We start from the raw sequence: 58,189 nt of genomic DNA, 5'->3' as shown, positions 1-58,189 counted from the left end.
GCACCTGAGCATGGTAGTGCCCGCTCATCACTAGTTACAAGTACCGAATACCTGAGCATGGTAGTGCCCGCTCATCACTAGTTACAAGTACTGAGCACCCGAGCATGGTAGTGCCCGCTCATCACTAGTTACAAGTACTGAGCACCCGAGCATGGTAGTGCCCGCTCATCACTAGTTACAAGTACCGAATACCTGAGCATGGTAGTGCCCGCTCATCACTAGTTACAAGTACTGAGCACCTGAGCATGGTAGTGCCCGCTCATCACTAGTTACAAGTACCGAGCACCTGAGCATGGTAGTGCCCGCTCATCACTAGTTACGAGTACTGAGCACCCGAGCATGGTAGTGCCCGCTCATCACTAGTTACGAGTACTGAGCACCTGAGCATGGTAGTGCCCGCTCATCACTAGTTACAAGTACCGAATACCTGAGCATGGTAGTGCCCGCTCATCACTAGTTACAAGTACTGAACACCTGAGCATGGTAGTGCCCGCTCATCACTAGTTACAAGTACTGAGCACCTGAGCATGGTAGTGCCCGCTCATCACTAGTTACAAGTACCGAATACCTGAGCATGGTAGTGCCCGCTCATCACTAGTTACAAGTACTGAGCACCTGAGCATGGTAGTGCCCGCTCATGACTAGTTACAAGTACTGAGCACCTGAGCATGGTAGTGCCCGCTCATCACTAGTTACAAGTACTGAGCACCTGAGCATGGTAGTGCCCGCTCATCACTAGTTACAAGTACTGAGCACCTGAGCATGGTAGTGCCCGCTCACCACTAGTTACAAGTACTGAATACCTGAGCATGGTAGTGCCCGCTCACCACTAGTTATAAGTACTGAGCACCCGAGCATGGTAGTGCCCGCTCATCACTAGTTACAAGTACTGAGCACCTGAGCATGGTAGTGCCCGCTCATCACTAGTTACAAGTACTGAATACCTCAGCATGGTAGTGCCCGCTCACCACTAGTTACAAGTACTGAATACCTGAGCATGGTAGTGCCCGCTCATCACTAGTTACAAGTACCGAATACCTGAGCATGGTAGTGCCCGCTCACCACTAGTTACAAGTACTGAATACCTGAGCATGGTAGTGCCCGCTCATCACTAGTTACAAGTACCGAATACCTGAGCATGGTAGTGCCCGCTCACCACTAGTTATAAGTACCGAATACCTGAGCATGGTAGTGCCCGCTCACCACTAGTTACGAGTACCGAGCACCTGAGCATGGTAGTGCCCGCTCATCACTAGTTACCAGTACCGAGCACCCGAATATGGTAGTGCCCGCTCATCTCTAGTTGCGGTACGGAGCACCCGAGCATGGTAGTCCTTGCTCATAGTTACGAGTACCGAGCATGGTAGTGCTAGCTCATTACTAGTTACGAGTACAGAGCACCTGAGCATGGTAGTGCCCGCTCATCACTAGTTACGAGTAGAGAGCACCTGAGCATGGTAGTGTCCGCTCATCACTAGTTACAAGTACTGAGCACCCGAGCATGGTAGTGCCCGCTCATCACTAGTAATGAGTACTAAGCACCCAAGCATGGTAGTGCCCGCTCATCACTAATTACAAGTACTGAGCACCCGAGCATGGTAGTGCCCGCTCATCACTAATTACAAGTACTGAGCACCCGAGCATGGTAGTGCCCGCTCATCACTAGTTACGAGTACTGAGCACCTGAGCATGGTAGTGCCCGCTCATCACTAGTTACCAGTACCGAGCACCCGAGCATGGTAGTGCCCGCTCATCACTAGTTACGAGTACTGAGCACCTGAGCATGGTAGTGTTCACTCATCACTAGTTACGAGTACTAAGCACCCAAGCATGGTAGTGCCCGCTCATCACTAATTACAAGTACTGAGCACCCGAGCATGGTAGTGCCCGCTCATCACTAGTTACGAGTACCGAGCACCTGAGTATGGTAGTGCCCGCTCATCACTAGTTACGAGTACTGAGCACCTGAGCATGGTAGTGCCCGCTCATCACTAGTTACGAGTACTGAGCACCCGAGCATGGTAGTGCCCGCTCATCACTAGTTACGAGTACTGAGCACCCAAGCATGGTAGTGCCCGCTCATCACTAATTACAAGTACTGAGCACCCGAGCATGGTAGTGCCCGCTCATCACTAGTTAAGAGTACTGAGCACCTGAGCATGGTAGTGCCCACTCATCACTAGTTACGAGTACTGAGCACCTGAGCATGGTAGTGCTCACTCATCACTAGTTACAAGTGCTGAGCACCTGAGCATGGTAGTGCCCGCTCATCACTAGTTACGAGTACTGAGCACCTGAGCATGGTAGTGCTCGCTCATCACTAGTTACGAGTACTGAGCACCCGAGCATGGTAGTGCCCGCTCATCACTAGTTACGAGTACTGAGCACCTGAGCATGGTAGTGCTCGCTCATCACTAGTTACGAGTACTGAGCACCTGAGCATGGTAGTGCTCGCTCATCACTAGTTACGAGTACCTGAGCACCCGAGCATGGTAGTGCCCGCTCATCACTAGTTACGAGTACTGAGCACCTGAGCATGGTAGTGCTCGCTCATCACTAGTTACGAGTACCTGAGCACCCGAGCATGGTAGTGCCCGCTCATCACTAGTTACGAGTACTGAGCACTTGAGCATGGTAGTGCCCGCTCATCACTAGTTACGAGTACTGAGCACCTCAGCATGGTAGTGTTCGCTCATCACTAGTTACGAGTACTGAGCACCCGAGCATGGTAGTGCCCGCTCATCACTAGTTACGAGTACTGAGCACCTGAGCATGGTAGTCCTCGCTCATCATTAGTTACAAGATCCAAAGGAAGGCAAGAAGGGTCGCACTCCAGAGCTTAAAGCAAGAAGACTTTAATCCAGAATCGGATCAGGGATACATGTGGTGGGGGAGGGTGAGGACATGCAACGCTAGACGACGGCGGGCTGTCTCGCAAACAGATTGCTTCTACGGGTCCGGGCCTAGTTTTGACTACCGAGCACCCGAGCATGGTTGTGCCCGCTCATCACTAGTTACGAGTACTGAGCACCCGAGCATGGTAGTGACTGCTCATCACTAGTTACGAGTACTGAGCACCTGAGTGTAGCACCCATGGGGCAGGGGTTAAATGGCACTCGTCGCCGGGCTGGTAATGTTGAGTCCGAGATGTCACGGGTGGCCCTGCCCAGCTTCGTGGCCCCAAGGTGTACAATAAAAGGGATGAGGATGTTGGATGGGATGATAGGGGTAATTGTCTCGTGACACCACCTACGGTATGCGGCCAGGGTTTAGCCGCCACTGCGGTCACCATCCTTAGGGGCGGGTGATGTCGCAGCATGGATGTTTCAGCTTCCCGCAGGTGAAGCTAGGCCCCAGGGAGAATGATGGTGGTAGTCGTGGCTATTGGCGCCGAAGCACGGGGCACCGGCAATAAAAGTCGGACACAGTAGTCGCGATTCCACGTCTTTACGCACTGTCCGTGGGTGGACCAGGAGCTGCCGGTCTCCGCCGTGATAGGCTCCAGCCGATCCTGGGTAAGTTAGAGGTAGCCACCGGTATTCAAAAGTGTCTTTTCCTAAGGGATGCCCCTTCAGAAGTGAGGAACCCGGGCTGAGCTTCCCGCTCCAAGCCTCGGGTACCGTGAAGAAAAGAGAGAAAAAGGTGGTGTCATGTCGCCATAACTATGGTCCCGACTTGACTGACGATTGTGTCCAGGTTGTTCCTACTTCTACCCCAAATGGTGCCCAACCTCCAGGTGGTTGTCCTAATGACTGAGAAAGTCCCATGCCTCGTGGTGGCCACCCTCCTATCTGCCCTAGTCCAGTCCCCAGTGTAAAGACACCTAAGCTGTATGTAAGGTGGAATGTGGAAACACCGGTGATTAACCCCCTCCTTACCCGAGATGAATACTGCACCTTAAGTGAGGCGCAGTACCCTGTGACGACTGAAGCCGCAGGTGTGCCACATGAGCATGGTAGTGCCCGCTCATCACTAGTTATGAGTACTGAGCACCTGAGCATGGTAGTGCCCGCTCATTACTAGTTACGAGTACTGAGCACCCGAGCATGGTAGTGCTTGCTCATCACTAGTTACGAGTACTGAGCACCTGAGCATGGTAGTGCCCACTCATCACTAGATACAAGTACTGAGCACCTGAGCATGGTAGTGCTCACTCATCACTAGTTACGAGTACTGAGCACCTAAGCATGGTAGTGCCCGCTCATCACTAGTTACGAGTACAGAGCACCCAAGCATGGTAGTGACTGCTCCTTACGAGTACTGAGCACCCGAGCATGGTAGTTCCCACTCATCACTAGTTACAAGTACTGAGCACCTGAGCATGGTAGTGCTCGCTCATCACTAGTTATGAGTACTGAGCACCCGAGCATAGTAGTGCCCGCTCATCACTAGTTACGAGTACTAAGCACCCGAGCATGGTAGTGCTCGCTCATCACTAGTTACGAGTACTGAGCACCTGAGCATGGTAGTGCTCGCTCATCACTAGTTAAAAGTACTGAGCACCCGAGCATGGTAGTGCCCGCTCATCACTAGTTACGAGTACAGAGCACCCAAGCATGGTAGTGCCCGCTCCTTACGAGTACAGAGCACCCGAGCATGGTAGTTCCCACTCATCACTAGTTACAAGTACTGAGCACCTGAGCATGGTAGTGCTCGCTCATCACTAGTTATGAGTACTGAGCACCCGAGCATAGTAGTGCCCGCTCATCACTAGTTACGAGTACTAAGCACCCGAGCATGGTAGTGCCCGCTCATCACTAGTTACGAGTACTGAGCACCTGAGCATGGTAGTGCCCGCTCATCACTACTTACGAGTACTGAGCACCTGAGCATGGTAGTGCCCGCTCATCACTAGTTACGAGTACTGAGCACCTGAGCATGGTAATGCCCACTCATCACTACTTACGAGTACTGAGCACCTGAGCATGGTAGTGCTCACTCATCACTAGTAGTATTTAATTGTGGCTTGTATGGTAGTTCTCCTTTGTGGCTCATAAAGGGGAGTTTGGAGCAGATAAACCCTACTCTTGGTAACATTTTAGAAAGGTTGAATTGTCAGGACAACCCCTTTAAGGCAGCAAAGCAAATAAACATTATTTACTGTATTTCTTTTTTGCATGTGTTTCAGGACACATATTTTGGAATTAGTGTGACACGATGGATGTGTAATGGATAACCACCAGCAGGGGTCAGGAGACGTCGCTGTGACTCCATCATGTTTACCATAACATCCTTCAGACCTGAGTCATTCACGTTTCCCAGAAAGTGACAGAACACGCAATTCCCACACGTGAACAATGGAGGCTGGATTGTTATGGGGAAGGTACCAGGAATGCGCATGGACATTGCAGTTACTTGGTGACTTTCATGCATTTTAATTAGTCACTTTATAAGATAATGGAGTTAATTGTGCTGCCAGTAAATAACAATCAAGTTAATTATAATTGTAAGTGAAACAGATTCTGATTCTTCATGCGGAGATTCATTGGCTTTTTTATTATTTCAGAGTAACAAGTCATCACTAACAAAGACATTGCTCCAAAAAATAGGAAAAACTAAAAAAAAATGACAAATGGAAGACATACTAAACTATGCGAGACGAGAAGGTACAAAGGCTGTGAATGCAATTCATTATAAGTACTATAGTGGCTGCTAGTCAAAGGTCGTGGCACAGTTGGGCTATGATCACACTGAGGTTACGGAGCGGAAACTCTTCAAAATCCTTCTAAAAATGTGGCGTTTATGCAAAACGTAACAAATAGACTCAGTGTGGACACAGCTAACCATGACGCTGTTAAAGGGAACCTGTCACCACTTTTCTGGCCTATAAGCTGCGGCCACCACCACCAGGTTCTTATATACAGTATTCTAACATGCGGTATATAAGAGCCCAGGCCGGGGGTATAACATAAAAAACACTTTATAATACTTACCTAATGGTCATGCGGTGTGCCTTATGGGCGTCTCCGTTGTCCGATGCTGGCACCGCATCTTTTGTCCATCTTTGTGCTCCTTCCTCTCTAGCCGCGGTGCATGACGGGTCCGACGTCATCCACACTCGCCGGTATTCAGGTCCTGAGCAGGACCGGCGAGTGTGTATGACGCAGCCGTGTCATGTACCCAGGCTGGATCGCCAATCCATCCATGCCTGTTAGCTGCATATGGCTGATTAGATCAGTTGAAATATGGGTGAAAAGCTGCCTAAGGCCCTCTGCGGACGCTGTGAATTTATAGCAGATTTTGCCGCAGAAAATGTGTCTAACATTGCTGCAGTCATTCCCCAGCAAATCCTATGAGTTTAAAAAAATTCTGTGCGCACACTGCGTTTTTTATACCCGCGGATTTTCTGCTGCGGAATTAATGTGCATGTCACTTCTTTTCCGCAGGTACCTGCAGTTTTTGCCATAGATAATGGTAAAAATCCGCAGGGACTAACTTGTGGAAAATCCGTAGCAAACCGTAGTAAAACCGCATGAGGATTTCGCTGCGGTTTTGGTGCGTTTTTTACCACGGGTGCGGGATTCTTTAAGAGGGTCCGGATTTTCCTTTAGGCCCCCTTCACACGTCCGTGAAAAAACACACACGTGTGTTACGTCCGTTTTTCGGGTCCATTTTCCGTTTTTGTGTCCTTTTTTTGTGTCCGTGTGCCATCTGTGTGAATGCTGTATGCTAGCCGTGTGTGCGTGTTGGTTGTCCGTTTATGCGTGAGAGAAATAACTGACATGTGTATGTGTTGTCCGTGTGAATTTATGCGTGTTTGTGATGCACAATGTCGTAGATACATACCCGCTAACAGCAGACAGAGTCGCGCGTAGAGAATGAACTGGGGTGAACTTCACCCGACTTCATTGTCATACCGTGGCTCTGTCTGTGTCGCGTCCTGATTAGCGGTCACCCGTGAAGGACTCACTGGTGACCGCTATCACCAGAGTGACTGAATGGAGTACCCCTCTCTCATACTCACCGATCCCCGATCACCGGCGCTGCACGGCTGTTCTCTAAACTCCGGCGGCTTTTCCTCTTTTGAAAAAACCGGCTGCTCATTAAACAATCTCAGATTCCCTGCTTTCCCCACCCACCGGCGCCTATGATTGGTTGCAGTTAGACACGCCCCCACGCTGATTGACAGCTGTCTCACCGCAACCAATCACAGCTGCCAGGGGCGGGACTATACTGTGCAGTTAAAAAAATAAATAAATAATTAAAAAAAAACGACGTGCGGTACCCCCCCGTTTTGATACCAGCCAGGGTAAAGTCACACGGCTGAAGGCTGGTATTGTCAGGATGGGGAGCTCCACGTTATGGGGAGCCCCCCAGCCTAACAATATCAGCCAGCAGCCGCCCAGAATGGCCGCATCCATTAGATCTGGAGAAAGCAGGGAAAGCAGGGAATACGTGATTGTTTAATGAGCGGCCGGCTTTTTCAAAAGAGGAAAAGCCGCCGGAGTTTAGAGAACAGCCGTGCAGCGCCGCGCCGGTGATCGGTAAGTATGAGAGAGGGGGGAGACTGACCGACAGACAGCGAGAGAGGGACAGACAAGACAGAGAGAGACCGACAGACAGACAGAGAGACCGTCCGACGGACTGAGGGAGATTGACCGACATAAACAGGAAAAGAAAAAATGACCGACATCGCTAGAAAAAAGCACAAAACGTACACGGAGCATACAGAGATGCATCCGTGTCACGTATTGTGCGCACATAACCATTGACTTTCATAGTGTCCGCGTGTGCGTGTTCCGTGCAGAAAACGGAAACACATACGGATCACGGACACGGACATTATGAAATAACGCATGTGTGCCCTCAAACATAGATTAACATTGGTGCACGTTTGTCCGTGTCTCCAGTACATACGGAAACGGACCAAACACGCACGTGTTTCACGGACGTGTGAAGGGGGCCTAAGGAAAAGGCACCTTCTAGTGTGCACATAGCCTAAAAATGTTTGGAAAACTCTTCCTACTTATTTCTATGGGAAATCCACTTTGAGGACTTTCTTGACCTTCTTTTTTTCCTGAAGAGGTTGTAAAAAAAAAAAAAAAAAAGTGGTGCATGTCACTTCTATGAAGCAGATCTTTATGGAATCCAATCTCAACTAAGCAGTGCCCAATTAAAAGGCTGCAAAAAATGCTTTGGTAAAAAAAAACCCCAAACTTCAGGAAATGGAAATCTCCTCCAAAAATATGAGGATGACCGAGATAAATGACCACAAACCATATAGCAGGAATATCATGCAAAAAATATTAAATAGGGATATAGGACCTTGAACACGAAGGCCGGAGTCACACTTGCGCGTATCTCGTGCGAGTCTCGCATCGCATCACCCGGCTCGGCCTGATGCTCTCCGGACAGGAGCGTCTCAGCTGCATAGAAATACATGCAGGCGATCCACTCCTGTCAGGAGAGTGCGGCCGTGCCAGGTGATGCGATGTGAGACTCGCACGAGATACGTGCAAGTGTGACTCCGGCCTAATAGTTGGAAGAATCGGCCAATTTTGGTGGGTATGGGTGATCATCTAATTTATACTGGGGGAATTAAAGATGTTAAATTCCAACACTCAATCCTTCGTTCTCCTGGGAGATAAGCTGGCGTCAGGGTCGTCTGTCAATTGCTTAGTCCACTTTTTCATTGAAAATATATGCATGCTCAGCCGAGCGTGCATGTACATAGTAGCTTGAGTATAGATTCCCGGCAGACATCTAAGATATGTGAGTTAATATTTTACTATAATCAATCCCTCCACACCAGCACTGCCGCTTTGGTGGTCCCCACTTGTCCTCTAGCGTGGACCAATATACATCACCCACCTGACTGCTGCATAACCTGTTGTTGTTTTTTTTATGCAGTTATGCATTTCAAAATGTGTGACTTGATATTTTTAACACACCATGCTCTAGTTAATGGCTTTTTATTTTCAAGCTTTTTTCCATTGTCTTCTGTGTAGAAAAAAAAAAAAGCCTGAAAAAAATTGTTAAAATGCTTCTAAAAAATTTGCATTTTTTGCTTTCTTTTTATACAGAAACATAAAAATAAACATGAAGATTATAAAGGATATATCAATATTCTGTATAAAAAAAAAATAATTCTGGGTATTTCATGACTTTATTACATTACTTATCTTGTAATAATTCTGTACTCCCTATGTTACCTTCCGGATCTGCAATTATAATTCTGCTTGTTGTTTCTGGAAACAGCTGATGAGCTTTTAAAGTTGATCGGTCGCCAGATGTAACACATAAATAGCATAGATTAATAGATAGAACTCTTGGGCCTGGTGAGACTGTTGTACTTACTTGACAAGTAATGGCTATATATTCCTGATATTAAAGGGAATCTGTTAGCAGGAATTTTCTATGTAATCTGAAAGCAGCATGAAGTAGGGGCTTACTTACTGCATTTCTAGGTGCCATTTTGATAGAATCTCCATTTTCTCTGTTGAAGATGTAGTAGTGCTCAGAATGCTGAGCTGTGTATAACCCCGCCCACTCCAATGATTGGCAGATTCTGTGTACTGTATATATTGTCATCAAGCTACCAATCAGTGGTGGGGGCCTGGTTATACAGATTAGCTGGACTGCCTTTCAGATGACACTTAGGGGTACTTCTCACATAGCGAGATCGCTGCTGAGTCACGGTTTTTGTGACGTACCAGTGACCTCATCAGCGATCTCGCTGTGTGTGACACTGAGCAGAGATCTGGCCCCTGCTGTGAGGTCGCCGGTCGTAGCTGAATGTCCTGCTTCATTTTTTGGACGTTGCTCTCCCGCTGTGAAGCACACATCGCTGTGTGTGACAGCGAGAGAGCAACGATCTGAATGTGCAGGGAGCCGGTTTCTGACAGCCTGCGGTAAGCTGTAACCAAGGTAAATATCGGGTAACCAAGCGAAACGCTGTGCTTGGTTACCCGATATTTACCTTGGTTACTAGCGTCCGCCGCTCTCAGGCTGCCAGTGCCGGCTCCCTGCACACGTAGCTGGACATCGGGTAAATAAGCAAAGCGGTTTGCTTATTAACCCAATGTGTACTCTGGCTATGAGTGCAGGGAGCCAGCGCTACGCGGTGTGCGCTGGTAACCAAGGTAAATATCGGGTAATCAAGCTCTTGGTTACCAGATATTTACCTTAGTTACCAAGCGCAGCATCGCTTCCACATGTCGTTGGGGGCTGGGGGCTGGTCACTGGTGAGATCTGCCTGATTGACAGCCCACCAGCGACCATGTAGCGACGCACCAGCGATCCTGACCAGGTCAGATCGCTGGTGGGTTCGCTGGAGTGTCGCTAAAGTGTGACGGTACCCTTAAGCTGGTGTCACACACAGCGACAACGACAACGACGTCGCTGCTACGTCACCATTTTCTGTGACGTTGCAGCGACGTCCCGTCGCTGTCGCTGTGTGTGACATCCAGCAACGACCTGGCCCCTGCTGTGAGGTCGCCGGTCGTTGCTGAATGTCCAGCTTCATTTTTTGGTCGTCACTCTCCCGCTGTGACACACACATCGCTGTGTGTGACAGCGAGAGAGCGATGAAATGAAGCGAGCAGGAGCCGGCACTGGCAGCTGCGGTAAGCTGTAACCAGCGTAAACATCGGGTAACCAAGGGAAGACCTTTCCCTGGTTACCCGATATTTACCTTCGTTACCAGCCTTCGCTCTTGCTGCCAGTGCCGGCTCCTGCTCTGTGCACATGTGGCTGCAGTACGCATCGGGTAATTAACCCGATGTATACTGTAGCAAGGAGAGCAAGGAGCCAGCGCTAAGCAGTGCGCGCGGCTCCCTGCTCTCTGCACTGTGACATGTAGCTGCAGCACACATCGGGTTAATTAACCCGATGTGTACTGTACCTAGGAGAGCAAGGAGCCAGCGCTAAGCGCGGCTCCCTGCTCTCTGCACATGTAGCACAGCGACGTTATGATCGCTGCTTCTGCTGTGTTTGACAGCTAAGCAGCGATCATAACAGCGACTTACAAGGTCGCTGTTACGTCACCGAAAATGGTGACGTAACAGCGACGTCGTCGCTGTCGCTTAGTGTGAACCCAGCTTTAGTCCTGCATTGATAATCTCCTGCTGATAAAACACTGATTGTATTGAAATTACAGCACAGCCTAATAAGTGACACTTCCCTACTTCATGCTGAACTCAGATTAAATAATATATACCTGCTGATAGATTCTCTTTAAGATAAGCAGCTCCTCTAAAAAATGCTAAAAAAAAAAAGGATCATACATCCATTATAATGGGAATTTTAAAGGTAAGTACATCAGCCTCATCAGGACTAAAAGTTCTATTTAATAATGTATGAAGACATCTTATCTGAACTCTTATAATGTGATGGAAGAGTTAATTTTCTCTACAGATTACTGTGCAGTTCACTTCCGAGACTTCACATAAGCAGAGCAATTTCTGACCAGATGCTAAACACGCAGAGGATGATGAGAGATTTCAGCTCTGGAGCCTGCAGAATTATGAGCATGTATACATGTTTCATTTGAGGATCAGATGTTTTGTAAAATGATGTTTAAAGATGAACTGTCTTTGTAAAATATTTTTTTTTCTTTTCGCACGATATGTGAAGCGCAGGATTAAAGTACATTATGGACTGTGGGGAGCGCTCCCTGCAGATAGGCGGATACATGACCGTGTCCCATCATGGCGGCTCTCTGCATTGGCGTCAGGCAGAGACTGTCCTTTATAGTTAATGAGGCCTCATTCTGGACCAGAATCTGTACTACATCTAGATGTCCCGCCGATGCAGCTTTGTGTAGGGCCGTGCGTCCATGATTGTCCACAATGTTCAACTGAGCTTTGGTACCCAAAAGGGAACGAACAACCTGCCCAAAAAAATGAGAAAAGAAATCATAAATGACCAAAAATAATGAGAAAAAGTACTGTGAAACCCGTCACCTTTTATCTTTTACTGGCCCCTAAGCTGAGCTCTGTTCACATCTCATTTTTGTTCATGTCAGAGGTCTACGCTGTGGTGGGTTCTACCTGACATATCCATAGGACGCCATGCCCCTCGTGTGCGCCCACCTGGAGTCCTCTTAGATACATTGTCGGTATACTTTATTGTTACTGTATAGGAGAGTGTAGTCCCAATATTTCTAATAGTGTCTGCCGATAATTTAATCTTTAAGGCCCCGTACACACGTTGAGTATTTGGTGAGGTTTTTACCTCAGTATTTGGTGAGGTTTTTTTTACCTCAGTATTTGGTGAGTTTATACCAAAGTACTTGGTGAGTTTTTACCTCAGTACTTGGTGAGTTTTTACCTCAGTACTTGGTGAGTTTTTTACCTCAATATTTTGAGTTGTTTTACCTCAGGAAATAGGCGAGTTTTTACCTCAGTATTTGGTGAGGTTTTTTTTACCTCAGTATTTGTTGCCAAAACCAGGAGTGGAGCATTCAGAGGAAAAGTATAAGGGCCGCTTTCACATTGCGCTATGACCTGCGTTCAGTGGTCCCGGCCGTCAGTGCTTTCATCCGAACCCCCCGCAAAAGTACTGTACTACGTCTGGGTGTCCGCCTCCAGAAAGCATGCACGCCCGTTTTGCGGGGGATTCGGACGGAAGCTCCGATGGGACCAGTCAACGTAGGTTATAATACAGTGAGAAAGCAGCCTAATAGAAATAGGTCACCACTACTGTATTTTTCACCCACTTCTGTTTTGGGCTTTTAAAAATACTGAGGTAAAAATTTCTCCAAATACTCAATGCGTGCACGTGGCCTAAAAATTGTGAGGAATGTAAGTCCACGTGCACAGGATGAGTGAGCGGTGAGCTTTGGCTTACAAATTCTGAGATAAAAAACTAACCAAATACTCATCATGGGCACAAGGCATAAAGCTTATTCCAGTGGTCCAACTGTGTCTTATCAATTGCAACCAAGGACTGAACGTGGCAGCTGGTTATTTCTCTTTCCAGCACCGTGGTTGGATTACTGGACTGAGTCCATGGGAGAAAAAGATGCCAATTAGTTCTCTCTCAGAATGAGAGATGTTAGGAGAAGCGTCCACCCTATAAGTCAGTATTCAACCTTTGTAACGTGACTAGAGATAAATGCTGAGCCATAAGCTTTAAGGTTAAATGTATTTTTTATAAACCCTGTATAATTTTCTATATTAGATATCTATCTATCTATTTATCTATCTATCTATCTATCTATCTATCTATCTATCTATCTATCTATCTATCTATCTATCTATCTATATACAGTGGGTACAGAAAGTATTCAGACCCCTTTACATTTTTCACTCTTTGTTTCATTGCAGACATTTGGTAAATTCAAAAAAGTTCATTTTTTTTCTCATTAATGTCCACTCTGCACCCATCCCCCATCTTGATAGAAAAAAAACAGAAATGTAGAAATGTTTGCAAATTATTTAAACAAGAAAAACTGAAATATCACATGGTGATAAGTATTCAGCCCCTTTGCTCAGACGCTCATATTTAAGTCACATGCTGTCCATTTCCTTGTGATCCTCCTTAAGATGGTTGTTCTCCTTCATTGGAGTCCAGCTGTGTTTAATTAAACTGATAGGACTTGATCTGGAAAGGCGCACACCTGTCTATAGAAGACCTCACAGCTCACAGTGCATGTCACACCAAATGGGAATCATGAGCTCAAAGGAACTGCCCAACGAGCTCAGAGACAGAATTGTGGCAAGGCACAGATCTGGTCAAGGATACAAAAGACTGTCTGCAGTACTCAAGGCTCCTAAGAGCACAGTGGCCTCCATAATCCTTAAATGGAAGAAGTTGGGACCACCTGAACTCTTCCTAGACCTGGCCGTCCAGCCAAACTGAACAATCGTGGGAGAAGAGCCTTGGTGAGAGAGGTAAAGAAGAACCCCAAGATCACTATGGCTGAGCTCCAGAGATGCAGTAGAGAGATGGGTAAAGGTTCCACAAAGTCAACCATCACTGCAGCCCTCCACCAGTCAGGCCTTTATGGCAGAGTGGCCCGAAGAAAGCCTCTCCTCAGTGCAAGACATATGAAAGCCCACATAAAGTTTGCAAAGAAACACATGAAGGACTCCCAGACTATGAGAAATAAGATTCTCTGGTCTGATGAGACGAAGATAGAACTTTTTGGTGATAATTCTAAGCGGTATGTGTGGAGAAAACCAGGTACTGCTCATCACCTGCCCAATACAATCCCAACAGTGAAATATGGTGGTGACAGCATCGTGCTATGGTGTGTTTTTCAGCTGCAGGGACAGAACAACTGGTTGCAATTGAAGGAGAGATGAATGCGGCCAAGTACAGAGGTATCCTGGAAGAAAACCTCTTACAGAGTGCTCTGAACCTCAGACTTGGCCAAAGGTTCGCCTTCCAACAAGACAATGACCCTAAGCACACAGCTAAAATAACAAAGGAGCGGCTTCAGAACAACTCTGTGACCCTTCTTGACTGGCCCAGCCAGAGCCCTGACCAAAACCCAATTGAGCATCTCTGGAGAGACCTGAAAATGGCTGTCCACCAACGTTCACCATCCAACTTGATGGAACTGGAGAGGATCTGCAAGGAAGAATGGCCGAGGATCCCCAAATCCAAGGGTGAAAAACTTGTTGCATCATTCCCAAGAAGCCTCATGGCTGTACTAGCTCAAAAGGGGCTTCTACTCAGTACTGAGCAAAGGGTCTGAATACTTATGACCATGTGATATATCAGTTTTTCTTGTTTAATACATTTGCAAAAATGTATACATTTCTGTTTTTTCCTGTCAAGACGGGGTGCAGAGTGTACATTAATGAGAAAAAAAAAAAGTTATGGTATATATAAAATAATCCAAATCTGGTAACATTTTCACCAGTCATTGGCACTTTATATCCTGCTCAAAAAAATAAAGGGAACACTTAAACAAGGATTTCGTATTTTGGTGTTCCCTTTATTTTTTTGAGCAGTGTATATAAGCTCCCTATTCCTGTTCCTATACTCAACCTCCGATGTCTTCACCTTTTTTTGGCATTGTTCCAATCCTGTGGCGCCATCTTGTGCCTGTAAATTATGACTGGCCAGAAATCAGAACTTATGTTACAAGCTCTCAATGCAAGTCTATGAGAGTCAGCACGAGGCTCTCATAGACTTGTATTGACCTCCAGAGCGCTCAATGGAACACTGGAACTGCTGGCACATCACAAATCATAGGAGACCAAACAGAGCGACACTGGAAAAACATGAAGATGGTGAGTATAAGACAGGGGGCAGTGGACTTAGATTTAAAGCATCACTCCAGCTGGTAAATAAAAAAGAACAAACAAACGGTGGAGTGGTGCTTTAATACTGGACTCATACTTTACATTCTGTAGAGCAGCCACATAGACAAAGGCAGCAATAGGCTAACTAACCCCTTGTTTTGTATAGCAGTTTTCTTCTGGACATGGTCTAACCTGGGCATAGATTATTGTGAAGAGAAGAGGAAGAGGTGAGCTGTGACATCTCCTATTGGGCATGATGAGTCCTTTGTTATCTACTGTATATAGAAGTTTTATCAGTCGTTATAGAGGAAGTGAGCTGTGACATCACCCATTATGAACGGTGGATATTGTGTTATCCTCTATATACTGTAGAGGTGTTCTCAGTCATTGTACAAGAGGATAAGGTAGCTGTGATATCACCTATTGTAAATGGTGGATTCTGTGTTATGTACTGTATATTGAAGTTTTATCAGTCGTTATAGAGGAGGAGGTGAGCTGTGACATCACCTATTATGAATGGTGATTGTGTTATCCTCTATATACTGTAGAAGTTGTTATGATTCAGGGACCGGGGAGGATCAAATAAAGTGGAATCCCAAAAAGGTAACAGAGTAGCTGGAATCTTAACGGACTGCAGACCTAATCCTGACACACAACTAACAGTAGCCCTGGGGCGTGCCTACGATGACCTGGACGCTCGACACAGCCGGAGAACTAAATAATCTCACAGATAGAAATATAGGAAAGCTAATCTGCCTCGGAGTAGTCCCCAAAGATAGATAGATAGCCCCCCACATGTAAAGGCTACGGTGATATAGAAAAACACAATACAAAGCCAGAAAGGACAGATTTCAGCAAAGGTGAGGCCCAAACTATCTGTATAGAAAAGGATAGGAAAGAACAACTGTCTGCAGCTGTAAAAATCCTAATAAATCCCAGCACTACTGATATAGAAAAATCCTGAGGTTACTAAACCTCTCCCCCACTGTATCAGCACTCAGATGTTACTGGGATCCAAAAACACTAATACAGATGAGGGACTGACTTAATACCAAGCATGACAAAACACAAACCTTGCAGAATCATGGAGCTAAGTATACAGACACTCCCAGCAGGGAATGATCCCATTCCACCACGAACTCCACACAGACAAATTAGGAATCATGCATAGTATCAGAGCAGAACAACAACAGAAGGTGGTAAACAAATAACAGAGGTACAAGACCACTTATCTGAGGGAAGTTCTGGAAGTAAGCAGAGCTAGTTGCAGAATATCCATACACACAGGAGCAATTGACCACCGGCAAGTAGCCAGAGAAAGCTACTAAGTGAAATAGCCCAATCTGACCCTGATTGCCAGTCCTCTGCAGGTGTGTCGCTTCCATTCCACACATCAACTGTACCGCCAGCACTGACCACCAGAGGGAGCTCCAAACTGGAAAACGTATTCACAACAAGAGGTGTTCTCAGTCAATGTACAGGAGGATGAGGTAGCTGTGATATCACCTATTGTAAATGGTGGATTCTGTGTTATCTACTGTATATTGAAGTTTTATAAGTCATTATACAGGAGGAGGTGAGCTGTGAAACCAACTATTGTGAATGCTGGATATTGTGTTATCAGCTGTATCTAGATGTTAGGTATTATCAGTCATTGTACAGAAAGGAGGTGGAAGGGAGCTGTGACATCAACTACAAGTATCTCTATGATGATAACGCTGAAAAGTCATCCGTATAGAACAGGCTATATGATTCTAGCATTTTGCTTAGTGACCAATGTGAAAGTTGCAAGATTTCTGCATCTTTTACATTGGAAAAATATAGAAAAAAAAAATAACCAATAAAACTTAAAGTAAACAATGAGTTGTTTTCTGGTGACACATTCTCTTTAGGACACATTGCCCTTCTACCGTATGTCACACTAGCATCCAGTCAGACTGGCTTGCAAAGTCTCCATAAGGAGAATAGTGGTCCCACAAAGCTTCTCATAGCCAGATCACACACCCCATACTTTGCACTGACGAGGGGCAAGCACCCCGAAACACCGTGTCTGCAAATTGGGATTCTGATCTGGCATATATATCCTAAGTTATATGTAAAGGATTGTTAAAAATCCACATTTAACTTTTAGGATCGCTACTTCCAATAGGTGGCGCTGTGCTAGAGTTTGTCTCCTGTCCTAAAGAGAAATTTTTTTTATAGGTTAACTAAAGTCACGTTTTACAAAGCCTTGTACAAAGTAACTGTCTCTCCTTTCTTATGTAGAATACATAATAGCAACCATGTTTGTTTGCCCCTGTCTCTTTCCCGTGACTTTTGGATTGATTTTCCACACCCTTGTTTGCTAATGTTGTACGACCTGGATTGACATCACCACTAAAATAGGACGAGACCAACATGAACTTGCCCCTCTCCCCCATCCCCTGGGGCCCTATGGTAATTACACGGACTGTCTCTATGGTATGTATATGTTTGAATAGTCTTCTAGTGTGTTTATAATGCCGTAATACACACCTCTAGGCTACCATTACTAGCCGCGATTGCCAGAGCTGTTCTGCCCAGCAGGTCTTGGATGTTCACGTCAACCCCTTTTTCCAGGAGATAGTTCACAGCCTCCAATTTTCCAGTCTCAGCTGCGACATGTAGAGGGGTCAAATTCCCAGAGGCCATCAGTTCAAGGGAGAAATCGTTCTCTATTAGAATTTCCATGATATGGATCTGATTGCTGACAGTTGCCCAATGCAATGGACTCCACTTGTTGTTGTCACCAATACATGGGTCTATATTCTGCTTCAGTAATAACTGTGCAATGAGCGTATGGCCATTAGCGGCAGCTAAATGTAAGGCTGTTAGACCTCCTATTGTAGGTGCAATAGCACTGGACCCACGATTTAAAAGCATCTCGGACAAGTGGGTATGGCCACTCCATGCTGCATGGTGGAGAGGGATACAACCGGAAGCATCCTGGGCATTCACCGAAGCTCCTCTCTGGATCAGGAGCTTTGCTGCAGCCAAGTGACCATTGGATGCTGCGCAGTGAAGAGGCGTCCAGCCGAGATCATCCCTAAAGAAGAAAAAAAGTAGGTTGTATCATCATATTGAAAAAAAATGAAAGGCAAATAAAACTTTCCAACCCCATGCCCTTTGTGGGTTTGCACCAATGCACAACCTCATTCTGACACAGGAGCGTCCATTGTTTGGGTATCTGGAAATTTGTTGTAGAGAAGCTTCCCATGTGCAGCACCTGAAGAGAGGCGGTAGGTGATATCTAATTTCACTTGCATCACAAAATGGATTAGTACACACCATTCTTTGAATCCGACAAGACTACATGTGCAACACAGCGAAAAGGCCTTCTTCTGGGCCCTACTCCTGGGATTATGGTGTGAGGTGGCATAATGTATGATACCTGGACCCCTCTAGTCTGCAATCTAGGTACCTGTCACGGGTGTCTTAGGTGAACCCAGGGAAGCCTATACTGGCCCTAAGGCTGGAGCCCCCGCACTCACCCTATCACCCGGAGGTACCCTTAATGGTAAGGAGGTCCGGGCCTCCAACCTAGACCCTATCTCCTGTCCTTGTCCCTGATGTTATAAACCCCACAACCCACCACCCGGGGGGAAAGAACAAGAACAGAAGGCTACACCCCACCAACAAATATAGACAAACAGGGGTAACAACAACTCGTGCATACGGCAACCACACCACACAAAGGAGCCACTAAAAGTGCACGAGGGGAAACAACATAAAAAGGGGGAAAGAAAGCAAACTACGGGGAGACTATCATACGATAAACAAACACACCTGGAAAATGCTGCAGCAAAACAACAATGCTGCAGCCCAGAAAACAACTGAGAGTGAGAGACAACAGCTCCTTCCAGCTCCTGGCCAAGCTTCCAAAGGAATGGAAATAACCGGCACCCTCTGGTGGAAGTTGAGGGTATATATAGGACCTGGGCATGGACAAGGAGTCAGGAGCTGTTGCAAGAAAACCTGGTATTAACCCTCTCCCCCCCAAAGGAAAGGGAATCCATTTAATAAGCCGAGTCCCACAAAACAAAGTGATACTCAGACTCAGATCCTTTCACCAAAATCTGCAACAGAGGATAGTCCATGACAGACCCTAACAGTTCAATCTTACATTGATTTGATCCTGGAACCAGTGGTGCGGCCAAATCTCTAAAGTGGCCCAGGAGCCATTTTTCAACATGGCAAAACCAAGTCACATGTTGCTTGTATTACTTTGAGCAGCCTGCATGGACAAAACGTGCTACCATAGCCTGCAGAGTCTCCCGACTTGTCTCCCATCGAGCACATATAGGACGTCAAGGGTCAAAAATTAGAAAGGGAGCTGCCAGCAGCGGATCTTGATGATTTGCCCAATTGTCTTCATCACAGCACAACATTCCTCAGATGACCATTAATAACCTCATTGATAGCACTAGCAGCCAAGTCTGTAAGTGCGGGGATTTCCGCATGTGGTGATCATACTCCATACAGAATAAATCAAGATGTTTTGAGATTTTATTTTCCATTTTTTCATAATTTACAGATTATTAACATGTCTGTCCCTCCTGTGATTTCCATAATTCAACAACTTTTCCTTCGTAGTGTTGCTATAGTGTATAATATATATATATATATATATATATATATATATATATATATATATATATATATATATATATATATAAAAAAAATACTAGCTGTAGTACTCGGGCATTGTCTGGGATAGTAACTGTCTCTTTGTCTCTCTCCCAGTCTGTCTGTGTCTATCTCTTTCTGTCTGTGTGTCAGTCTCTATCCATGTCTGTCTGTGTGTCTGTTTGTGTCTATCTCTCTGTCTGTCTCTGTATATATCTCTCTGACTGTCTCTCTATCTCTGTGTCTGTCTGTCTCGTTCCAGGTCTGTCTCTTTCTCCCTTTGTCTCTTTTCTCCCTTTGTCTCTTTTCTCCCTTTGTCTCTTTCCCCGTCTGTCTCTTTCCCCCTCTGTCTCTTTTCCCCTCTGTCTCTTTCCCCCTCTGTCCATATCTTTCCCTGTCTGCCTTCTTCTGTCTGTCTCTTTGACTGTCTCTCTCTGTCTCTTTCCCTGTCTGTCTCTGTCTTTTTCTGTCTGCCTCTCTCTATCCGTCTCCCCACTGACATCTTATTACCTCACACATAAGCTTCTTATGCTAACAATTTATTTTGTTCCTATAGCAACCAATCACAGCTGCTATTAATAAGCTGTAGCTCATATCTCCATTGACTTTAATGGAGACAGGTGTTTTGGAGAATAACTGGAAAGCGCAAGGTTAAATTTTCCTGTCAGAACATAGTTTATGACGTTCCCTGAGTCACATGGGGTGTCTGTGCAAAATTTTGTGATTGTAATTGCGACGGTGTGGATTCCTTTAGCGGACACACACACACACACACACACACACACACACACACACTCCGCTTTATATATTATATATAAAAGTTATCAACTGTTACAATCGGGTATATTTCTGCATGTTGTGGATACAGAAATCCACTTCTGTGATCTGACGTTTGTTGATTAATTAAAGAATCCCTGAAGATCTGTTGTGAGGGGAAATTAATCATCTATATGGATTAGCAAATAATTGCATAGTTAAGTCTCCATGCAGCGACCATAAGAAGTAACTCGAATGACAAAAATGTCCCCGTATATAAATGTTCCTCTCTTTGAAATCCCATCTATTGTCCTTTATAGATTAATCTAAGGTATCTCCTTTCGGTTGCCCAGTCGCCTATGACAGTGAGAGCCTTTAGTCAGTAATCACCAGAGTGTGCATAGGATTAACACTCTTAATGGACATCATAGACCGGGAAGAATTACCACTTTGAATGGACCCAACAAAGCGCCGAACTCTGAAGATGGATTTATGTCTGCAAATAATCTTAGCTATTGAGGTGTGAGGAGAGGACATTGGTGGATATTTACACATACCGGTCATCAATCATTTCTCCTTGTTGTAGAAGCTGTTTAACAAGACGAGTGTTCCCGTTCCAGGAAGCCAAATGGAGGGCTTTCCATTCATAGGTGGCAGAGCCCATCGTCTCCGGCAGACCACGTTCTTCACTCAGTTGTAAGCATCTTCTCGCCAGCTCGGCCTCTGGAGTGAGTTTACCTATTTTCTGCTGCATATCTTACAACAATAGAACAATACTATAAGGTTACTTGTAAAAGATAACTGAATATAAGGGATTAACAGACTCTGTCACATAATGAAATACAGGGTAAGGCTATGTGCGCACGCGTGCGCTCTGCACCGCACCGAAAAGGTGCGCTTCAGAGCGCAGCTGAAAAGCTGCGTTCTGAAGCGCATGGTGCCGGCGAGAGCGTGCGCTCTGCCTGCAGCTTCTGCCATAGACAGAGCAGGAGCTGCCGGCAAAGCGCACGGAAGAAGTGACATGTCACTTCTTAGAACGCAGCGATTCGGGCAGCAGCCGAAGCGCTGCGTTCTAATATGCCACGTGCGCACGGCCCCTGCACAATCTCCATAGATTGTGCAGGGGACGCAGGACACATGCAATTACGCTGCGCTACAAAGCGCAGCGTAACTGCATGAATTACGCACACGTGCGCACATAGCTTAAGTATAAATACATGAGGACATTTGAAAGTTTGCCAATGGGGCGGCAGGTAAGGGTATTTTATCATGTTAGGTACGGGGAAGCACTAAACGCAAGGGAAGGGGAACCCTGTGTCTAGGGAAGGGGGAGACGGTATAAACCTACCACTGGTCCCTAGGGTCCCTCACCACCCTAGATAGGTTCCGCACCTATGTGCCGGGCCGGATACCTGACCCTTGATATCTCTACTACCGGGCCCTAAATAGGGAGCTGGTGCGATGAGCTGTTCGTCAACCCCAGTAAACGCTAAAGGAACAAACAAGGAGGACACACAGGGGGAAAACTATGAACTACTTATTCATAGATGACTCAGGTAAAAGTTCAGTAATAATACTACAGATGACTACAAGCCTCTTGCTTGCAACCAGAGCTTGAATGAACTGAATAATATCACCAGCACCAGTCTAGGGAAGATGGGATTATTTAAGCACTGGGGGAATACTGATAATCAGCAGCTGAATGGAAGGAGGACTCTGCTAGGTTTTAAAGGGGAAGAGATGAAAACCCAGCAGGAAAGCTACCTATTACAAAGTACAATGAATACTAACAGCAGAAACAATAGAAAGTCAGGGAGCATTTTGTGCAGCCAGATGCTGTGACCTTCTACTGTCAGGAACCACATGACTGTCTGTCACCCATGACACACCCGTGACAGGTTTACAGGTTATATAGACAGCAAAGGTGGCTGCTTTGAGAACCCATGTAAAGGCCCTTATAAAAGTTAGATAAAAGTTGGCGGAGCTCACCAGTTTCATTGACCAGATAGTCTCCTCCATGGGCAATATGGACCTATTCTAGGCACATTTTACAAGGTTGAGATTCACGGCCTGAGTATGGCCCACAATGTCTGGATTGGCAAAGGCATAAATGAGGCTGTTAAGTTTGGGTCAAGAGACGGCGGCCAGTCCATACATCATAGTCCATGCTTAGATCATAAACATCAAATGCGTGAAACCAGCTCTTGCCAATTGGTATCTATTAAGCCATATAGATGTCAAAGAAGGGGGAAGAACAGAGAGAGAACTAGTCCTTGGCAAACTGTTGACTTTGCCGGTGGCCTCCTTTGCTCATAAATTGAAATATAGACCTATAAGGGTCAACTGGCCACTTTCATGGCTGCTGTCTGAGAGGAGTGTTTCTAGAGATGCATTTACTGTCTCATTACAAACACTCAGACCCAAACTATCCTCTAAGACCCACAACTATCTCAAGAACAAGGGTCCCCCGAGTCTCTCTTCCAACTGGAGCCATGGCCATTATGACTGGAGAGGTGGCTGCATAATGAGCTGCTCTGTCCATTTACTTCTATGGGAGATCAAAAAGCAGCCAAACAAGCGTACTTGGATGTCTTCAGAGCACTTTAGGTGTCCTATGGATATGCAATAAATGTTTCTGATGACCCTCTGCCTATTAAACTATCTTTATTGAAATTACTTGCCTACATGGAAAAGAATGGAGCCAATAGTAAAGATGTAATGGGGTCTCCATTGTTGCGCAAGGTTTTGCTATGACAGAAGCGAATCAGACCAGACAGGGCTATACTCTCCAAGTATCTTATAGAAGTCACCTGGCCTGCACATATCTCTCGAGCCAAGGAGACACCTTTATAGATAGACATCTTCAGGAGAGACATGAAGTCTTGAATGTATGTAACAAGTGGTGGATCAATCTTCTCCAAACTGGTTATAAGGAGGCATTCATCAGTGCTGCACTATATAGATCTGATCTTGTATGCTAATTACAGTGTTTGGGAGATGTATAATAATGGAGGATTACAAAGCTCTAAACAATAAGCAATAAATACCACATACACAGGCGTCCTCAGTGTATGGAATATGGTAGTATGCAATTACATTCAAATTTCTAGCAAAGAGCATCCTCACGTGAGGCCACGTGCACACGTTCAGTACTTTACATCAGCATTTATAGGCCAAAATCAGGAGTGGGTATAAAATACAGAAGTGGTCACGTGTTTCTCTCATACTTTCCTCTGAATGTTCCTCTCCTGGTTTCAGTTTACAAATACTTATGTAAAATACTGAACATGTGAATGTGACCTTAATTGGATTTTCCGGACCCAACATCAATTTCTGCATTCTGAATGTCTGCTGATTGCCAAATCATGACAGTGTGCAATATGCACACTATCAACATTCCCCTCATTTCCAGTAGGTCACTTCAAGTATGAAATTAGCTTGTAAGCGCTGAACTCCTTGCCTAGGAGACCGTCCAGCGCTGATAAACAGCAGAAGTGGTTAGTGACTTAGGCAATAGCAATACAGTCTAAAATTTAAATTCCTTCTGATCCAAACTGAATATGCACTGCTGCCCATGCCCACCTCTCGGCAGTGATAATTAATAACAGTGAAGATTTTTACTATCATTGATACCAGCATGGGAGAGGTGGGGATGAGGAGCAGTGCATTTTCAGTTTGGATTTACATATGCTGGACTTGCCAGCGCACAACACTGAATTCTCCAGGGCTTACAGCAAGATAACAGGATAAGGTAGAGGAATAAAAGTTACGGATTCTCCACTGAATTCTCCAGGGCTTACAGCAAGATAACAGGATAAGGTAGAGGAATAAAAGTTACGGATTCTCCACTGAATTCTCCAGGGCTTACAGCAAGATAACAGGAGAAGGTAGAGGAATAAAAGTTACTGATTCTCCACTAAATTCTCCAGGGCTTACAGCAAGATAACAGGAGAAGGTAGAGGAATAAAAGTTACTGATTCTCCACTGAATTCTCCAGGGCTTACAGCAAGAAAACAGGAGAAGGTAGAGCAATAAAAGTTACTGATTCTCCACTGAATTCTCCAGGGCTTACAGCAAGATAACAGGAGAAGGTAGAGCAATAAAAGTTACTGATTCTCCACTAAATTCTCTAGGGCTTACAGCAAGATAACATGAGAAGGTAGAGGAATACAAGTTACTGAATCTCCACTGAATTCTCCAGAGCTTACAACAAGATAACAGGATAAGGTAGAGCAATAAAAGTTACTGATTCTCCACTGAATTCTCCAGGGCTTACAGCAAGATAACATGAGAAGGTAGAGGAATAAAAGTTACTGAATCTCCACTGAATTCTCCAGAGCTTACAACAAGATAACAGGATAAGGTAGAGCAATAAAAGTTACTGATTCTCCACTGAATTCTCCAGGGCTTACAGCAAGATAACAGGAGAAGGTAGAGGAATAAAAGTTACTGATTCTCCACTGAACTCTCCAGGGCTTACAGCAAGATAACGTGATAAGGTAGAGAAATAAAAGTTACTGATTCTCCACTGAATTCTCCAGGGCTTACAGCAAGATAACAGGATAAGGTAGAGCAATAAAAGTTTCTGATCCTAAAAGGGCTGCCCAAACTCTATTCCAGAATACCATTAGTGTTTGACAAATTCCCTTTAAAAACATTGCTCCTGTTTCTCCTTCACCTGGCCGTACCTTTTATTCTTCTATAAATCCGCCATAATTTTTCAACTTTCTATAGCCCACATCAGAATTTTCCAGATTATAATTCCACCTCTTTTTTTTCTAAAAAACAAAGTTCCTAGTTTTTGCAAACCCCTCAGCCCAGCTCCCAGCGTTATCTTCCTCATGATAATTATCCAGGGAACTTAACATCCCTATTCCATAAAAGACCCCTCTTTCTATTACTAAATTTGAACCCTGTTTCCATAGGTTGCAAGAACCCCTTTTATAGTTTATCATTTTTATTCTACACTGCTCCGCTAAATTTGTAACTTTGTCAACGCAATATACAGAGACAGGACGTGTGTTCAAGGGGTACCCCCCAGAAGGAGAAATCGTCTCCTGGAGGGTGAGGGGCTTGTTGTCCGGGCATCCGATGCTAAATGAATGTTTGCGGAACTCTCCTAGGTCAGTATGCCAGCCGACGTTGTTGAGGGAGATTGTGTTTGGCTCTTGTGAGTTTTTTGACAAGTTGTTCAATCTTTTGTCTATTTGGTGATGGCTGATTCACAAATGAACAATGTGACAGCTATGAACTTTAGTTTCCTTTTGGGAAAAAAACCAAAAAAACAGAATGGTTGTTATGCTACCAGGAAACTGCCGTGCATAAAGCACAAGTTATTGGATGGTCATCTTGTATTAAACAAGGTGAATTGATGATCAACCTTATTCTAGATGCCCTTCCACGCTATGTAACGTCTGTACTGGCATGCCCGCTCTGTCCTGCCTCCCTCCCGTGGTGGGGGACACTGGCACTTTCACCCTCCCAGCGGCTACTGCTCTGTCCCCAGCCCTTGCTGCTGTTCCCCAAGGACTGCGCATGTCCCTGGGAGTATCCTTAGGGCACGCACAGACACACCCCTTTTCTTAGAGGCACAGTATGCCCTAACCTGAAAGTGCCTCTCAGCCTATGGCTGAGAGACATCAGGTATTTAAGGCACCTTACCCTTAAGAGAGGTGTCTGGGCAACGAGTGTTATACGTTGCTAGTTTTCAGGTCCTATGTGCTGTCGCTGCTGTTGCTGATACCTGGTTGTGTTTCAGTGCATATCAATTCTTTATTGCTGCTGCATTACATACATCTGCCACTCCTACGATATCCTCCGCTGCAACTATCCACGCCGGCTTTTCCTACGATATCCGCTGCTGCAACTATCTACACTAGCCACTCCTACGATATCCATTGCTCCAACTATCCACACTGGCCACTCCTACGATATCTGCTGCAACTATCCACACTGGCCACTCCTACGATATCCGCTGCTGCAAATATCCACACCGGCCATTCCTGCGATATCCGCTGCTGCAACTATCAACACTGGCCGTTCCTACAACATCCGCTGCTGCAACTATCCACACTGGCCACTCCTACGATATCCTCTGTTGCAACTATTCACACTGGCCACTCTTACGATATCCTCTGCTGCAACTATCCACACTGGCCACTCCTAAAATATCCGCTGATGCAACTATCCTACGAAATCTACTGCTGATGCTGCAGATCCACACCGGCTGCTCCTACGAGATTCACTGCTTATGCTGCAACAATCCTCAATGGCCACTCCTATGAGATCCATTGCTGTGGTTTCTAAAACTAGAGACTATTTTTCTCCTTGTGGCACCAGCTGCTGAGGTACCGTTTGTCACCCGGGGGCTCTCCCTGTCGGCTACCCACCAGTGTGTGTGTCTATTGCCGCCTCCTGTGGCTTTAGTGAAGTCTCAGTAGCCATTCTAGTTTGCTCCTCCAGGCCAGTGATCGGTACCTTTGGTCCAGTGGATCCATCAACCCTTTGCTCACCCCACAAGCAATACCCTACTCTTCGTACTGAGGAAAATGTGAGGAAAGTTCATCAAACCATTCTGGAACGTAAAGTTTACTGGGATTTTAGGAATTGGGCCTGAAATGAGTTGCAGCAAAATTTGTGCCTTGTAACAACCATTTCCATAACTTTTTTTCCAAAAGGAAACAAAACTTCATAGTTGCCATCATAAAATAGGAGAAAGATTGAACAACTTTTTGAAAAAAAACCCACTAGGGCCAAAAGTAGCCTACCCCAATTATGTCTGCTGGCATACTGACTCTGACAAGTTCTGCATTAATTCACTTTAGCAGTGGAAGCCTATACTACAAGTGCACCGCTTTCCAGAACATGACTCCTGTTTGTCGTACATTTCATTAGGTAATAAAACTTAAAACGGGACCATTCTCAGGATCAGTTGGGGGTCCGGCTGCCGCACATAACTGCAGACATGCTGTCATTCAAGCTCAAGTTTTGCAATTTGTATTGTGCCGGTATTTCTCAAGGTGAAACACTCTCACTCTTGTCCATACATGACAAGTAATTGCAGGTGCATTCGGCCGTAAGCAATTACAATTCCTCTGTAAACATGCACGCTCGGCTGAGCATGCATGTTTATCATTAATTGGAAGGAAGGGGAGAAGACTACTTCCTTTCCTTAGCAACAAAGTGTTTGGCATATTGAATTTCAAGACCTGGCATCAACGGACAGTTAGGTGGCAACCTGGAATATTATATTATTAGGCATTCCTATCTAAATTGCCAGGTTCAACCATGTTTAATGAGCTGCAGAAATTGAAGTGGAATCAAATATTCTAATTAGTGTCCTGGGTGTGGTTAAGAGTCTCAGAGATCCGCTCTCACCATGGTTTTTCCATGGCCCACCTCTCTCACTGATGATTGACAGGCTTCCCTGAATCATTCTCGGCAGCACCTCATCCTATGTAAACAGCACATGTGCTGCCTAGAACAATGACAGTCTATACACATAAAATTATGTATTGCTGAATTGCAATCTACCTCACTGAACTCGCTCGCCAATAGACGAAAATGTAGCTTATCGGCGATCGTTTAACACCACGGGTTAGTTGGTGTAAACCTGGCCTAAGGGTATGTGCACACAGTTTTTTTTAAGGTGGTAAAAAGCTATTTTAGGGTATGTGCGCACGTTGCTTTTTACCTGCTTTTTACCTGCTTTTTTGCTGCTTTTTCTTCTGCGCTGTTTAATGCCAAAATGGATGTGTTCTTCTATTCAAGCAAAGTCTATGGGAATTTGGGTTTCTTGTTCACACTATGTTGTTCAAAATGCTGCCTTTTTGTGGCAGAACTTTGGTCAAAAACTCAGCTTTGCAGTGCAAAACCCAAATGGCAAAAACAATTGACATGTTGCTTCTTTGAAAAGCTGAGTTTTTGACCAAAGTTCTGCCACAAAAAGGCAGCATTTTGAATAACATAGTGTGAACAAGAAACCCAAATTCCCATAGACTTTGCTTGAATAGAAGAACACATCCATTTTGGCATTAAACAGCGCAGAAGAAAAAGCAGCAAAAAAGCAGGTAAAAAGCAGGTAAAAAGCAACGTGCGCACATACCCTTATAGTAGAAACAGCTTCAGAAAACTCTCCTTTTTGGGCTATGTGTGTGACGCCCCTTAACTATTCAGGGCATCACAGGGTACTGCACTTTCAGTGCAGTACTCAACCCCTCATGGTTCTGGGTTCCCAACCTGTGGTACTGCCTCCATCAGTATCCAAATCCCAACCACACCTCACACCACACCCTGTCAGGCACACCAGTGGGCTGCTGAGCTGGAATAGGGCCGCCCACCTAGGGGTCAGGCAGACTGGTGGGAGGTGACAGAGCAGTCGTCTCCAGGGGAGCAAAGGGAGAGGAAACTGGGGGTTTGAGCTCCCAGGAAGAGTGAAGTTGTAGCCCTTGAGAAGTGAGGAGCTGAGGAGTGGTGGCTCCCTGTTTGTGGCAGGTTGGATCGCAGACGTAGGTCTGGGCCAGAGGAATCGGAGACACCTGGTCGCGGGGTATTGAGGCTGGGTGCCTAGACCTGGTCTTGGAGGAGAGGAGGCATCTGAGACTAATAACCGGTCCGGGACCGAAAGCACGGCGGGATACAGGACCCTAGGTCGGGGAGTAGCTTCAGGCAACCTGGCAATTAACCTGCGGAGGATAGTGACTTTATGGACTGTCCCCAAGAAGCTCAGAGATCATGGGCACTAGCGCAACGAGGGGCATAGGGCTTTCCAACCCAAACAGCCCACAGAAATCCCAAGCATGAGCCCTTGAGAGCACAGCTCCTCTACTCACAAGGAGGGAGCGGGGCCCGGACAGCTTTACGCCAACGGGCCACCAGGACACTTTAAAATTTGTGCAAGAAGGCAGGCTCCGGACCACCCGGCAGTACTACAGGGGACGGATACCTGGTCGGGCTCCCCCAAGAGGGCAGCGGCACCCAGATACTTGGTTTACCTTGTTGTCAGAGTCTGCTTTGTGGTCGCACCACCACCGATACTGCCTGAGTGAGTACATGAACCTCCCCTGCTCCCAACCGGCCCTGCGCACCCCCGCTCCTCCATCATCCAGAGTCCCGGGGCCTCACCTACCCGTGGAGGGAACGTCATCTGGCTGCCCCACTTCATCCTCCCCGGGTACTCCCATCGGCAGCGGCGGTACTCCCTTACCGCGAACCACGGGTGGCGTCACAAACTCTTATCCCCTGTAAATAGCCCCCTTTACATTTGAGTGGCCGTGAGCCCCCGGGTCCGGAGACCCTCAAGCCACAGCAGCAAACCCGGATCCGAGCGGTTCGACGCTGCAGGGGCGGCACATGTGCATGTAGAGGTGTTCGAGTCACTAAGCTGTTTTATGCTATATGTTACCGCTAAAGGTGTTTTATACTGTCAGGACATGGCGTGGGAATGGAAGCGAGCCCCACCCATTTTGGGTGGTACAGAGGAAATAAAGCACAAAGCTGGACCCTGTGTGCTCGAAAAGCTGGGGATTAAGAAACGCCCCGTGTTCAGCGGTGCCCACCTCCGGTGGGAGTACTAAAGAGAAAGAGAGCCTGCCCTTCTCAGGAATCTGATTGGGAACGGATGGTGACTCTGAAGAAACGGACGGAGAAGACAAGCACATGGACACTACTGAAGACGGCGGAAAAGGACTGTTGCCTGTGGGTGGCTTGTTTTCATGGTGTATCCCCGTCTGGCACTCGGATGAGTAAAATGAACTCTGGCCTTTGGCCATCACTGATATGGACTCAAAAGTAACCTTTTCATTTAATGTTTTACATTTGTGTATATTAAAGTTATGGTTGGGTATGACCATATTTAAGTGGGGAAGTGTGTAGAGGTGGTCGTCAAGTCTCTACACTGTTTTATGCTATATGTTGTCTACCTGTACTACGAAAGGAGTTTTATACTAAACATATTGTATGGTGTTGATTGTTATATATGTGTTTTCACATGTAAATGTTGCTAGCGGAGCGTAGGTTCTCGATGTAGCAGAGCTGGGGCCAGTTACCTGAAGATGCAACCTAGTGGTTAGGCTGGAGCAGTAGTAGATTAGATGTCAGATAGTACAGAGTTAAGTTGAAGTAGAGAAGAGACAAGTGGCAAGTAAATTAGCTAGTAGTGTGTGCCTTGTGTGGTGCCAGTTCTTTAAAGGGTTCGAGTAAGAGAGGACGTGGCCAAAGTGTCAGGGCCAGTTAGCGAACCCTGAGGTAACCTCAGAAGGTCCATAAGTTAACACCCTTGTGACTAGTCCCTGCGCTCATTAGCATATCATAAAGGATCTTTAGAAAAACCTTTTCTAAAGATCTCTTTATCTATACTACTAGATACAGGGACATGGTTCTGGCTGCATATGACCTGATAAGTTCCCTTTTAAATTCCTGCTGAACAGTGGCACGTAGGCCGAATGTACATGTCCTTATCCCATGGTCCATGGACTGTGATGCAGGGACCAACCATGGGTCTGCTAACCTGGACAGTTTCATAGGCCTATATGTAATTGTTGAGTTTGGACCAGAAGACGTGTGACCAGTCCGTCTGTCAATGCGCTTATTCATACTGACAATTTGGGCTGATGGACTCCCTTTAAGCTGTGAGAAATGACAATACAGATGGAAAAATCATGTTTTTCCTTGATGAAAATAGGCCAATTTTTATATCGCTCATGTGTACCAAGCTTTGCATTGTGATGTGAGCATTTATTGTCCTGGAAAATCTGAATACAAGGTTAAGTACACGTGAGCGTATAATAATAATAATATAATATTTATTCATTTATAAAGCGCTATTAATTCCACAGCGCTTTACATACATCAGGAAGACTGTCCCCATTGGGGCTCACAATCTAAATTCCCTATCACTATGTCTTTGGAGTGTGGGAGGAAACCGGAGAACCCGGAGGAAACGCACACAAACACGGGGAGAACATACAAACTCCTTGCAGATGTTGTCCTTAGTGGGACTAGAACCCAGGAGGACCCCAACGCTGCAAGACTGCAGGGCTAACCACTGAGCCACCGTGCCGCCCGAAAATATCCGATTTTCATCCAGAAATAATGGTCAATTTTTCATCTGCATTTTTATTTATTTTTTAACATCAGCATTGAATGTAAATTAATTTTCCTGTGTTAAGAATTATATGAAATATATCCGTAAAAATCGGATCCTATACAGTTGATTTACAAGGATCCAGTTTTCTTTGTGCAACCCACAGACTTGAATCCTCAGAAGAGATCAGACCATGCTGCGATTTTTTTTCATGAGGAAATTTTGTCCGTGTAAAAAAAACTTTCATCAAAACAGACCTATTGAATAACTTGTCAGTTTTGTCCACGGACAGCTGACAATTATGTAGCTGTAGACACTAGACTGTCCCCCTAATGGCGTCCTCATGTAATGCTTCTAGACAATACTTGGTGATATAACATAAAGACTATGTGCGCACGCTGAGTATTTGGGTGCAGAAATTACTACAACTCTTACATATTGAACGCGTTTTTGGTGCATTTTTGATACTTTTTTGTATGCATTTTCAATGCATTTGGGGTGAAAAAAGGTGGAAAAACTCTGAAAGAATAGACATTATAGTTTAATTCTGCACCAATTCTGCAAGGGGAAATAAACAGCGTGCACAAAACTTCATTGACTTTGCTGGCATAATGATTTGCATGCAGTTTTGTGACAAAACTGCACCAAAAAACACAAAAAAACCTATAAAAATGCAAAGGGTGCACACAGCCGTAATGTGCCTTTGTAGGGGTATGTTCACACAGTGCTTTTTAGCAGTGTTTATTTCTGCATGAATGAGTGTTGGAAGGAAAAAAAAGCTGCTGCATTCAATTGTTTTAACAAGCTGAATGGTCACTGTATGACAGATGTACAGTATAAAATTCTTATACTTTTCATTTAGGTTAAAGAAACATCTGGATTCTACATTGCAAAAAAAGAAAAAAAGGAAAAAGTTTAGTGATGTAATAAGTGTCCGCTCCATATGCTGAGTTCAATCCGATAAAAAAATCGGATTGGACCAATGTTAGTCATTGAGGCAAAGGAGATTGGTGATTTTTTTTTTTTTGTTCCACAGCTGAATTCAGCCCAAGGAAAATAAATCGCAGCATGCGAAAATCGGATGAGAATCACCAATACAAGTCAATGGGTGCGAGAATAACAACGGATGGCATGTGGACCATCCTAGTGGCATCTGATTATCATTTGTTAGCATAGTCCAGTATACAGATAGGGAATTTTGATTGTGAGCCCCAATGGGGACAGTGTTGCCCATGTATGTAAAGTGCTATGGAATTAATGCTGCTATATAAATGATTAATTATTATTAATTATTATTATTATTATTAATAATAATATCTGCTGAGAAAAATAATGCATTGCATACTGATGCCAGGCGAGAAAAAAAAAAATCACACACTCAAATTAGATACAGAATACCAAATATATTTCACTCGTCCAAATTTTCTGGACTAAAATCGGACCCATTTTTTTATCCGCAGCTGTGACCCTAAGCATGGTATTTCGGATTTACCTGGGTAGTATTGGCGGCTGCTCCACTTTGACTCCTGGGCTCCACTCTCCGCGGTCTTGGCGTCTAGGATCATCACCCGGTGTGACCGCTATATACCCCGCTGCTCCACGCTGCGCCGCACTCTCCGGTTGACATGAAGTGAAATCGAGAGGAAGATTAAACAAAACAGACCTTGTGCAATTCCACTCGCTGGATACCTCGGCAAGTAAAAACTTGTTCCCCTACAGGGCTTCCCTCTGTTAAAGAATAATCTGCTAATGATACCAGTGAACTTTACAGAGCTCCGAGGGACCGGGGGAGGGGCGCGGATGGCGATCAAACACAATAGTCGTAAAAGACACATGAGGACAATGAACCGCACCGGGGATAAATCATCAGGCTTTAGTGGTGCATTGCCATGATAATCCCTGTCTTATCACACAATCTATCTTCATAATATTTACTAAAAAACAAAATGATGATAAAAAGAAAAATATTGTCTTTGTGGTGATATTGGTTTTGTCTTTAAAATGGATCCGTCATCAGATTTCACAATACAAACCGCACACGCGATTCAATAGATCTCTGAGGTCTGAGCAGACTGACATAGCGGTAATATTGGTTGCCATAACCAAGAAATGCATTAACTAGTGAAGTGCAGACCATTGTCCATGAAAAATGGGCTAAAATTATTTCCGGAAACTGGTGTCTGGCTAATGGCAGCATATTTGCAGCAGGTTATAACAGCCAAATTTGCTCTACTAAGCATTAAAGGTGCGACACTGACATGGCAGTCATATTGGTTGTCATAACCAAAAGATGTGAACCTTAGACCACTATCCATGAAGAGCAGGCTAAAGTCTGATGTCTGACTGTTGCATCAGGTTTCCAGCAGGTTACAACAGCCACAGGTGCTCTACTAAGTACTAAACATGCAAGACTGGTTGTGATAAATGGATTAACTAATGAACTGTAAGCCTTTATACATGAACAGGCTAAAATTCCTGCCTGAAGCTGGTGTCTAGCCATGACATCAGATTTGCAGCAGGTTATAACAGCCAGAGGTGCTCTACTAAGCACTAAAGATGCGATACTGACATGGCAGTGATATTACTTGTCATAATCAAGAAATGTATTAACTAGTGAAATGCAGGCTGCTGTCCACCAAGAACGGGCTAAAATTCCTGCCATAAGCTGGTGTCTGGCTATGGAATCGGGTTTGCAGCAGGTTATAACAGCCAGAGGTGCTCTACTAAGTACTAAAGATGCAACACTGACATGGCTGTCATAACCAAGAAATATATTAACTAGTGAAATGAAAGCAATTGTCCATGGAGAACAGGCTAAAATTCCTGCTAGAAGCTGATGTCTGGCTATGGCAGCAGGTTATAACAGACAGACGTGCGCTACTAAGTACTAAATGTGCAAGAATGACATATTGGCTGTCATTGCCTAGAAATGTATTAACTAGTGAAGTGCAGGCTATTATCCATGAAGAACAGGCTAATATTCCTGCCAGAAGCTGGTGTCTGGCTATGGCAGCAGGTTTGCAGCAGGTTTTACCAGTCATAGGTGGGTGCTTTACTAATTACTAAAGATGTTAGACTAACATGTTTGTCATAACAATGAAATGTATGAACTAGTGAACTACAGGCCACTGTCCATGAAGAACGGGTTAAAATTCCTGCCGGAAACTGGTGTCTGACTAAGGCAGCATGTTTGCAGCAGGTTATAACAGCCAGAGATGCTCTACTAAATATGCGAGACTGACATGGTGGTCATATTGATTGTCATAACTAAGAAATGTATTAACTAGTGAACTACAGGCCATTGTTCATGAAGAATAAGATAAAATTCCTGCCAGAAGCTGGTGTCTGGCTATGGCATCAGGTTTGTAGCAGGTTATAACAGCCAGAGGTGCTCTACTAAGTACTATAGATGCGCGACTGGTTGTGATAACGAAGAAATGTATTAACGAATGAACTGTAAGCTATTATCCATGAAGAACGGACTAAAATTTCTGCCTGAAGCTGATGTCTTGCTATAACATCAGATTTGCAGCAGGTTATAACAGCCACAGGTGCTCTACTAAGTACTAAAGATGCGAGACTGACATAGCGGTTATATTGGTTGTGATTGTGGTTGTGAAAAAATGTATTAACTAATGAACTGTAGGCCACTGTGCATGAAGAACAGACTAAAATTCCTGCTGGAAGCTGGTGTGTGGCTAGGGTTATAACAGCCAGAGGTGCTGTACTAAGTATTAAAGATGCTTATTATGAAAGGGGTAACTGATTCTGAGCCTGCAGTAGTCAGTATAAGGCTATGCGCGCACAGTGCGTTTTTCGCGGCGTTTTTGCGCGTTTTTCGGGTGCGTTTTTGGCCTTAAAACTGCAGGACTTTGCTTCCCCAGCAAAGTCTATGAGTTTTCATTTTTGCTGTCCGCACACATCTGTTTTTTTTACCTGCGTTTTTGAGTTAAAAAAAAAAAAATGGACATGTCAGTTCTTTCCTGCGTTTTTCTGCGTTTTCCCCTCATGCAATGCATTGGAAAAATGCAGCAAAACGCAGAGATCAAAAACGCAGCAAAACGCAGCCAAAAACGCACCAAATCGCGGCAAAAACGCATGCGTTTATTGATGCGTTTTTCGACGCAGGTGCGTTTTTGTGCGTTTTTAGCGGCCAAAAACGCACAAAAACGCAGCGTCAAAAAGACCCAGTGTGCGAACCTAGCCTTAGTGGTATTTTGGGCTGAATTTGCAGAAACAATGGATGCAAAACGGATGATACATGAGAGAAAAATGTTGTTTCACACAGATGTGTGTGAATATAACCTAAGGATAAGTTCAGGAGGCAGGAGAAAAAGAAGTGGCTCATAAGTGGAGAAAGAAGCAAATTTCTCTAAGATATATTACAAAGTTTCTTATATTTGTCCTTGTGCTATTAATTTATACAAAGTTTGTTGAAAGTACAGTTCCCATTTAAGCCTCTGACTGTTACGGGCCTCAAGATCCAACAGAAGACAACTTTATTTACTTTAGTCCAAAATTCTTACCACTAAGATCGATTTTTTTTGTGGATAGACTGGGAAATGATGGAGACAAAAGCAATCTGCCACACACAGAGCATTGAGCAGCCATCACATATTAAGGGGCTTGTCCGGAAGCTGTGTGGTCGTCTTTTTAGCCTCGCACAATAGTATAGACTACTCTATTGTGTCTGGTTAAAAGATGGACAGTGCTGGAGAGGTCAGAGTCTAAAGTTGCAGACATGGGACTTTGTTTGCCTCATTATGCCCAGTGGATCCGTCCGGGGGGGGTCATGATGAATAATGAACATAAGAAATGGATGTCTGAATGAGACCTAATGTATACACTGGAAGAAGCTCCCAACATACAATTAAAGGGAACCTGTCACCACTTTTTTGGTGTATAAGCTGTGGCCACCACCACCGGGCTCTTATATACAGCATTCTAACATACTGTAGCATAAAACACTTTATAACACTTACCTAATGGTCGCTCTACGGTGGATGTGGGCCATATGGGCGTCTCCGTTCTCTGGTGCTGGCGCCTCCTCTTTAGGCCATCTTCATCCTTCTTCTGAAGCCTGGGTGCATGACGCGTCCTACGTCATACACACTCGCCAGTCCCGCGCAGGCACGCTACAATACTTTGATCTGCCCTGCTCAGGGCAGATCAAAGTGCGCCTGCGTAGGACCTCAATGCTGGCGAGTGAGGATGACGTAGATGCGTCATGCACCACGGCTAGAGAAGGAGAACAAAGATGGCCGAGAGAGGAGGCGCCGGCACCGGAGACGCCCATATGGCCCACATCCACCGAAGCGCAACTGTTAGGTAAGTATTATAAAGTGTTTTTTATGTTCTACACATTGGCCTGGGCTCTTATATACAGCATGTTAGAATGCTGTATATAAGAGCCCACTGGTGGTGGTGGCCGCAGCTTATACGCTAAAAAGTGGTGAAGGTTCCCTTTAACAGATGCTGTGAATGGTGGATGCTGTCTGTTACCTGTAGACACTAAACCTGAACCAAAAAACTGATGTGAGTAGCCCCATACCCACTTAGCCCACTATTTCCGTAGCTCTCAATCACTGGGCATCCTCCTTACTCGCGATGACAGCTTTACTGATCTCTCTTATGAGACTTGGCCGCCTAGATCTGCTTAATCTGAATGTGGCGGCTCCGGCTTGTTGGGTTCACCCCGCTGTCGTCTTCAGTGATCCTCCTATTGTGCGTTTCCTTTGTGCTGTGATGTCCACATTCTGGTAAATCCTCCTGGTGTTGTCTACACAGCCGTCAGATCACATTTAATAATGCTGTATCTTAGTAATACAATGTTTCTCAAACAAAGGAGCTCGTTCTCTGTTAATACGCAGCTATTACTCAGGCACAAACAAGGTATTGCTAAAAATCTTACTGCAATCAAGAGGAACAGTAACGGCAGATGCAGCCAAGTTACACCGAACTGCAAGATATCACTAACGATTAAAAGGAATCTTACCAAGTTTTTGCAGACCCTGATTCCAGAAAATTATTAGTTACTGGGCGTCTTGTAGTTTTCATGAAACAGTTTTTTTCTACTGCAGCTCTGCTAGTCTTCTCATTAATTAGCTCCTGCTATATTATCTTCCATATTCTTGAGCTTTGTATAACCCTGCCCCCACCACTTATTGGCCACTTTCTGCATATGCACAGTATGGCCATAGATCGGCCAATCAATGGTCTGGGTGGGGTACACTGGAGGATACTGACAGAGAAGGGTCCCTGTACAAAAACAATGTATGGGCCCTTTTCAGCCCCAAGGTATGATGATCCCACCTCCACCTCTTTCACTGTTGTTGTTGTTGTATTTGGGGTGATTTGCCTTGTGCCCTCCAAACATTGTGTGTATTATGGCCTCCAAAGAGTTCAATTATGGTCTCATCTTACCAGACTATATTCTACCACTATTTCACAGACTTGTCTAAATGTTGTTGAGAAAACTTTAAATGCTCTTGGACAAGCTTTTTGTTTAGTATTGGAGTCTTGCATGGTGAGCGTGCATACAGGCCATGGAGGGAGAGTGTGTTACTTATTGTTTTCTTTGACACAATTGTATCCTCTGATTCAAGATCTTTCTATAGCTCTCCACAATTGGTTCTTTGCTCTTGGACAACTCTCCTGATAAGTATTTTCACTCCTCTGTCTGAAATCTTGTGGGGAGCACCTGGTCGTGGCCGGTTTATGGTGAAATGATATTTTTCCAGTTCCAGATTATGGCCCCAACAGTGCTCAATGGAATCTTCAGTAGTTTATATAACATTTTCTGTATCCAATGCCATAAGTATGTTTTGCAACAATAAGGTTGCAAAGTTCTTGAGACAGCTCATTGGTTTTACCCATCATGAGATGTTTCCTGTGTGGCATGTTGGTAACGTGTAACGCCCATGACGGTGTCCTCGTATGCTCTTGCTTCCCTCCCCCAATGAGGACACCAGTGTTCTCACCTGTTTGGGCGTCTTGCTGCGGGGGTCCCATCCCCGTCTCATGCTGCGGATTCCCGGAATGTCTGTGCACCTTGCAGAACTTCAGTTTCTGCCCATAGGGCAAGCCCCTTTTCTTAAAGGGCCAGCGCCCTCCTCACCTGGAAGTATTCCCAGGCCAGCTGGGAAGCTGCACGTACTTAAGGCACCCTAGTCCTATGCTAGGTGCCAGGGCAATGAGTTTAGTCATTTCTAGTTGTCAGGTCCCCCAGCCCTGCGCTTCTGTTGCTGTTCTGCTGTATTAGACATACTGCTTATACCTGTTTGTATTGCAGAGTGCCGCTCTGACTACCTGCTGCTGCGAGCCACCACATCGTCCACCTTCCATGATACCTGATGCCACAAGGTATCGTTTCCAGCTACTGTCATCCATGCGACCATGCATCCATCCATCCTGGACGTAACCTCTGCACCAGCTGCTGCCCTCTATCCATCCACTCGTTCATCCATCCCTTACGGAACCTCAATACCAGCTGCTGATGCAACTTTATACCAGAGACTATCGTTCCCATATCCCTGGGGTCAGCCAACACAACACCAGTCTTCCCAAGTGGCATCCGGTTCCTAACTGTAGTGTAACACCTCCACCATCAGGAGCTCCGGTGAAAACCAGGTTTAGGTCCATAGTCAAGCCCCTCTAGGTTTTCTTTGTGTTGCGACCAAGTGGGTCCACTAAAATCCCCGCTTGCCCGGCAAGCATAACTAATGAGACACTTTTTTATAGGCCATCAGATGAACCAGCTGATATTAAGTGGCAGAACTGCTTTGTAATTACTGATAAGATTTTAGCTGGCGTCATTACTTTCCATGGCTTTTTGCACTTCTCTTTCTTCATGTCTTCATTGCCTTTTCCCTGTGTCAATTCTAATTCTCACATATAACTTAACTGATGGACATCTATGGTTTAATTATGTGGATTGGATGGGTTGTTACCGACAACTGGTGAGAATATCATGGAAATAACACCTTTTATAAATATATTTACTTAGAAAATTGTTGATGTATTCAATACCTATTAAACCCGCTGTATATATGTCCTTGTGACTTATGGATTTTCCATGCAATAATAGAGGCTCTCATTATATGGAAAGGTTTATCTTTTAAGTTGTATCTTTCATGGTGTCCTGTTCTACTTTGTGGTATTCATTCGGTGTATTGAGGTCATTACTTTGTGGTGGATGGACTGATCCCCGAGCGGTGACATTTTATCTCCCAGTGATGTGATACCTTTTATGTGTCCCTTCTGCAGCCATCAAACAACCCGGGCAGCACAAATGGCAGCAGGACGGCAGCAGACAGGCTTCTAGGTTATTGTACGCTGATAATGTCAATAGCGGTCCTAGAAGCACATCACACGGATAATGAGGGAACGATGAGACCATGATTTACGGAGATCACCAGACGGTTGCCCCTTCATTCAGACGCCCTACACTAATATATGATGATCTTAAGCATAAGAAATCGTTAAAAAAATCACAGAAAACTTCTGTAAAGTGTAAATCCAGCTAAAAACAACTTCTGCAGTGTCCCCCAACCCTTTACTGATGATGGGTGATAGGCTGAGACTTTAAGATCCTCAAAAGAGTTGTGCGGCCTTAGGATACAAGTCTGCAGTCACTATATGTGCCTGTAGACTTGTGAATCCTCACAGCATGCACAGTGCGCGCTGTCAAGATCCTCCGATACCAGACCCGGGAGTCCTGTGACTGGAATTATGCGATTCATATACATAATGTCAAGTTGCAACTAGACTTGAATTGAGCGAGTCCAGACACGTCTAGTCAGAATGTGGTCTAAAGTATGCAAATTGCATACTTTCGGCCACATGACCACCCACTCCCGGCAACGGAGAATCCTGACAGCATGCATTGTACGCTGTGAGGATTCACAAGTCTGCAATCACAGTGTGTAGACAACCCCTTTAATGGCAACTTTTGACTTGACTTTATAACTGGAGGTACACTTTGCTTTCGCTGACACTCGGAATTATTGTACTTGTAGTTCTCCTCCTCTATGTGCTCTGCCGTTCTGTCCCACCTTCTGCTCAGTCTACAGTCTCTGTTGATAAGCCATGTGCCCAACTTCCATCCTCTCAAGGGGCCATTAATGTCAATTCTCTGTTCCTGTGCGCCACTGCACTGCTCCTTCTGAATCACCCCATGGTGCATCAGAAAATTAAAAAAATTCTACGGACGAATACTCTGATGGAATAATGAAGACTGTAGCCAATCAGAAACTGCTGATAGGCTGCAGCGGTCACTTAACACAATAATGTTATGTGATCGCTGGGGGACACAGCGCTGACATTGGAGGAATGGTGTCTCTCTGGGAAGTTGCTATAGCTTTTTTTTAGTTTTATGATGCAACTTGGGGAAATTCTAAAGCGAATGTCCAGTAAACAACCCTCTGTTGTCTGCTGCCCTGGATCTTATTAGGGGATCCTCCTCTACCGCTCTTGGCCTGAGCAATACGGTCCATTTGGTGACAGTATTGTGCTAAAGGTGTATAGTTGTCCCTACATTGCTTACCTTTGTTTCCTGACCACGTCACCCTGTTCGCAGCCTGCCCTGACCTTCTGCCCATCCATCATTATGAAGGTTCTCCGTGTGCCCTGACCTTCTGCCTATCCACCATTGTGAAGGCTCTCTGCCTGCTCTGATCTTCTGTCCATCTACCATTCTGAAGCCTCTCTGCCAGCCCTGACCTTCTGCCCACCATTGGGAAGGCTCTCCGCCAGCCCTGACCTTCTGCCTATCCACCATTGGGAAGGCTCTCCGCCAGCCCTGACCTTCTGGCCATCCACCATTGGGAAGGCTCTCCGCCAGCCCTGACCTTCTGGCCATCCACCATTGGGAAGGCTCTCCACCTGCCCTGACCTTCTGCCCATTCACCACTGTGAAGACTCTCCGCCTGCCCTGACCTTCTGCCCATCCCCCATTGTGAAGGCTCTCCACCTGCAATGATCTTCTGCCCATCCACCATTGTGAAGGCTCTCCACCTGCCCTGACCTTCTGCCCATCCACCATTGTGAAGGCTCTCCACCTGCCCTGACCTTCTGCCCATCCACCATTGGGAAGGCTCTCCGCCAGCCCTGACCTTCTGCCCATCCACCATTGTGAAGGCTCTCCACCTGCCCTAACCTTCTGCTCATCCACCATTGTAAAGGCTCTCCACCTGCGCTGACCTTCTGCCCATCGACTATTGTGAAGGCTCTCCGCCTGCCCTGACCTTCTGCCCATCAACCATTGTGAAGGCTCTCCGCCTGCCTGACCTTCTTCCCATCCACCATTGGGAAAGCTCTCTGCCTGCCCTGACATTCTGCCCATCCACCATTGTGAAGGCCCTCCACCTGCAATGACCTTCTGCCCATCCACCATTGTGAAGGCTCTCAACCTGCCCTGACCTTCTGCCCATTAACCATTGGAAAGGCTCTCCGCCAGCCCTAACCTTCTGCCCATCCACCATTGGGAAGGCTCTCCACCTGCCCAAACCTTCTGCCCATCCACCATTGTGAAGGCTCTCCACCTGCCCTTATCTTCTGCCCATCCACCATTGTAAAGGCTCTCAACCTGCCCTGACCTTCTGCCCATCCACCATTGTGAAGGCTCTCCGCCTGCCCTTCTGCCCATCCACCATTGGGAAGGCTTTCCGCCTGCCCTGACCTTGGCCTGTATGACTACTACTACAAAATAAGCTGTCTGAGCTTGAAGTAAGTTGTCCGTGGGCTGTGTCTAGTATTGCAGCCCCAGTAGATGTTTCCTCACTGTAAACAACGAGAAACAATGCAAAGTTGAAAAATGTGAGTACAGCTTTAATAAGAGACTTGTATTGTGCGAAAACGAAAATATTACACTTCATACCAGGGATAGAACAAATGAAGCTATTGATTCTGTGGTGTCGGCTGCACTATTATTCTGCAGACTTTACCGAGAACTCCACAATTTATTTAATATTGATTCATCCAGCAACATGAAAGGTCTATGACAACAGCAGCTGCATTAATGTCTTACTGCACGAGCTGGATACCATCGCCACCTCTCTTCTCCGATGCCCAGAATTCACCATATTCTGATTCATCAGTGGCTCTGACAGTTATAAATGGCACCAGTTGTGTGAATGATGGCACTGTAACTCCGTAATAATGAACATGACAAGTAAAACTTCTGTAGTCTGACATTAATAGGACCTTGGAATATAAGGAGTTATCTAGCAAGGAATAATGTAGCCACTGGGGGGCACAGGGGACGGACACTCCCGCATCACTTACACAGTGGGGCCCACCCAGATCGACCATTTTTCTTACGTGTATCTGTGTGCACACTATGCCAATACAGTTAAACTCTGTGGTGTGGTTCTTTGGCTGGAGTGATGGGTCTGCTCGTGACCGATGCGATCCTCAAATTGAGTGGCCACAGACAATAAGACCAGAGGACGGAACCCTAAGCCAGAGGACGGAACCCTAAGCCAGAGGGTGGAACCCTAGGCCAGAGGACAGAACCCTAGGCTAGAGGATGGAACCCTAGACCAGAGGACGGAACCCTAGTCCAGAGGATGGAACCCTACACCACAGGATGGAACCCTAGACCAGAGGACGGAACCCTAGACCAGAGGATGGAACCTTAGGCCAGAGGATGGAACCCTAGGCCAGAGGACGGAACCCTATATTAGAGGATGGAACCCTAGACCAGAGGACGGAACCCTACGCCAGAGGATGGAACCCTACACCAGAGGACGGAACCCTAGACCAGAGGACGGAACCCTAGACCAGTGGATGGAACCCTAGGCTAGAGGATGGAACCCTAGACTAGAGGACGGAACCCTAGTCCAGAGGATGGAACCCTACACCACAGGACGGAACCCTAGACCAGAGGACGGAACCTTAGGCCAGAGGATGGAACCCTAGGCCAGAGGATGGAACCCTAGACTAGAGGATGGAACCCTAGACCAGAGGACGGAACCCTACACCACAGGACAGAACCCTAGACCAGACGACGGAACCCTAGACCAGAGGACGGAACCCTAGTCCAGAGGATAGAACCCTACACCCCAGGACGGAACCCTAGACCAGAGGACGGAACCTTAGGCCAGAGGATGGAACCCTAGGCCAGAGGACGGAACCCTAGACTAGAGGATGGAACCCTAGACCAGAGGACGAAACCCTAGTCCAGAGGATGGAACCCTACACTACAGGACAGAACCCTAGACTAGAGGATGGAACCCTAGACCAGAGGACATAACCCTACGCCAGAGGACGGAACCCTAGATTAGAGGACGGAACCCTAGACCAGAGGACGGAACCCTAGACTAGAGGATGGAACGCTAGACCAGAGGACGGAACCCTAGTCCAGAGGACGGAACCCTACAGCACAGGATGGAACCCTACACCACAGGACGGAACCCTAGACTAGAGGACAGAACCCTAGACCAGAGGATGGAACCCAAGACAAGAGGATGGAACCCTAGACCAGTCGATGGGTGTGAAAAAAAAACTAGACATCACATTGATCATCCGTATACCATCCGATTTTAACGGATACATTATCATTCTATAGCATCGAACACTGTAAATTGTCCTGTAAATAATTATTAGCTGCTGAGAAAAAAATGCACGGCATTCGGTTGCTGGGCGAGAAAAAAAATCGCACACTTGCATAGCACTCGCATGACATAAGGAATACCAAACTGATTTCATTTGTCCAACTTTGCTGGATGGAAATCGAATCGGTTTACTACATGCAGATGTGAGCGAAACCTCAAAATGATTGCCCCTTCTATAGTTATGTGTTAATTGAGAGGATTCTCGTCCTTCCGTATGTTGTCCTTGTGTCGTCCGTATGTTGTCCGTGTCTCATGCATTTTTAACATGGAGTTTTACATACTGTCAAAAGATGAATGGATAGAGAGATAGATAGATGTGCAACACATATATAATGTTCCAACCCCTGTGCATTGTAAGTTTGCACCATTTAGTGCCTTTCATGTGGCATGTTTAGCCTTGCTTTTAGCACCTAAATTAATTATTTTCCCCCAAAAAATGACGTGGGGCCCCCTTACTTTGGTAGCCAGCTAAGGTGAAGGAGACAGCAGCAGCCTGCAGACCACAGCTGGCAGCTTTACCCTTACTGGTGATCCAAAACAGAGGTCACCCTCGCTGTTATTTTAAACTATTTATTTAAAATTTAATAAATAATTTAAAACAAAAAACATGGATCCCCAAAATTGGATTACCAGCCAAGGTAAAGCTGACAGCTGTGGTCTGACATTCTCAGGCTGGGGAGGCCCATGGTTAGTGGGCCTTCCCCAGCCTAAAAATAGCAGGCCGTCCCAGAAGTGGTGCATCCATTAGATGCGCCAATCCTGGCGCTTCGCGTCGGCTCTTCCCGTTGCCCTGGTGCAGTGGAAAACGGGCTAATATATGGGGTTGATGCCAGCTGTTAATTGCCAGCTCGTATCAAGCCATGGTATTAGTAATGGGTGGTTATGCAGAGCACTCCATTACTAATCCAATAGTTGTAAAACGGGAAAATAAATTTTATTTGGACAAACACCCCCCGACTACAGCCTTTGTGCACCAATTTATTACAAATTTTAACAAAAAAAGTCCGCTGTAATCCATAGCGAAGTCCCACGATGATACCCAAAAGCGAACCTGAAATAAATAACAAGAAAAACTGATTAAAATAAAGACAAGAGACACCGTCATTCACCAATATATTCCCCTGCAAGGTCCCTAATCAAGGTCCAGCATAATCCAATAAGGGGGTCCCACAACGATCCCATATTCGCTGTCCCAGTCAATGGAGAATGGAGCATTCCCCATTTTCAGTGAGAGCTGTCCCTGCAGCCTCACACTCTGCTGTGTGATATCCACTGAAGTGAGCTGAGATGACCTCATGAGATCAACCCAGGTCACCGCAGGGGCTCAGATAGCAGTGTGTGAGAGGCCGCGAGCTTAATGAGCGGCGACACCATGCGCATGGCAGACTTTTTTTGTTAAAATTTTTAATAAATTGGTGAACGAGGGCTGTAGTCGGGGGTGTTTGTCCAAATAAAATATATTTTCCTTTTTTCAACTACTGGATTAGTAATGTGGAGTATCTGTTAAGTGCCCACCCTTTACTAACACTGGGCCTTGATGTCAGCTGCGAATTGCCAGCTGACATCAACCCTCTATATTACTCTATTTACCACAGTGCTAGGGCAACGGGAAGAACCAAGGTGAAGCACTAGGATTGGTGCATCTAATGGATGCGCTATTTCTGGGGTTTGCTACGGCCTACTATTGGGAAGTTATTATGGGCCTCCCCAGCCTGAGAAAAACAGACCGCAGCTGTCTGCTTTACCTTGGCTGCTGATCCAATTTGGGGGGGACCCCACGGATTTGTTTTAAAATGTTTATTTAATTTTAAATGCATAATTTAAAATAACAGCTTCGGGTGTCCTCTGTTTTGCATTACCAGGCAAGGTAGAGCTGCCTGCTGTGATCTGCAGCCTATAGCTGTCTGCTTTACCTTAGCTGGTTACCAAAAATAAGGGGGTTGATTGTGCCCATGTAATAAGGGATGGGGCTATACATAATAAGGTAAGACACTATCTAATAAAGGCTGATACTATACATAATAAGGGAGGCAACTTTATGATAACGCATAGGGCCTTCTCTACTAACCTTCAATTCATTACACATTCCTGTCTTGTTCACCCCAATACATAACTAGCCGCTGTACTGTGGCTTTGCACCTAATTCGTTACCAGTCCATTCTTTCCCCATACCATTCATTATAAGTCTCTGTTCTATACGTTCCTGTATAGTATCCTCTTCAACTCACTATTTGTTCTCCTGTGTGCTTTCTTCTACCCCTAAGTAATTATAAGTCCCTGTACAGCATCCTCTCCCACCCTCCATATACAGTATAATGTTGACTTACACCCCCAATTCATTATAGGTCCCTGTATTGTATCTTCTCCTACCCCTTAATACATTATAAGTCTCAGTGTCCTACCCCCCAATTAATTCACGAATCCCCTCAGATTACAGCTGATCACTCATTTTATGATCTGCTTATAATCAAGGTAACCCTCAAAAAAGTATGGCTTGTCCAAAGTAGACAACCCTTAATATGAACAATTTTCAGAAAAAAGCCAGTGAACTTCTGATTGACATTATTTTTTTCTGTCAAGAAATCCAGAGTAATAGGAGGATGCACATATGGGATTAGGAAATCTTTTTTTCGGACATATTTCAGGTGATAATAATGATAGCTGGGTGTTACAGAACATAACACATATCTGCAGGACCATTCTCACTTATTCACATCATTTCCACCTTTGGGCTTGCCGAATGACTATCTTGCATTTCTCTGTAGAAACTCTAGATTGATTTCTTTCCAACCCGAGGACATAAAAGTACATGTCAAGTATTATCACTTAATGAATCATTTGATTCATTGTATCTATTGATCGCCTATAACATGATACATAAGGGAGTGAAGCCTTGTCCCTACAAGCCCTCGAGGAATATCTAAGAAAAGGCTTAGTATTCTGTGGATCAATTTTTCTCATCTATCTATGTTACGCATTACTGAAGAAGTAACAGTCCGCCAATTCTTACCCTCTGGAGGAGCTGGGACAATAGTGTGGAAAACAGGAGATCAATGGGGGACATATGCTGTGGACCTAGTGAATAGTGAGGGTCCAGTACGTGAATACTTTTGGCGTTTTCACTCAAGGTTTGGCCAGATCCATCAAAATGGGCAAAGCTTTGACCGGGGGTGCGACGCCACTGATCAGCAAATTCATGCTCAGCTACCGTGTTCCTTAAAGCCAGAAATCTTACTCCATTCTTAGACTGGAATCAGATTTGTAGTGAGGCACGGAGATGTGCAAATCACTATTAAGAAGCCCCTGATTTATTAAAAGATGTGGATTTCTTAATCAGTCACAAACTTGCCCCCTCATCAAGATTTGCATGAAGAGATAAATCGTAACTGTGACGGGGTCCTTCTCCCATATCACACAATCGATAGAGTGAGAGATGAGTGAGCAATCCAAAGAGCATTTATTCCAAATAAATCAAATGGTCCATAACATAATCCACAAAACAGATGGTAAAATTAGTCCAGTAACACAAATATAGTCCGGTAAGCGATAAGCCACAGTTTCTCCCAGAGGATCAATCCTTCTCTCTTCAAGTTCTCCAAACAGACTGCCTGAATCTCCCAGGTAAGCGAAGAGGTTGGGTGTGTCCCATGCCCCTTCCCCCAAGCTTAGGAACAGGAACACTACAGGGGGTGATTACCTACAGACAATACAATGTACACACAAGTAGTACAAATAATGCACAGTGAACCAAGCTTAAAATACGAATCTGCACACGATACACAACCCCCATATCCCACCATCACAGGAACCTATGATGTGCCACTGCCTGTCTCACTTAAATCCTTCCTGTTGGCATATGACCACCTCTGTGCTTAATGTGTCTTGGACATAATAGTGAATAACAGCAAATTAGCTCATAAACTTTGGGGGGACAGAGTGTTGTTGGGGAGTAGACCTATAGAAGTTCAGTTCGGCGGGTTCAGCCGGACTTTAGATAAGTTGGGTTTGGGATCCAGCCTTGACCTGACCCCCAATGAAATTCACTAATTGGGCTGTTCGGGTCTCCGTAAACATACAGCCAGCCATAAACAGATCACTTCCGGGGGCGGGTGTGTGTTTTTCCAGTTTTTTGTTTGGTGCACACTACATCTGATCACGTTGTTGTTACCCCCAGTGCGAGCCGATCAAACACTGCAAGCGGCTGGCACTGGACCGAGCACCGAGTGTACCCGAGCACCGAGTGTACCCGAGCACAGCAATGCTCACGCAAGTGGTTAGCATACGGGAGCACCCGAACTCCGAACCTAAACTCGTTTTTTTTGTAACATCTGTGTTTGGTACAAACACCGAACCTCAGGGAACCTGGAGTGAGGGAGCATGACCGTTGCCCAATACACTATCTATAGGAGTGATGGATGTATATAGACACTGACCTTCAAGGGATTTTTGGGACCCACATTCTTGGCATCATTGGGAGGTCTCTACGGCCAGACCCACAGTGATGGTATATATACCTCAGCAGCTGGACCTGTGTATAGGTGATAAATGTTTATTGGGTATCCCCTGTAATACTACTGCTACTATTAAAACCTTTTACAGCCAAATCCAAGCTTTAAAACAATTTTAGGAGAGTTGGAAAAATGTCTGAGGGTGCATCTACACTGGATGATTATCACGAATGGGCATTCATAAGAGGATAACCTTGTCAATTACCCTTGGATGAAATAATTTGTAAGCTTACTTAAAGGGAACCTGTCAGGTGTAATATGCAGCCAAAACCACGAGCAGTTCTGGGTGTATATTGCTAATCCCTGCCTAACCATCCCTGTATACACTAGCATAGATAAAGAGATCTATAGAAAAAGGATTTCTAAAGATCCTTTATGATATGCTAATGAGTGCAGGGACTAGTCACAAGGGTGTTACTTCCCTTGGCCAGCCTGCCCCCTAAGCATGTGTGGGCATGCTAATGAATGCACATCGTCAGAGAATGGTCACGCTCACTTCTCGGCTGTCATCGCATCCGAGTCCCGGATTTTTACATGGCTTTGAAGCCAGGACTCATACACCCACCTTCATAGTGCGCATGACCGAAAGTCCGGGGTTATGTGCATTGAGCCCAAATCCAGGACTCGGACGCTATGGCGGCAGAGAAATGAGCGCGACCATCCTCTGACGCGGCGCATTCATTAGCAAGGTAGCACGCCCACAGGGACGTGCTTACATGCTAAGGGGGCCGACTTGCCAAGGGAAGCAATGCCCTTGGGACTAGCCCCTGCGCTCATTAGCATGTCATATGGGAATCATTAGAAATACTTTTTCTACAGATCCCTTTATCTACAGTACTGGCCAAAAGTATTGGCACCCCTGCAATTCTGTCAGATAATACTTACTTTCTTCCTGAAAATGATTGCAATCACAAATTCTTTGGTATTATCTTCATTTATTTTGCTTGCAATGAAAAAAACACAAAAGAGAATGAAACAAAAATCAAATCATTGATCATTTCACACAAAACTCCAAAAATGGGCCAGACAAAAGTATTTGCACCCTTAGCCTAATACTTGGTTGCACAACCTTTAGCCAAAATAACTGCGAACAACCGCTTCCGGTAACCATCAATGAGTTTCTTACAATGCTCTCCTAGAATTTTAGACCATTCTTCTTTGGCAAACTGCTCCAGGTCCCTGAGATGTGAAGGGTGCCTTCTCCAAACTGCCATTCTGAGATCTCTCCACAGGTGTTCTATGGGGTTCAGGTCTGGACTCATTGCTGGCCACTTTAGTAGTCTCCAGTGCTTTCTCTCAAATCATTTTCTAGTGCTTTTTGAAGTGTGTTTTGGGTCATTGTCCTGCTGGAAGACCCATGACCTCTGAGGGAGACCCGGCTTTCTCACACTGGGCCCTACATTATGCTGCAAAATTTGTTGGTAGTCTTCAGACTTCATAATGCCATCCACACGATCAAGCAGTCCAGTGCCAGAGGCAGCAAAGCAACCCCAAAACATCAGGGAACCTCCGCCATGTTTGACTGTAGGGACCGTGTTCTTTTCTTTGAATGCCTCTTTTTTTTTTCCTGTAAACTCTATGTTGATAGCTTTTCCCAAAAAGCTCTACTTTTGTCTCATCTGACCAGAGAACATTCTTCCAAAACGTTTTAGGCTTTCTCAGGCAAGTTTTGACAAACTCCAGCCTGGCTTTTCTATGTCTCAGGGTAAGAAGTGGGGTCTTCCTGGGTATCCTATACGATCAGAAAGAGAAAGTCCTGCACCGCCTGCCCTCAGGTTACCTTTTGATTCAGTGGCACATGTGCTCAGGATTGAGGTGTAGCGCTCGGTGAGTTTCAGGCACAGCGTGCTGGTCAAACAGACAGGATAGCCAGGAATCCAACGAAGGGGAGAAGGAATAGACCGCATTCAGCTGTAGTGCCAAAGGATTTTTATTCAACCATGTTTCATAGTCGGTGCCAGTAAAAAGCGGGGGGTGGCTTGGATGCGAGTCCCTCCAGGAGGACGACAGCCGTTTCGTCTGTAGGTCAGACTTCTACGGGTCCACAATGTGGGAGTGACCGTGTCCGCCTTAAAAAGGGGGAGTGCATCCAAGGTCACGTCACCGCATAGTAAAAACAAAAGGAATCATCGTGAATCAATATTTTGCATGAATGCAAACAAATATTGTACTTAAAACATCTAAAACACGTCATACAAAAGACATTATCTATAAAAAGATTCACATATATACAAAGAAACAATCATAAAGTACTAGGACATCAGGAATTCATTAAATCCTGACGTATAATATCACCTTTGTGTTGCTGTTCGCAAAGATATATTCTCCCATTAAATAATCAATTAAGAAGAAACAGGATGATCAAAAAACAGTATTATAAAACCTGAAAGATTCTACAAAAAAACTGTCAAATCATTCCGATCATTCAAACCCAGGGCCCCCTGCGCTCCAAATTTTATTATCATTTTTGCTTCCTTTTGTAACAATAACTTATGGAGATCACCTCCCTGAGGGGGCAGGGAAACCTGGGCTAAACCTGCAAAACGTAGGACATTCGGGTTACCTCCGTGTTCCGAACAAATATGTTCTATCAATCTTGGGGAACCTTTTCCTGAGTTAATGGATTTGTAATGTTCTCTAAAACGTACGTACATGCACCTGATTGTTTTCCCAATGTAGAATCTTCCACATGGGCACAGAATCACGTAAACTACGTACTTCGTTTTGCAAGAAATGAATTGCTTCACCTGATGTGAACAGGGACCTATGTGTAAGGACGTACCAGTGAGATGTAGAGTGCAAAACTTGCAGTGACCGCAACGAAAATTTCCAACCAGGGAACATTTTTCCAGCCATGTGGATGGGCTGCTCACTCTATTTTTCACTAATAGATCTCTTAGATTATTACTTCGTCTATAAGAGATTAAGGGACCTCCATCTGTCATTTCTTTTAAATCGGGGTCATTCGTAAGAATGTGCCAGTTCTTTTTTATGGCTTTTTTAATTACACCATCCAGTGGGCCAAACCTAAAGCTGAACAAGAACCTTTTGGTGGCATTATTTTCCCTTTTTTCTTTTTTTCTTTTCATCGGAGTCTCAGAATCCTCAAGTAAAACTTTCTCATAAGCTGAATTCACTAGCGTCTTGGGGTAACCCCGTGTTAATAGTCTCGATTTTAAATCCTCCGCTTGTATTTCAAAGCTCTCTTTTTTACTATTAAATCTTTTGAGTCTCAAAAACTGTGAATAGGGTAAAGCTACCTTTGTATGATTAGGATGGGCACTTTGAAAGTGCAGCAGAGAGTTAGAAGCAGTGGGTTTCCTGAACACTTTTGTCGATATTGTACCTTCTTCTATTGTAACCTCTATATCTAAGAATGTGATGGTATCGCCTCCAAAACACGACGTAAAGGACATATTCATGGTGTTGGTATCATTTAGGTAGTTGATAAAACCTGTAAAGTCCTCCCTCGTCCCATCCCACACCATGAATATGTCATCCACATATCTAAGAAACAATTTCACGTGTTTCAGAAATGGATTTTTGCAGTCAAAAATATAAACGCTTTCAAAATAACCTAAAAAAATATTAGCCATCGCGCAAGATACGGGGGTACCCATTACAGTACCCCCGCACTGCACATACCACTTGTCAAGGAACATGAAAGCATTTTTTGAAAGTACAAAATCAAGTGCCTCACTGACAAAATTACAGTACAATTGAGATTTTCCACTACGTGCTACTGTCTCTTTTACTGCCTGTACACCTAAATTTTGTGGAATACGTGTGTACAAACTGCGAACAGCAACACAAAGGTGATATTATACGTCAGGATTTAATGAATTCCTGATGTCCTAGTACTTTATGATTGTTTCTTTGTATATATGTGAATCTTTTTATAGATAATGTCTTTTGTATGACGTGTTTTAGATGTTTTAAGTACAATATTTGTTTGCATTCATGCAAAATATTGATTCACGATGATTCCTTTTGTTTTTACTATGCGGTGACGTGACCTTGGATGCACTCCCCCTTTTTAAGGCGGACACGGTCACTCCCACATTGTGGACCCGTAGAAGTCTGACCTACAGACGAAACGGCCGTCGTCCTCCTGGAGGGACTCGCATCCAAGCCACCCCCCGCTTTTTACTGGCACCGACTATGAAACATGGTTGAATAAAAATCCTTTGGCACTACAGCTGAATGCGGTCTATTCCTTCTCCCCTTCGTTGTCTTCCTGGGTATCCTACCATACAGTCCCTTTTCATTCAGACGCCGATGGATAGTACGGGCTGATACTGTTGTCCCCTCGGACTGCAGGGCAGCTTGAACTTGTTTGGATGTTAGTCGAGGTTCTTTATCCACCATCTGCACCATCTTGCATTGAAATCTCTCGTCAATTTTTCTTTTCCTTCCACATCTAGGGAGGTTAGCCACAGTGCCATGGGCTTTACACTTCTTGATGACACTGTGCACCGTAGACACAGGAACTTTCAGGTCTTTGGAGATGGACTTGTAGCCTTGAGATTGCTCATGCTTCCTCACAATTTGGATTCTCCAGTCCTCATACAGTTCTTTGGTCTTCTTTCTTTTCTCCATGCTCAATGTGGTGCACACAAGGACACAGGACAGAGGTTGAGTCAACTTTAATCCATGTCACCTGGCTGCAAGTGTGATTTATTATTGCCAGCACCTGTTAGGTGCCACAGGTAAGTTACAGGTGCTGTTATTACACAAATTACAGAAGCATCACATGATTTTTCACACAGTGCCAATACTTTTGTCCACCCCCTTTTTTATGTTTGGTGTGGAATTATATCCAATTTGGCTTTATGACAATATTTATTTTTTTTTTAATTGCAGACAAAATAAATGAAGATAATACCAAAGAATTTGGTATTTTCAGGAAGAAACTGAGTAACTCTGACAGAATTGCAGGGGTGCCAATACTTTTGGCCAGCACTGTATGTTACTATAGGCAGGGACGGTTAGGCAGGGATTAGCAATATACACCCAGAACTGCTCGTGGTTCTGGCTGCATATTGGACCTGACAGGTTCCCTTTAAAAAGCAGTATTCTCTGCAGCACACAAGTGCTATCAAGAGCAATGACAGCCTATATACACAGTTCGATCTGTTACTGATCACTGCCCAGTCTAAACTGGATGTTAGGCCCCTTTCACACGTCAGTGATTCTGGGACGTTTGTGCTTTTTTTTAAACGTACCAGAATCACTGACATACGCAGACCCATTATAATGAATGGGTCTGCTCTCACGTCAGTGATTTTTCACTGCACGTGTCTCTGTGCGGCGTACCCGCGTGTGCGTGATTGCTGCACGGAGACATGTCCATTTTTTTCTGGCATCACTGATGTCCCACGGACCACGCAGTGGTGTGGTCCGTGAAACACGTGCCAGAAAAAAACGTGCATTTAAAATAATAAACATTTTAACTCACCCGGCGTCCAGCGATGTCCTCTGCAGCCCGTGCAGCCTGCTGCTTCTAAGCCGGCTGATTACTATCGCGCATATTCATTATGCGCGACACAGCCGACCCGGAAGCAGCTGCTGCAGGGGTCACCGCCGGCCGGATGCTGCGTCGCGGGAGGATTCAGCACCACGGAGAGCGGGAGCGAGCGCAGGTGAGTGAATCTCTAAGTGCAATCACGGGCCACGGAGAACGGAGCCCGGATTGCACTTAGACAACCCACGTGTGCCGAAATTCACGGCACACGCAGGGACATGTGCGTGTTTTACACGCCAGTGAAAAACGTCTGTGTTTTTCACTGACGTGTGAAACGGGCCTTAAACTGTCAATTGGCAAATATGCAACCAATCAGCGGTTGTTTAGGCCCCTTTCACACATCAGTTTTTTGCCATCTGTCACAATCCATCGACTTTTAAAAATGGATCCGGCGACTGATGCCACTGGATCCGTTTTTTTCTCAGTGACTTGTATTAGTGATGGCCTCACGTTTCATCCTTCAAAAAATGTTTGTCCGTCAGATGGAGACGACGGCCAAAGTAACGTATTTTGTTTACATAGAAAAAACGGACAGCGACAGATTCGTCACCGTTCGTCATTTGGTAGAATGGAAGCCTATGGGCGCAGGATCCGTCACCGTCCGTCGTTTGGTAGAATGTAAGCCTATGGACGCAGTATCTGTCACCGTCCGTCATTTGGTAGAATGGAAGCCTATGGACGCAGTATCTGTCACCGTCCGTCGTTTGGTAGAATGAAAGCCTATGGACGCAGGATCCGTCACCGTCCGTCATTTGGTAGAATGGAAGCCTATGGACGTAGGATCCGTCACCGTCCGTCATTTGGTAGAATGGAAGCCTATGGGCGCAGGATCCGTCACCGTCTGTCGCTTGGTAGAATGGAAGCCTATGGACGTAGGATCCGTCACCGTCCGTCGTTTGGTAGAATGGAAGTCTATGGCCGCAGGATCCGTCACCGTCTGTCGCTTGGTAGAATGGAAGCCTATGGGCGCAGGATCCGTCACCGTCCGTCATATGGTAGAATGGAAGCCTATGGGTGCAGGATCCGTCACCGTCCGTCATTTGGTAGAATGGAAGCCTATGGGCGCAGGATCCGTCACCGTCCGTCATTTGGTAGAATGGAAACCTATGGACATAGGATCCATCACCGTCCGTCATATGGTAGAATGGAAGCCTATGGGCGCAGGATCCGTCACCGTCCGTCATTTGGTAGAATGGAAGCCTATGGCCCCAGGATCCGTCACCGTCCGTCATTTGGTAGAATGGAAGCCTATGAACGTAGGATCCGTCACCGTCCGTCATTTGGTAGAATGGAAGCCTATGGGCGCATGATCCGTCACCGTCCGTCATTTGGTAGAATGGAAGCCTATGGACGTAGGATCCGTCACCGTCCGTCATTTGGTAGAATGGAAGCCTATGGACGTAGGATCCGTCACCGTCCGTCATTTGGTAGAATGGAAGCCTATGGGCGCAGGATCCGTCACCGTCCGTCGTTTGGTAGAATGGAAGTCTATGGCCACAGGATCCGTCACCGTCCGTCGCTTGGTAGAATGGAAGCCTATGGGCGCAGGATCCGTCACCGTCTGTCATTTGGTAGAATGGAAGCCTATGGGCGCAGGATCCGTCACCGTCCGTCATTTGGTAGAATGGAAGCCTATGGGCGCAGGATCCGTCACCGTCCGTCATTTGGTAGAATGGAAGCCTATGGGCGCAGGATCCGTCACCGTCCGTCATTTGGTAGAATGGAAGCCTATGGGCGCAGGATCCGTCACCGTCCGTCATTTGGTAGAATGGAAGCCTATGGACGTAGGATCCGTCACAGTCCGTCATATGGTAGAATGGAAGCCTATGGGCGCAGGATCCGTCACCGTCCGTCATTTGGTAGAATGGAAGCCTATGGGCGCAGGATCCGTCACCGTCCATCGCTTGGTAGAATGGAAGCCTATGGGCGCAGGATCCGTCACCGTCCATCGTTTGGTAGAATGGAAGCCTATGGACGCAGGATCCGTCACCGTCCATCGTTTGGTAGAATGGAAGCCTATGGGCGCAGGATCCGTCACCGTCCGTCATTTGGTAGAATGGAAGCCTATGGACGCAGGATCCGTCACCGTCCATCGTTTGGTAGAATGGAAGCCTATGGGCGCAGGATCCGTCGTCATCCGTCAAATAACGGAATCTGTTTTTTTAACTGAGCATGCTCCAATTATTATTTAGCCCCCAGCTAGTCGAATCCATCGAAGAACAGATACATCGCATCAGTTTAGCCACAATCTGTGACTGATGGCAAAAAACTGATATGTGAAAGGGGCCTTAAATGGAATCTGTCAAAAATTCTTGTAATCTGAGAGCAGTATGATGTAGGGGCAGAAAGCCTGATTCCAGGTATGTATCACTTACTTGGCTGCAGTTTTGGTAGAATCCCTGTTTTCCCTGCTTTACATGTAGCAGTTGCCAGAATGCTGAACTGTGTATAACCCTACCTACACCACTGATTGGCAGCATGATTTGCACACTGTGCATTGTCAGAAAGCTGCTAATCAGTGGTGGGGGAAGGGGTTACACAGATTAGCTGGACTGGCGTACATGTGACACCTAGTCCTCCAGCTGAAAACACTCTATTGAAACTACAGCACACAGCCTAGTAAGTGATACATCACTGGAATCAGGTTCTCTTGCCCTATAATATGATGCTCTCAGATTAAATAGAAAAATCTGCTGACAGATTCCCATTAACGGCCGCCAATGTAAACGAGCCGGCAACTTTTTGAGCTCTGGATTAATTAGTAAATCTGACACACGGACCTTCTGTTTTGCAGCTGAACTGTATCCAAATGATTCATTTTTTGTTCTCGGAAGGGAATTATCTGTTTTAGTAGCCGTAAATCAGAAGTTACTGTGTAACCATCCTGGAATCCGGCTGATCTCAACTCGATTACTAAATCTTCCGTCCCTAAGGAACATCTATCACTTACTTTGTTTAAAAAGTTGCAGAATACATTTTTTATGTCCTTTTCATAAATGTGATTGACTATTTCTCTGGATTTGTGTTATTTCCCTGTGTTCCCCGTCTTATGAGCATCTAATTAAGATGTACACATATGACGTGTGAATATATCCTTATGGGGGCACTGCTGTGTGTTTTAGGGGTCAACTGCTGGCAGGAATAGAACGGAGCGTAGGAAATCTGCAAAAATATACCCGTGCATTGCAAATAAGTGGCAGCATCACGTTTGTAAATACTGGTTTAGTTCAGCGTCTGCAAGTGCACTGGAGACAGATTTGGGCAAAATTCTATGAGGGATCAAAAATGTCGCCCCCCCCCTGTTAAAATGATTGAGAAATCAACCCATAGCCTTAAGGGGGCTTTACAAGCTGCAACATCGCTCAAGCGATCTCGTTGGGGTCACGAAATTTGTGACGCACATCCGGTCGCATTAGCGATGTCGTTGCATGAGACACCTATTAGCGATTTTGAATTGTTGCAAAAACGTTCAAAATCGCTAATTGGTGACATGCCCCCCTCCTCCCAATTATCGTTGCTGCTGCAGGGGGCAGGTTGTTGGCCGTTCCCGAGGCAGCACACATCGCTACGTGTAACACCGCAGGAATGAGGAACCTCACCGTACCTGCGTCCCGCCAGCAATGAGGAAGGAAGGAGGTGGGCGGGATGTTCAGCCCGCTCATCTCCGCCCCTCCACTTCTAGTGGGCGGCGATTCAGTGACGCTGCTGTGACGCCGAACAAACCGCCCCCTTAGAAAGGAAGCGGGTCGCCGGCCAGAGCGACGTCGCAGGGCAGCTAAGTAGTGTCATGGCTCCTAACGATATTGTGCACCACGGGCAGTGATTTGCCTGTGTTGAACAAACGATGGGGGTGGGTACGCACG

At 45.5% G+C, this 58,189-nt stretch overlaps 1 protein-coding gene across 1 annotated transcript; it reads right to left on the bottom strand.

Moving 5' to 3' along the window:
- Nucleotides 1-11,563: 11,563 nt before the first annotated feature.
- Nucleotides 11,564-33,365, bottom strand: ANKRD65 (ankyrin repeat domain 65). The gene is made up of 4 exons (XM_075328132.1): nucleotides 33,173-33,365; nucleotides 21,155-21,353; nucleotides 17,712-18,261; nucleotides 11,564-11,830 (listed from the first exon to the last, which is right to left on the bottom strand). The coding sequence occupies exons 1-4, from the start codon at nucleotides 33,243-33,245 to the stop codon at nucleotides 11,582-11,584; spliced, it is 1,071 nt and encodes a 356-aa protein (XP_075184247.1). The 5' UTR covers nucleotides 33,246-33,365; the 3' UTR covers nucleotides 11,564-11,581.
- Nucleotides 33,366-58,189: the final 24,824 nt, after the last annotated feature.

Source organism: Anomaloglossus baeobatrachus, chromosome 11, assembly GCF_048569485.1.
Source record: "Anomaloglossus baeobatrachus isolate aAnoBae1 chromosome 11, aAnoBae1.hap1, whole genome shotgun sequence".
Taxonomy (NCBI): domain Eukaryota; kingdom Metazoa; phylum Chordata; class Amphibia; order Anura; family Aromobatidae; genus Anomaloglossus; species Anomaloglossus baeobatrachus.
Note: the sequence above shows the minus strand (reverse complement) of the source record. Positions and strands in the feature narration are given on the sequence as shown.

Coding starts and splice junctions, on each gene's coding strand:
- ANKRD65 (XM_075328132.1), bottom strand. CDS start 33,245: ATGATCCTAGACGCCAAGACCGCGGAGAGTGGAGCCCAGGAGTCAAAG. Junction 18,262..21,154: donor GGAGAAATGATTGATGACCG/GTATGTGTAAAT, acceptor TTTCTTCTTTAG/GGATGATCTCGGCTGGACGC. Junction 11,831..17,711: donor CTAGTAATGGTAGCCTAGAG/GTGTGTATTACG, acceptor TTTTTTGGGCAG/GTTGTTCGTTCCCTTTTGGG.